Consider the following 60,948-nt stretch of genomic DNA (forward strand, 5'->3'; position numbering starts at 1 on the left):
ATATACCTCCAGTATTTTGATCTTGCGTTCTATGGCTACATGAATACCCATGATGCATGCTTCGTATTCTACTATATTGTTTGTGCAATCAAAATCCAATTTACTAGTAAAGGGAGTATGATCTTCATTTGGGGATACGAGGACTGCCTCGATTCTGTTACCCATAGCGTTGGAAGCTCCATCAAAATTTAGTTTCCAATGATGTCCTTTTTGAGCATCTTCTTCAGAGGCTGCAACATACATCATATCTTTATTTGTAAAATTAAAATTTAAAAGCTCGTAATCTTTTAGAGCTCTACTGGCTAGAAAATCTGCTATTACACTTCATTTTACTACCTTATGGTTCACATAGACTATATCAAACTCGGAAAGCAGAATTTACCAGCGGGTCATCCTTCCATTCAGAGAGTCAACTCCATCATGTACTTTAGAGGGTTCATTTTTTAGATGAGCCAAGTTGTATGGTACAGCATGTACTGTTTCAGTCTCTGGGTCGACTAAATTAAGGTGCAACACAACTTTTCTAGTGGTGAGTATCTTGTTTCACATTCAGTGAACTTCTTACTAAGGTAGTATATCACTCTTTCTTTCCTTCTTAACTCATCATATTGGTCGAGCACGCATCCCATCGACTTTCTAAATACTGCCAAGTACAGTATCAATGGCTTATATGGACTAAGTGGCATCAGTACTAGGGCATTGGACAGGTAATGTTTAACCTTGTCAAAAGTTTTCTAACACTCCTCGTCTCGTACACCTGGTTTGTATTTCTTAAGGAGAAAGAATATGGGGTCGCATTTCTCAGTCAATTGTGAAATGAACTCGGTGATGTAATTTAATCTTTCTAAGAAACCACGGACTTCTTCTTGAGTGCGCGGCAAAGGCAGCTCCTGTATAGCTTTGACTTTGTTCGGGTCGATCTCGATCCTCTTTTCGCTGACTATGAATCTTGGTAATTTTCCTAACCTAGCCCCAAAAGTAGATTTTGCTGGATTAAGCTTTAGCTGGAATTTTCTCAACCTCAAGAACAATTTCATCAGGACTTGTATATGCTCTTTTTCTGTTCGGGGCTTTACAATCATATCGTCAACATAAACCTCAATTTCTTTGTGCATCATATCATGAAGCAACGTTACCATGGTTCTTTGATACGTTACTTCCGCATTTTTCATTTCAAATGGCATAACTTTGTAGCTAAAATGTTCCACACATGGTTATGAATGTCGTCTTTTTCATATCTTCAGAATACATTTTAATCTGGTTGTATCCGGAAAAACCATCCATAAATGAGAACAGTAAGTAACCTGCCGTGTCCACTAAGGTGTCAATGTGAGGAAATAGGAAATTGTCCTTCAGGCTAGCTTTGTTTAAATCCCTGTAGTCTATACACATTTGTACTTTCCCATCTTTCTTAGGGACAGGAACTATATTGGCTTCCCACTCCAAGTATTTAACCACTTGTAGGAAACCAGCAAGACATCGGGCCTTATCCTTCGGATTTTTTGGTGAACTGGCTTGTATTTTTCCTTTATGGAGAGTCGATGTATCATGATATCAGCACTTAGCCCGGGTATATCTTGATACAACCATGTAAAGACATATTTGAATTCTTTGAGTAACTCAATGAGGTCTCGTTTTTTCTCTGCAGTGATACAAGCCCCAATTTCTACCTCTTTCTTTTTTTGCTCGTCTCCTAAGCTCACAATTTCTACTGACTCTTTATGAGGTAGAATCTGTTTCTCATCTTGCTTTACCATCCTTAGCAAATCAGGAGACAAGTTACAATCTTGCTCATCTTTAAAGTCCTGTGGTTCCTCTAGACATATATCTTGCTTGAAAGGGAATTCTAAGTTAGTAGCAGCATTGCTCATATCATTAGTATCTGAAAATTTGTTATAAGAACGAAGGAAGACCCAAAGAACAAATAAATTTAAGAATAATTATTTGTGTGGTATGAGTGTGAATGAAATGAAAAAAATAAAATAATATTTGCCAGTTGGACACAAAGATGCATTATCTTTATTGAAATAAAAATAATGGACATATGCCTTTTTCACAAAAGGATTCTTATTGCTCTCAGGCTTAGAGCAATAAGTGTGTTTTGAACATTACTCTAAAATGGTCCTAAAACTAAAAGGATCTCTTCCACAGTCCAGTTGTTCAGAACACTCTCGGGGATGTAGGAACAAATTCTTGATATTTTTTTAGGCACAAACATCTTTCCCTTCCGAACCTTTGATATCTTCAAAGAATTCCAACTCTTTATTATCCATTAGGCTCTATACTAGAGTTCCGGACTCGACACACTTTTGGATTTTATGAAATCTATTGCATGCAATGAAATGTAATGTTAATGAATGAAAAAGATGCATGTAAAAAAGGCATTGATTCTAGTTCAATTCCATTAGAACAACTTTACTAGAAAACAAGTTTCTTTACATACAGCGGATACATATACGGCTTCGCCTTCACACTTAAAACCTTAACTTTCCTAAGAAACAAAGCTAATTCTCGGCCTCGATCCGACTCCGATTCATATTTCAGTCTTTGAATGGCTAGGGTTTGTAAGTGGTCAGCACTTCTCATTCTCGGACTAAAGCTTCGCTCATAACGTGGTCTATATCTCTGACCTGCCCCCCTCACATGCTGTCATATTTCTCTTGTTACCTTTTCCTGGACCATATTCGCGTGGTCGTGTTGTCTTTCACTTTATTAAAAAATCCATTTTCCATGACAAGCTCTCTATTTAGCAAATGAATGTGGATCAACACCTTTTTCTATGATGAAAATGCAATATGATAACAGTCAAAACAAAACGAAAAAAGTCAGTACACTTCATACAAAGCTAGAATTTAAAGTAAGCAAGAAATAATAAATAGAGTACCTATTCGGGTGACCACTAGAGGTTCGGTATGGTTCTATCTAGGGTAGGCCCTTAAGGCTCATTATATGCGGTTTGGTTCTAAAGTAAGGGTACTTGAACCAACAGATTCCTCGATACTCACTCATTATAGGCTCACACGGACTGAGTTCGGTTTAGGGGAATACATTTCCCTATGGCTATACGGAGATGAAAATCTCATAAAGACATAGGTACGAATGCATCCCGAAAGCGATCCGTTATTCTATACGGAGGTGAAGACCTTACAAATGAATAGTTTCTCACTTCCACTTAACAAGGGCAAAATCGAACGGTTATGCAAATGCAATATGCGAAAATATACCAAGAGACTTGAACCAATAAAGTAAATATATCATTATGTAACACCGCAAAAATGAAGGATGAAATGCAAAGAAGGGATCGTAAATTTAAATCAAATCATCAATTTTTGACCAAAAAAAAAACCAAAAGTAATCAACTCATGGTTGAACTCTCTTATTTTGTCCCCAGCAGAGTCGCCAAGCTGTCGAAACCTTTTTTCTTGCAAATTGACTTTTTATTTTGAAAACGAAAATGGGAGTCGCCACCAATCCTTTTATAAGGTGTGATCGGATCACCTCGTAATTTGATCGTTTTAATAAAAGGTTTGATTTACTGAAACAACGTTTTTTGGTCTACAAAATTCAGGAAATGGGTTTGAGAGTCAGTTATGCACGAGGAAGGATTAGCACCCTCGTGATGCCCAAAATTGGTATCTATTTGATTACTTAATGTCTTAGTGTCAAGAATTGAAAATTTGACAAAGAATTTAAAAACATGATCCCATTTTGTAATAATGTTATTTTTTTATTAAACTCACTCGAATAAATCAAAACGTGTAAAATGACATCTTATTTTGAAGTAACAAAAAGCCATATCCCGTAAGTTAGGATACGAAATCTCGAATCCTCGAAAATAAGATTTCCCTTTATTTTATTATTTAATCAAATCTCATGTATTTTAATTTTAAAGGATATTCGATCATCTAGGTTCAACGAGAAAATCGAAACCCCGTAAGTTAAGGTATGACTTCTCAAATCTCCAAATACAGAACATTGACTATTTTTAAAGCTTCCCTTTTTTTTTATAATAACATATGTACAATTTAAAACGATGAGTATTTATCTTATTTGGGGGTATAGTATAAAAACAACTATGGGTAAATATGTTTAAACATGATTCATGATGTGATTTTAATGAAATAAGATAAAATGGTAATGTAGAAAATGGAACGATAATATACGAATAAAATGTCGCGCTAACAAATGACAATAATATGAATATACTAATAAAACAATTCATAATACATATACTGGCAATAACCACATAATATATACCACTTTAATACTAATATGAATAATCAAAGGAAAAAATAAATAATAAAATAAATAATAGCAATGATAATAATAATAATAATAATAATAATAATAATAGTGACAAAATATGCACATAAAAAAGACAATACCAATTTTAATATAATAAGGACAGGAAATAAATAAATACAGAGGGAAATAGTTTATAAAATATTGAAAATAAAGGACTAAATTAAAATGTAAATGAAATTAAGGGTGCAATTTGTAATAAAATAGATAATGATAATAATAATAGATAAAATAATTATAATAGTGAGGAAAAAGGAAAACACAAAAAGAAAAAAAGAAAAAATAGATAATTGTATAAATATATAACTAAATACATACAAAGGAAAATAAAATATAAAAGATCGAAAGTAAGGGGCTAAATCAGGATCTAAACAAAATTTAAAGTAAAAATCATAATAGAATAAACAAATTAAACAATAAAATAAGGTAAGGGATTAAAATCAAATGTGCGAAGGAAAGACAGGGATCAGTTAGGCAATAATCCCCTTGTCCCTTAAATGCAGCGTTTTATGAAGGACCAAAATGAAACAAAACCAAAATTTTGTGGCAAAATTACAAAAGAAAAAAAAGAAAGGATTGGATTGGATTGAAAAACAAATAAAAGGTGGAAGGGCAGGGATCGCAATTAATCCTTTTGTCGCGAAAACACGCGGATCTTGCCAACTCTCGGGTTGGATCTCGAGTTGCTTCGAAACGATGCCGTCTTGGTGCTTCTGAGCACCAGCAAAAACAACGTCGTTTAACTATCTCTGTATAAATCAATTTTTTTTTAAAATCTCATTCTGCTTGTTTTCTTTAAAAAAAAAATTAAAGCCTTTTCTTTTTGTTTTCAACCTTCTAGAATCCGGCCACTTTGAGCTGCCATGGGCCACCTTGGGCCACCGGTCATCGGTCATCGGTGACGGTGGCTATTGCCTCCAGTGGCCGAAAAAGTCCTCTTTTTTATATTTTTGTCTCTCTTTTTAAAAAAAAATTCTAACCCCTTTTTAAGCCCCGATCTGATGGGAGCAAGTCTTCTATCCACGAAAGAAAATAATAATAAAAAAGAACCTTCAACTCATTCCACGTCGTTTAGGCCCTACTCTGTCGAAACCAAGGTCGAACTCGATGCTGGAGAATACCTTTAACAACGGGAGAGATGAAGCGACTCAAGTAAGAACTGATTTTTTTTATCTTTTTATTTGTTATTGTTTTTTTTTAAATAAAAAAGATAACAGGAGAAATCACTTTTTTTAAATGCTTTTTGCTCTTTTTTCGTTTTCTTCCTCCCTTGTTTATGTTACAATCCATGGCCTTTATAGCCAATATTACACTGTTCATTGGTCCAGTTTTGCTACTGTTGCGTCTGTTCTTGCGCTGTTTGGTCTCTGTCCTTTTTCTTTCTCTTTTCTTGCCGGTGGCAAAGTCAACGGAGGAGAGAAGGCAGACCTTTTGCCACTTTGGTGAAACAGCGGCAGCAAGTGTGCGTCAGTCCTCGGGACGAGGAGTCTCCGGCGACGTGCGCGCTAAAAGGGGAGTGTCGCACTAGAGGCTTAGGTTTTTAGTTTTCTAAAAACTTAGTTTAGGTTGTTGGGCCTTAAGGTTTTTGTTAGTTTTGGGTCATTTGGGCTTGTAGCATATTGGGCTATATTTGTTATAAATGGACAGTTTTTTATTTTGGACTTTATTATTTTTTGTTTAAATTTTTGTAATTTGGGCTCAGGTAAAATTGGGCCATTACATGATACATTAACTTTGCTTTTATGCAATTATATATATAAACATTTGATTTTGATTCAATTATTCATATTTAAAGCATTAAATACATCATTTTTTTATATTAAATAAATTATTTATGTATCATATAAATGTAAAATAGTGTTACATTGATAGCAGTGTCAATGATTTATGAAAACTTAATCAAATCAAAATTTTGTACGTAAAGTTGTACGAAATCAAAATTTATGTATAACCTTACATATTAAACCAAAATTTATGTGTAATTTTATAAATTTAACTATCAATCAAGAATAAATTATTTTCATTTAAGGTTGGGTAGAAATAGCAACTACATAAGCATTAAAATTCTAATAACCTAAAGAAATGAACTCTAACTATAGCCATGGAGGTTAATGCACAGCAAACTTTTGAAATTAAATTATTAACCTCCTTAAAATAAATAAACTGATTCTGGTAAATTTTAATGAAGAAAATTAAGTAAATCAAATCCAATCCAAAATTTATCCAAGTCCAATCTTATCCAATTTCTCTATGTTCTAGTCGTCCAAGAAGTTTCCTTGAAACTGCTCGTTGACAAATCTTTGCACAAAATTCTAAAAGTTTTAGCATGCAATTGCTTAGATATTGATTTTTGCTTAGAGGTAGAAAGAAGTTTTAAAACGTAGTCTTTTGAGGAGTTGATTGAATTTTTATATAATGAAGATATTGTGCCCGGGATGTCTAAGCTCTGTTTTAGTCTTAGGTTTTGTCTCTTTACTCCGATGAAAGCTCAAAGGAGTTCACAGAGTCAAGCTCGTCAGTGGTTTTAATCTTTTGGTGGACTTAGGCACTCCTGTCAAACTCCGTGAATCTCTTTAAGCTTTTGGTGAAGTAAGGAGACAAAACCCAAAGCTAAAACTAAGCATAAATACTCTGGGCGTAATACTTTCACCGTTTGAAGGTTTGTTCAATTATTCAAAGGATAACACTTCACAGACATCTCTCAATAAGAGATTTGACCCCTCAACAATTTTGTAATTGGACCACTCGAAAATCTAAAGATATTACAATGTGAGCAAACTGGAGGCGTCCGAGGAACTTCAAGTGATATAATTCGTGTGATCCTAATAATCACATATCTTGGCATCCTCTACTCGTTCTCAATTTGCAGTTACCATGTCCATATACAATGTGGTTCCTACTGCACTAGTCATCTAGCTTAAGCCTCTCTCCCTGAATAGCTCTGATCGGATGTTGCTTTTTGGATTCAAATAGACATGTTGAAACACCAAAGATATCTTGCTGGGTTGTCAATGTCATTGCCTTGTCTGCTTGTCAATGTCATTGCCTTATTGGCTTGTTTTGTATGTGCCATGGTCCAAGCTCCAACACCATGTTCCTATCATTCTCGTACCAGAATTTCAATACGAAGAGGTTGTCACCAGTTGGTTATTGTCCACAGTCCCTCTTTCCCCCATAGGATATTCACCAACCAATGAAATTGGCCAAATTTTGGAATCCTATCCATGATTGAGCTAAGGCTCGATCAACCTATATTTTTCTTCAGTCAAAATAGAGCTTTAGTAAGCCCCCAAAATTGAAACTAACCAAGAAATTATAACAAGAGTCGATACAAAACCAAACACCAACAAAATAGACACAGCACTGTCCAAAGATAAACCAACACCCCCTCAATCAGCTTATATTTGACCAAATAACGAATTGAAATGTTCCATGTATGGTAATTAATCAAGTTAGTTCGTGGGACAGAAGGATATGTTTTGGAGTTCTGGCGTACTTGATTCTCCGTCATTCTTCGGCCACTGACGATTCTAAAGGTAAGTTTTGTAAAAGTCCCGCAAGGAATTTAATCACAAGTTGATTTAATAGTTTCATAGGACAGTTTTCTATGTTATCTTTCGATTTATTTCGTTTTGTTTATCTACATATCCAAAACAAATGGGCCTAGATCCAAAGATAATACATACTTGTTGCAAGATGGCAAATCATGCAACAGCTCGCATACTTATTGAAGTTAAAATTATTGTAAAATATGGACATCGCATATATAATAAGGGTAATTACATGTTATTTTTTATAATGATGATAGGTTAGTCCAAATTAAAAGTGGTCTAATTTGGTTAAGGTTTATTAGGCTTTAATTATTAAATAAAGTACGAGTCAAATATGTGTAGATACTCTAGTAAGTAATTTCTAATTGATGATCGGATAATTAGAAATTAAGACTAATGTGCCAAAGTTATATATATTAGGGTTATGGTCCCTAAATTACACACAATATAACTTTTTTAATATCCCAATCTTTAGAAAAAGAGAGTCACCTTCTCTAGATTACTTGTATGCTAATTTGAAATATCAAAACCTTAAGATATGTAGATTTCAAGAAATCGAAGAATTAAGGTACGCTTTTGCATTTAGTTTTATTCTTGATTTATTATTGATTATTTGACATGACATATCTTGGTTTACAATTTTAATTTTATATTAATATTTAAAAATCTAATAAGTGGTATCAAAGCCTTGTTATGTTAAATCATTGAGAAAAAATCGGTTCTCTATTAATTTGGATTGATTCGATTTTCAAATTTTATAGATCTAATATTTCAATTATATATCATGTTGAATTTTTGGGTTTTTATTTTTATTGATTAAATTTTTAAAGTTTTATTAATGTAGGAAGATAATGTGATTTAATTTAATTGATATATGAGTATTAATGGTTGAGGTAATTTACAATAAAATTCATATATTGATTTCCTCCATTAGTTTAGTTTTTCGTTTGGTACTAAAACAATTTAATTGAAAATTCAAATGCAGTTTAGGTTGATTTTTTTTTCTTTGAAAAGTCGAAGCAATTTTCTGTTTCCATGGGTTATCAATTAAGCACACGAGTTTCTGTTTTTTTTTTTTCGGTTTTTTATTTGATTAATCTATATATATATTATTTTGGAATACATTCAATGTATGTGATTTGTAATGGCATAGATTTAGGTGAATTCAGTTGATAATTGGATAAATACATGCTGTCAAGGTACATGCATCTATAATATCAGTCTACTATTCTTTTTAAGATATCGTAGATATATAGTTTTGTTAAAATCTTTAAGTATATATTTTGGGGTTTACTTATGTTTCAATTTCTATTTGATTATTTAGTAATTTAAAGGTGTTGGTCTGAGAAAGTTTTTAGTAATTAATGTGATTATACACATTTTTTTGAAAAAAATAAAATAAAATTAAGATTACATGGAATAATCGAGAGGAGTAAAAATCCTCTCTTTATCTGTCTTAAGGAAATCTAAAACTGCATCTGGGGAAATCTTAATCAGTTGTACATCTTCCTCTCTTTCAAGAGCCAATTTAGCAAGATAGTCTGCACATTGATTCTCCTCCCTGGGAATGTATCTTAAAATCCATTGACTTTCTTGGGACAAAATCCGGTGTATTCTCCTGATCAGAGCAAAAGTCGAGCTCTTCGAAGCATTATCATGAATAGCTTTGACTACCTCCAAGCTATCTGAATGAATAATCATGTTTCTATGACCTCTACGTTGGATGAGTTTCAAGCCATCCAGAATGCCCCAGAGTTCTGCGTCAAAAATCGAACAATTCCCTAGGAATCTGTTATAACCCATCACCCAATGGCTAGTACCATCCCGTACCACTCCTCCAGCAGCTGCTCTTCTTGATGTTCTTGAAACAGCACCATCAATATTAAGAAAGATCCAATCTTTGGGTGTAAGCTCCCCAAGGGATTATACACATTATTTTAGTTTGACTATATCCGCTTTCAAAATACTAATGCATTAAAAGAATTTTCAATAGGTATATGTGCAAGTATTTGTTGAATTAGTTTTACATTTTTTTTGGATATATATTTAATTTTGTGGGTATTTTGATGTAAATTCATGTTAACCATAATATATGTTTAAAGAATTTAGTTTTAAATTTGGTTCTATAATATAGGTTTTGACATCTTATGGTTCCAAATATTTGGTTAAATTATGATGATATGATTTATTATATGAATTAAGAGATATGCCAATTATTATGATTTTTTTTAGATTTATTTGCTTGAAAATATTTTTCAAGTATTCATGTGAATCTCTGTTTAATCATAAATACAACATTAGATTTACATGGTATATTCAGGTAAGTTTTTTATTTGATTATGAATACATGTATATGCATGAATTGGTTTGGTGTTTTTGTCTATGTCAAAATTATAAATACATGTGCTTGTTAATTAATTGTCTTTGAACCACTACATTATTTCTATTTGGTTTTGATATATATGATTTTGGAACAAAAAAAAGAGTCAAAGATTAAGGTTTTCATTTTTTATTGCATTAGTAAAACAACCTTATTTTGGGTTTATTTCAAGTCTTAAAACAATAAAAAATAGTTTTGACATTTGACTATTGGAAAAATTTTAAATTTGAATATTGGTATATTTATATATATATTTTAAAATAACTTAAATTGAAGCAATAAGTCACCAAAGTGATTTTTTTTGTATAAATTATTTTGTTTTAAAATATAAAAGGTTGTGTGCAAGTAAATTAAGTTATGTTAATATTGATCGGCCCAAATAAATGTTTATAATATTACATGTGCAACTATGGTAATAAACATGTGACAATTGTTCAATTTTACATGTGAGCAATAATTAGCCCAAAGGAAGATTTATGGTTCGACATGTTCTTATTGTCAATGTTTGATTATTACACCAAGATATCACTTACAAGTTAATATTTTGTCCAAAGATGAAATATTAATGGAGTGTCCGATATCTTGAGATGAAGTTTACCTTTATTCAAATTATTTTGATTTAAATTTGAAGTCTTATGTGAAGTTGTTTATGGTTTATGATTTATTCAACTATTATTATATTTGCCAACATCATTGTATGTTGTTTTCGGATAAATATATATACAGATATATACTATTATCTTTTAATTTGATTAAAAGATGAAATTAAGAGAAATATTTTGAAACAAATAAATTCAATGTCTAATATTTTAAATAGATTAGTTAAAACAAAATGCCGCTAAAATGACCTCTTTTGTGTAGATTAGTTTATTTAAAATATCAAGATGATTATATGTTTTTGTGATTCATGCGTTTATTAATTGACCCAAGGATAAGTTAATATTTGGCAGAATTTCAACGACATCTATGGTGATTGTCGAAACCATTTTTTATATTTTTGAAAAACCGGGAATCGACTTAAAAACAAGGTATGGAGTCGCCACCAATCCTTTTTGTTTAGGTGTGATCGGATCAACTATAAAATATTTTATTTTATTTAAAATATTCATTTTGGCCTACGAATTTCAAGAAAATGGGTTTGGGAGTCAGTTACGTGCGAGGAAGGATTAGAACCCTTACAACGCCCATTATTTGTACCTTATTGATTAATTAATGTCCTAATGTTAAAAAATTGAAAGGATTTTAAAATATAATCCCTTTAAAAAAAATTTGGGTAACTTGAAGGAGATATTGAGATTCTCTTGTTACGAATAAATAAAATATCATGTCCAGCACGTTAGGATATGACATTTCAAACACCTGATACCAAGATCATCTCATGATTTCCAAAACTCATGCATTGAAATTTTAAAAGGATGTTCAGTTACTTGGTCAAACAGTAAATCGAAACACAACACGTTAGGGCACGATTTTTCGAATTTCCAAGCATGAAATATTGCCTTGTTTTGTAATTGAAGAAAACACAGACATAATTTTAAAAAGGGTATTTGGTCAAACGAAAAAATAGAAACCCAGCACGTTAGGGCACGATTTCTTGAATTTCTGAACATTTTTATTGCCGTATACTCGAAAGGTTCCTTTCGTCACTATTTAAAACAAAAAGAGTTATAATTTAATTAAAAGATAATTGATTGGACTAAAACATTTAAATGGCCATTCATAGTAAAAAGATTTACAACATACATAAGGATGATGACATATTATCTTGTCAAAACACATTACGAAAGCATTAACGAATCATGGTGTAGGAAAGCCTAAATAATCGAATATGATACAAATGAACGATATAAAAAGCAATGAATTCAAATTATGACAGGCAAGGTAAATAATCATTCAACATACATTATTCCAATATTCACATTAATAAAATTTTAAGATGAATTAAACAATATTCATAACCAATAATGGAAAATAAACATAAAAGTTTAGAATAAATAATGTATATGAAATTATTTTAAATAAATAGTAAAACAAATTTTAATAAACATTGCAATAAAATAAGTTAAAATAAATAATATATAAAAATAATTTAAAATGAACAGTAAGATAAATAAATGTATATAAAAATTTTAAGGTAAACAAATATAAAAGAAATATAATAATAATAATCTAATTTTGAAGATATATGTAAAGATATCGCTATAGGAATAAATAAATAATAAAAGATATATATAATAAAGATAATTTACTGGAAAAATAATAATAATGGAATAAACGAAGAAAACAAGATAAAAAATTCAAGTATTAAATTAATCAATTTAATAATACAATAATATTAACAAGAAAGGACTAAATTGAAATCAAAATGGAATTAAAAGTATAAAGTCTAAATATTAAAATCACATAAGGATTCCAATAGAATGCGCGCGCAAACGCAGGGCCTTGATGCGGACCCAAATGAAACAAGGGTAAAATTGTGGGGCAAAATTGAAAAATAAAAATAAATCGATTTGAATGACCAAGAAGGGAGGAAAGACCAAATGCGCAAATTACCCGTTAATGGATAACACGCGGATCCTCCCCAGGTCGAGTCAACGCCCAGATCCAGGGCCTTAAAATGGCGCCGTTTTGGGACTATTGAACTCAGCCTCAAACGACGTCGTTCCAATAGCTTATAAAAGGGAAAAATTTTTTTAAAAAATTTTCATTCTTCAAGCCTTCAGAAAGAAAATAGAAAAAGAAAGGACGGTGTCTCTATGGGGTCTCCTTCTCCGGTGATTGGACCACCGTCGGTCTATCACCAACGACTGCCGTACACGGTGGTCGGAGGTACGAAACCGGCCCCTTTTCAACCCGTTTTCCTTCCCCGACCCAAATCTGGGTTTAAAAACTCAAAACCTCACGAAAACCGAAAGAAATCAAGGAAAACTCTCGGTTTCAAACTTTCTGATCGCTGAAAGAAAGGTAACTGTCCCTTTTTTGTGTTTTCTTTGAATATATATGTATATATGTGTATTATACTCAAAACCAAAGAAGAGAAAAACGATATACCTCTGTAAAAAGGTATTTTGATTTCTTTTTTGTCTCTCCTTTCTTTTAGAGGAAACCTTTACAATTTTTTATTGCTCTTTTTATATCCAAAAAAAAAAAGAAGAAGAAAAAATACAATATTATCAACTTTTTTTTTGCTACAATTTCTACTGCTTTTCTTTTGTCTTTTTGCATGTACGGTGCTGGCTATGTAAAGGCACGAGCGGCGGTGGGGTTGGTTGCAGCGCAAGAGTGGAAACCCTAGGGTTCAGGGTTTCAGTATTCTAAAACATTTTGGGCTATTCTGGCTTGCTCTTGTGGTTAGGCCATTTGATTTGTTTGGGTTTTTGTAATGGGGTTTGGGTTGAAATTAGGCTATCTGATTTGAGCTTCGGGCTTTGGGTCTATTTGGGTCTAGGTCATTGGGTCAGGGTCTGTAAATGAATTGTTTAAAAGATTTGGACTTTATATTTATTTATATTTATTGTTTGTTTTTTTGGTTGTTGGGCCTCGGGCAAATTGGGTCTATTACAGTGATAAATGTGTGACAATTGTAAGGTAATTTATGTGAATAATAAGTTAGTCAAAAGATTAATTCATTGTTTGACATAATTTATGTCAATGTTTGATTTTTGCAACAAGAGTACCATTTACTGTTAATATTATTGTCCGAAGAGTTGATATTAATGTTATATTTGGTATCTTGTGATGGGATTAGTCATTATCTTAAATTTATTGTTTACTTATGAATATTGATGTGAACTTGTTTTTATTTGTTTTTGTTCTATATTCAACTAGTTCATCTTCTACTACCGCAATATCTGTTAATATAAATTCTACACCCATGCTTAATGGGACTAATTTTAAGGAATGTAAAAGGCACTTACTTATAGTGCTTGGTTGTATGGACATAGACCTTGCACTAAGAAGAGAACAACTTGCACCTCTCACTGCAAAAAGCACCCTTGATGTTAAAAGGGATTTTGAGAGATGAGATCGATCAAATCACATGAGTCTAATGATCATGAAACACAACATTCCAAAAGCCTTTAGGGCTAATGTGCCAAAGTTATATATTAGGGTTATGGTCCCCAAATTACACACAATGTAACTTTTCTAATATTATATCTTTAGAAAAAAGAGAGCCACCTTCTCTGGATTACTTGTGTGCTAATTTGGAATATCAAAACCCCAATATTCGTAGATTTCAAGAAATCGATGAGTTCATGTCCGCTTCCGCATCTGGTTTTGTTCTTGATTTATTCTTGATGATTTGACATGACAGATCTTGATTTACAACTCTAATTTTATATTAGATATTATTTAAAAATCAAACAAAAATTTGAATGCTGAATGGTCAATTCAAGCATTCATCTCAAGAGTAAGGCATAGGCCTTTGTGATTGACACTAACTGACGCACAACCAATACAACTTTATCAATTATATGAGAAAGCAATGTGATATGCTGAGGCCAAAAAAGTTGAACTAGATAAACGAAAGATCAAAAGGGCTGACAAATTAAAAGGACAATAAGTTGTTCTGGTAAGAGAAGAAAGTGGACAGAGCTAGTTACAAGAACAACAAAAAAAACTATCTCAGGGGAAAAAAGCATAATGAAACCCTTCCTATTCAATGTTTGAGCAATATACCCCACTTAACACAACATGAACCAGCATAATTCATACAATCATGAAAGAAAGATTAGTGGAAAGACCAGTCTACCAATGAAAGGATATCAAAGTTAAAGAGATCCTAAAAACCATTGTGAGTTTCATGATGATATAGAGCCCTCCATAGAGGAATATATCAATCTAAAAATTGCGATTGAAGAATTGATCCATTAAAATAAAGAAAGAGTAAAACAAATCTTATTCCAATAAACCAAAGCTCTCTTCAAAAATTCAAATCCAAAAATTAACTGAAAATCCAAAACAAGATTTAAGCAATCACTCTAGAAAAAAGAAAGTAAAAAAAATGGAACATAAAGTTTTTAGTGTTTGCTCTCTACTAACTCTAATGCTAAACTTGATTTTTTTTATGTGTTTTACAAGGGCTTTTAAGGTTAAAACATGGTCTAGATGTAAAAAAGATCAAAGAATTTGAAATGTAACACTTCAGGAATGCTAAAAGTTTCCATTACGTCTGATCAACAGAAATAATGATATTACAAACATCATATTTTAAGTCTAATAAATATGTTCATCATTTCCGCAATAATTGCAAGCATAGAATATTATTGTCAAGTAATAAATTACATTGAAATAAATTCATTATGAAGTTTCGGATCCAAAAGAAGAGTATTACTTACGAGAGAAAATTTATTCAAACTACTTAACTTAAAATTTACTAATTAAACTAAATATCTAATTTAACAAATCAACTAATTAAATAGCTAAAAAGTATGTGTCGAATTAGGTTAATCAACTAAATAAATAGCTATAATAATAAATTCATCTACTGGTACTCTTTTTAATAATGGAAATTAGCAACTTATGTTAGGTAAATATTATAATACTCTCATACCCGATCAAATCGTTGGGTCAAGATATCAGAATGTTACATTTGTTGCTAAAATAACAACAATTAATTTCTTTTCATTTCATCAACTCATTCAAGTTATTAGAATCGTTAAACATTTCTAGTATAATTCAAACACATGCCTAAATTTTATATGAGCTTTCGACAACTCTTTTAATAGTCTAAGGTTGATCAGGGGCTAAATTGTAAAATTTCTAAAATTTTAAGGCTGACGTCTCAATGTCAGGAGTTCCATGTTGCAATGTCACATACTTATTTATGTCGTCACAACATGGTAATCTTGATGTCGTGATGTCCACTTTGTTTTTAAAATTTTTCTATTTCTTCAATTTTCATCACCTATAGCCCTGTTCAAATATCATATTTCTACCAATTTAATCAACATATCGTTCATATAAGTTTAATCCCAATCTCAAGAACACACAATTCATCATAAACTCATTCAAATAAAACTAAGTTTATAAGTTTAGCAAAAAGTTTCAAGTTTTACAATTAGGTCCAACCAAAAGGCTTATATTCACAAATTAACTTTACCTATGTACATGCCATAGCTAAAACCAAAATATTCAAACCATACTTTCTTCCAAACTTGGGATGTGATGAGATGAACTAATGTCAGTCCTCCACTCTAGCACTTCAAGTCTAATTTGTTGGGAATGTGCCCATATTGTAGTAAACATATAATTGTTTTCTATATATTTGAACGATGAATAAATAAATAAAGTTAATTTCACATTTCACTATTATGTCTTTTGTGTTTTTGTCTTTCTTGTTTTGCATGCATAACGAAATTATGACAAGCAAATATTAGTTCATTGGTTGTCTAAGTTCAAACTGATGATAAGTGGCACTGTAAGAATATTTACATTGCGAGAAAGATAACTTACTTCAGTAGATAACCTAAACGAGTCTATAATCCTGTAAAAGAATCAAAGTGAGCATTTGATTCAAATACTTAAAAGGATTATTATGTTGTCTACAATTTCAATTAAGGAAACGACTAGTCTTGACTATCAAAGCAGTTAACTCCACGGGTAGAGGCATAGATGTATTCATTGGAAGAATGATATATTGGACTGGACCCAAGATGAAGATGATCAAGCCCATAGCTAGTATGTTGGGTACATGACTTGTATTTGGCATAGTTTTACTAGCAACAATGGAATTCATAGCTCGATTAAAAAGTTAATTATATCTTCGTATTGGCATTATATGGATTAATAAATATGGAACGTGGTCATGGGTTGCTGGTCCTCGAACGAGCAATTTATCGCAATCATTTGTTGACGGTGATCATATTAATCATTAAGAAGGCACAATGGTGATAATGAGATAAAACATTATTGTAATGAGTGAACGAATTTAACTCAAAGGAATCAAGGATATCATATGAGGGTAACATACACATGACAAGGTCATTGGACAAAGCAATTGGATTAATTACTTTCGTAAAAAGTATTCAATAAAGAGTTTTCAATCATGGTGTAACAACCCGATAATCAGGAGTGTTGGAAAGTGTATTCCCGATGTAACACCCTGAAAGTTTCTACAATAAGATATTATCCTTAATATAGTAAAATAAGGAAATAAAGTGAAAAGAAGAGGAAAAAATTGAGTTATGTCACTGGGAAGTATATTATGATATACTAATTTAAGAAAGGACTAAATTGTAAAAGTGAGAAAAGTTTTGTGGCCCAAGAGTAAATACTCAAAATTTGAGGGATTAAAAAGTAAATATAAAAATTTGAAAGACTAATAGTGCAAATATTTTAAGGGTGGAATGATCTAGAAACCAAAGAAAATTGATGAATTAGGACCAAATTGAATAGGTGAAGAATTATGAGGGACTAAATTGTAATTTTACCAAATTAGGTGATGACTCAAGAATAGAATTTTAAAAGATAACTGAGGGCAAAATGGTCAATTTGAAGAGAGAGAAATCTAGAGACAATGATGATGTTGGAGATATTTTAGATAAATTAAATAAATAAATATTAGTTTATTAATACTTTAAATTGATTTTTAAATGATATTTTATTATTTTATTATTATTTTATTTAGTATATATAAGGAAAGAAAGATGAAGAATCATCATCTTTTCCTTCCCATGCAAACCAACGTAAGAGAGAGGAAGAAGAAAAGAAGTTTTCTTTCTTTACAATTTGGTCCTTCCACCAAAAATTCACCATTTTCACCTAGAAATCAAAAGAATTTCCATAGCTACTAAGAGAGAAAAATGTTAAGGAGACCATGAGGAGTTAGAATATCAAGTTGGATTCAAGAAATAGAAGCTGGAGGAGAGAGAAAATCAAGTTAAAGATTAGTATCAATAGAACAAGGTAAGTACATCAAGATTTCAATATGTTTTTAAGTTTGTTATTATTGACAAAGCATGGAAATAATGTAATAGTGAAGTTTTCTTACATAAGGTCCTATATTCTTGATATGTTAGTGAAGAGAAAATAAGAGAAAGTGATGAGAAATGGTGTAGAAATAGAAAATAAGGGTGTTATAACATGGTAATTAATATCTTGCACTAAAACAGTTTTGGATAGCAGCAGTAGTCTAACTTTGAAAAATCATAAAAAATTGTAGAAATCTAATTATAGTATGAATAAAATATGAAATTAAATATTGTTAAGTCTAGTTTCTTATAGAAGAAATGATGTAAGCAATGGAATTGTAAATCATGAGATATGATGAATTTTGTGAGACAAGGTCAGAATGATTTCGGGTTCCCCTGTTCTGACTTTTTAAAATCATAAAAAATTGGATAAAAATAATTATGGGCTTAAATTTATATATTTATAATCCTGAATGAGTCTATTTTCAAGAGAAACTAACAAGAACATCATTCAAATTCTGTATGAGGAGATAATTAATTTTTAGAGAAGAAAGGTCACAACTATCAGACAGCAACATAAGGGTGACTTTAAAGAATAAACTGTACTTATTGGCTAAACAAAAAATTCTGAAATTTTTATGGAAAGAATATATATGAGTCTAGTTTCAGGGAAAATTAGCGGATCTTAATTTGAATTTCTATATCTCCAGATATAAATAATTTAGTGATTATGGCACAGATAGACAGCTTGAATATTTATAAAAGTAAATAATAAAAATTATAGATAATGTTACTTACAAGTGTGTATATACATTAAGGATGTGGAATGGAGAGGAGGAGGAGGAAAAATATGTATGAATATTCATCTAGCATGGCTAATTTGCATATTTTAGGCTCGGGGACTAAATTGAATAAAAGTAAAACTTTATGGGCAATTTTGTAAAATGTCAGAAATGACCAAATTGCATGAAATGGATTATTTTATTATTTAAATTATAAAATTGAATGAAATTATTAATTTAGTTCAAGATCGGGGGAAAACATGTTTTAGGGATTAAATTGAAAAGAGTTGAAATTATGGAAAATTCTGGTATTTTATAGAATTCATGGACTGTTATCAATATGTATGAGAATAATAGCTAGAAATAAGGATTAAATTGCAAGAATTTTATTTTCCTAACCCTAAGGATGAAATCGTCATTAATTAAAAGTTTAGGGGTAAAATGGTAATTTTGCCTAGAGCATTAATTAAATGCATTAGAATATGAAATGAATGAAAATGATGATCAAATTTATTTATAAAGATTCGGACGACTCAAATACGAGACTTGATCGTGGAAAAGAAAAGATATCGGATTAATGAAATTATAAACACAAACAAGCAATGAGGTAAGTTTATGTAACTTGAATTATATTCTTAAATGCTTGAAATGTATGTTATTGATGTGAATATGATTTGAAAGTTCATTGTATGAAAATTTATGAAACATTGATATATTTGATAAAAAGGGGAAGAAATCCCGGTTGAATGAAAGGAAATTTCGATGGATCTCTGAAAAGGAATTGATGGTAAAAAGGATCTAGCCCGGACGGGTGATCCTATCTGATATAGCCCTCTCGAAGAATATGTGGAAAATGGATTTAGCCGGATGGGTAATCCGAATTAGGTCTCAATTTAGCTTTGGACCGTAATTGGATCCAAGCTCATTAGAGTAATTGTCGTTGCGAGGATTTATCCGGACCGCAATTCGACAATACTCTATGAATTTATATTACGAGGATTTAGCTCGGACCGGTAATCCCACCGTAAGGATGAGGTTCATGAGTGTGCTTTCTGAAATGAAATATGTAAGACCATGGTTGAAAGATACCATGGCAACATGATATAAAATGTGTAAGACCATGGTTGAAAGATACCATGGCAACATGATATGAAATGTGTAAGACCATGGTTGAAAGATACCATGGCAATAGGATATAAAATGTGTAAGACCATGGTTGAAAGATACCATGGCAACAGGATATAAAATGTGTAAGACCATGGTTGAAAGATACCATGGCAACCTGACAGAAAATGAGTAAGACCATAGTTGAAAGACACTATGGCATCATGTCAAAGATAAATAAGACCGTGGATGGGAGACGCGATGACATCTATTGAACAATTGATATTCAAGTAATATGTATCAGATGACGAATGGTTATATGAAATGGTTGTGTGAAATGTTTACAAGAACTGGTCATATGGAAATGTATGTACAAAATAGTTGTGTGAAATAATTATGAAGATAGATAAACGAAATAAGAATAAGTACATGGAATATAATTTATGTTAAGTTTGATATAAACTTTACCGGAACAAATATACATAAAATAAATGGAAATGATGGAGCATGAAATATTGATATAATGAAATGATTGATATATACTTATGAAGAAACGGTAAGAGAATGATATGTTTCATGACATGTACATATATGATTATCTTTGATATGTTGATACAAGGAAATTATGTAAGTAAAGACAATTATTAAACTCAAGCGTGACATGTCGAGAAAATAAGTATATCAATGTTGAATTTATATGAAATATGTGCAAGTATACTAACAATGATGTTGTTTGACGCTTAGACAAGTGTCAAGCTATTGATTGAATGGTAACATGTTTAATTATAAGAAGCATTGAAATGGTAAGTACTTAGATGAAAATATTTAAGATTTTGCAAAATTTTTTATGATCCCGATTTAATTCCAGTTGGTTTTTAATGTATGTTTGGGGCTTCAAGGGCCCAATAGAGAGACGTTATGATTATTTTCAAAATATGAATAATAAATGACTCGGAATTATCTGAAAATGTTCAATAAACTCCAGTAATGCCTCGTACCTATTCCGGCAATAGATACAGGTAGGGGGTGTCACACCCGGGATTCAGTACCCATAAACCAGACCTGTAAATATTTAATAAAAATATTTACGAAGCTAGCTTAGTAGCTAATTAACTTTTGGATAAGTAAATTTCGTGAAATTAGGAGTTATTAAGGTACAGGAACTAAATCGCGTAAGGATTAAAAGTTGAATTATAAGTTAAAATAAACTAAATGGGGTAAAGTAGCAATTGTGCCACTTAATTAATGTGTGTGTATAGGTGGCCAGCCATGGGCTAAATAAAATGCATGTATATATTATATATATTAGCTATATATATATGTTAACTTTAATATATATTATAATAATAATAATAATTAAAATGAAAATGCAATAAAAAGAAATGAAAGTGGATGCATGCAAATTAAACAAAGGAAAGAAAGAAAAAGAATAAGAGAACGCACGGCTAGGGTGTAACACCCCTCACTCGTATTCAACTCCGGAATAGGATTACAGAGCATTACCGGACATACTATATCATTAAACACACATTTCACATACATTTTCAATTTTCATATAATCATCATACAACAACATACATATTGTCCTTAGTATAAGCCTACGAGGCCTAGAACATGCATTCGAGGTGGTTTGGGACTAAACCGAGAATTCAGGAAATTTTTACGAAACTTAGAAAAAAATTTCAAACTACAAGGGACACACGCCTGTGTGGCCTGGCTGTGTGTCTCACCATGGCCAAAGACACGCCCGTGTCACAGGTCGTGTGCACATTCGAAATGGGATCACATGGCCATGTCCCAGCCTGAATCCAATCCCGTGTAACTCTCTGACTTGGGTCACACGGCCAACACACGCCTGTGTGACTAGCCCGTGTGCCTTAAAAATGGCCACACACGCCAGTGTGCTAGGACGTGTGCTAGGCCGTGCCAAACCTGTAGGGTATACCGACTTATGTCACACGGCCAAGTCACATGTCCATGTGCTAGGCCATGTGGAGCATATTGACTCAGTTTCTAATTCAACACCAGGGGATACATGGCCGTGTAATCTGACCGTGTGTCGCACATGGCTGAGACACACTCCCATGTGGACAAAAATAGGCTATTTACCAAGACATTTTGCCACGCAATTTGTATACACCTACACCGAAACATAGCATAAATAGGCATCCAATTCAAGCACAACCAAGTCCAAAACATGCCAATTCAATACCAACAACTAACATGCTCACAATATCATGTTTTGCCAATTCAAAGCATACAAGTTTCACAATTTCAAAACACTTAATTGGTCACTTTCAATTGTGCACTAATTTACCTAAAACCACATATCTATCACAACTCTTAATGCATTCATATGGTACTCAATGTACCAATCCACAATAAGGCATAGCCTAAGCAATTTACTACCTTTTATGCTAAGTCTCAACAAGCTATTCAACAAGCAAGTATAAACCACATCACCAAAGAGTATTAGTACATATATATATACATCACCATATTTGCCAAAATAAACCAACTCACATTGCTATACACAAACAAAATACTTAACTTTTACAAGCCAACACAAATGGCCAAATTCATACTAACATATACCAAAATGACCCAAAGTCCCTATACATTCCATATGACCAAAACTTAATTTCAAAAGTACCAAGTGATAGTTGGATAGTGTGATGAAGTCTCCAACGATCCCCGAATTCGAGCTAGCTTTAAAATCACTATAAAACACAGAAAAACAAACGATGCAAGCTATAAAGCTTAGTAAGCTCGTATGAATTAATAAGTAAACTCACCATTTATTCACAATCAAATAATATAAACATAATGGGCTATAAAACATTCAAATCAAAATGTTAACTTGTATTCAATCACAACTATAACCATGAACTTATAACTTCCATAAATTCGATGCTCACATAGTTTCCTTATTTAATAAAATTACAAATTCATGCAATTCAACCACAAACCATGCTAGCCAATTTTCAATTAGGTCTCTAGCAGCCCATATTTTTCATTTATTTAACATTTTAACGACAAAGTTTCCATATTTCACAATTTAATCCTTAATTTGCATTTTCACTAAAGATCGCTTAACAAAACTTGTATAACTATCATCAAACATTCATAATCTATCATCACTCATTAAAGCTCATACATATTCATCAATTGAAGCATCCTAAACCTTTAAAAATTTTGCAAATTAGTCTTTAGGCTAGCTAGACCTAGTTGCAACGATCTCAAAAATCATTAAAAACGGGACAAAAACCGTACCTAATTGAGCATAAATGTTTTCGCCGAACTTCAACCCTATCTATGGCTTTTTATTTCTTCAAATTTCGATGGAAAGATGTTGTGAAGAAGATGATAGGAATTTTTATTTTATTATTACTAACCTTTAACTATTAAAAACCAAATTTAACATTTTAATTAAATAATAAAAATCACTTAAAAGATGTCCATAAATGTCCACTTAAACAACTAATGTTCTAATTACCACATAAGGACCTCCACTTAAATATTCCATAGCTATTAGACACCTTTAACTATTAGAACATAACTTTTTCACTTAATGCGATTTAGTCGTTTTTATCAAATTAAACACTCAAACGATAAAATTTCTTAAGAAAATTTTCATACTATCACATATTCATGTTGTAAACATTAAAATAATAATAAAATAATTATTTTGATTTTAAATTTTTGGTCCCGAAACCACTATTCTGATTTGACAAAAAACGGGCTATTACATGGGGGTTTTGAAGTTTAAATCCAAATTGGTTAGTGCAATTTAGTCCCTATACTTGTAATTTTTATGTTTTTGGAATCCCAGTACTTAGGGCTACCCGACCCATGTTGTAATTTTTATTATTGTTCAAGATTTTAGATGTTGACATTGTTGAATAGTTTAAATATTAGGGATTAAATAGATAGATTTTTAAGTTAGAAATGGAAAAGGACTAATTTGTGGAATAAATTATAGATTTTGAGCAATAGGGGCTAAATTGTGAAAAATTCAAAATTGAGGGGTCAAATTGGAAAAGAGGAAGCTAAATGTGGTCTAAAGTGAAATTAGTATAAAAATATGAAGTTAAATGTGAAGGTTAAAATTAGTCTCGGTTTAGGGACTAAATTGAAGAATGAACAAAATATAGTGTGAAAAATAAAATTTAATGTGAAATTGAATTGTGTAATATTAATGTGATTTAATTCTTTTATTCCGTAGCTAACATTGTACCGGAATCCTCAAGTAAAAAGGGGAAGGATAAAATCGACGTCGAATAGCTCGGAATTCACGGTTTGTGTTTCTATAATCCAAATTAAGTAGTAGATTATTGCATATATACTTATTTGTATATGGTAAGCATTTGAGGTGAGTACTTCAGTACTTTGGGATTGAATTAAATTCATAATTGAAATGAAATGGATTGATTTTGTATATTATGAAATATACTGATTATAAATATATGTGTATTGAGAAAAATGTGATTATTATCAAATTGAATATATGCTTATATGTGATAATATACATTCATCAAATTAAGACATTGGTTGTATTGAAAAGTGATATGAAACCCTATTAACTGTATCGGGCTGAGTCGGATATAGATGGCATGTCATAGGATAGGAAGAGTTTAGGGATTACTTCGACCTCGAATTGATGAGGCACTAGGTGCCAATTTGCTTTGATTTAAACCGATGAGACATTGGGTGTCAATTTATATAGCGTTGGGCGTAGTTATTACTTCGGATTTATCCGATGAGGCACTGGGTGGATCTATGTATCTATCTGAGTCTGAGATTGGGGAAATTAAATAATAAGTTTATGTGATTAATATTGAAATGATAAAGATGAGAAATGAATATGAGATGAGAAAATATTGAAATGGCAAAAATGAGAAATGAATATGAAATATGAAATGAATGTGAAACTTGAAATGAATTCAAGTAGTGATCAAAGAGATGAATCATGACATTGCATGAGTTGATATATTCAAATGTTATATGAAATGCCATTGATATGTATATATATATTTGAATATGTGAAATCTTAGTAGATGTGAATAAGGAATGAGCAAAAATTATATTTTTGAATTGAACTTTTGAACATAGCTTACTTGTTGCATCTTGCATGTTAAATACTTATATCAAGTTTATATAATTCAGATTCTAAAAATACCACTGAGTTTTACTCAGAATGCGGTTTTGTTTTCCGTGCGCAGGCTAGGTACTATTCGATTTATTGCTGACTCAGCATCAAATCACAAATCGCGAGCTCAAGTGTGGTGATATCTTATTTTGTAATGGCATGTACCTAGGGAGTCTTTTGTTGATATTGTTTATAAGATGTTGTTATCTTAGTTGCTTAGTCCCCAAGTAAGTAGGAAATGGTAAATTTGAGTTTTAAGGCACTTTTAGGTGCACACGGCTTGGCCACAAGCACACGGGCAACACACATGGGCGTGTGACCTAAGTCAGTAAGTCACACGTGCTGAGACACGGGCGTGTCTCAAGTCAGTGAGTTACACAGGCAAGGACATAGGCTGGGACACAATCGTGTGTCCCAACTTCGAAAGTCACATGGCCTGGGGAGTTCCACACGGCCTAGCCACACGGGCATGAGTCCCCTATTTTTAGGAATTTTTAAAACCCCAACCCTTCAAAATTGTTCCAAATTATTCCCTGTCTATTTTTAAACTATTTTTAAGGTCCTGTAGACTCGAAATAGGGGCTGTAAGAGTAACTTTTACTTTGAATTGGAATGAATTAGTAAACCTAAATTAAATGCATTCTGCTAACATCATTGAAGATAAAATAAAAAGATAATTGTAGTCGGAGTATGGACTAATACTCTGATGCTAATAATTGGAATAGTCTTGTATGTATCCGACTTCTAATATTCAAGAAGGGATAAATAGTGATAAGAGTGTAGACAGTGGAAGGCTAAGTTCAGCATTGCATAGCATGATTCTTTATTAGATTGTATAATATTCTAGTGTGATAGTATTTGATTGTCGTGACTTGCCCCTATATATTATTATGTTAATGATTAGCTTACGTTGATTATGATTGATTAAGTGTATGATTCGTTAGTAGTGCCCGTGACCTTAATCCAAAGATGGAGAGGGGTTAGGGGTGTTACACATGGTACTTCTTATGGACTGACTCCATGATTAAGCAAATTGTGAATTATCAAAATGATGCTTCTGGACATAATTGCAATTACTCGAACCTAATTGTATATGTCTGATTGGTCTCTCCACTAGCTCAACAAAAGCTCGATCAGATTGCATTTGACCCAGAAGAAAATTCTATGACTTTGGAAATAATTTAATTGAGTCGATTTATTCATTGTAGAATTGAATTAGGCAATCATGAGAATTATTCAACTAGAAAATTTGATTAAAGAATTTTTTTTGAAAAATTAATTTGGAAAATCTTAGTGATTTTTAGGAAATTAATTTTGGTCAAGTAAAAATAAATAAATTAAAATAAATATGATATTTTTGGAAATTAGTTTTCAAGTTAGACAATTGGCCTAATGGGTAATTGAACTTGAAAATTAGACCTGAGATAAAAAATTAGGCCTGAAAACCCAAAATCGAGACCAAGATTGAGACTAAGACCCAAAAAGTGATTGAACCGGACCTGGTATGTGAAACTGAGCCAATGGTCCAACCAATGGCTAGACCGAACCGGTAGGGCCGTCATTGGCCCGAACCGAACCGACAGTAGCCAAATCGACTCGGGTGCCGTGAGGGTGTCGTACCTATAATGACACCACTAGACACGATAGTACCGATGATGGCAACAGAGACATTCCGGTGGCTAGAGGTGAGCATGGGCCGGGCCAAGTAGGGTTCGGGCTGGGCTCAACTAAAAATTCAGGCCCATTTGCTAGGCTCGAGCCCAGTCCGTCCCAAAAAATGGGTCTAAAATTTTGCCCAAGCCCAACCTCGATAAAAATGCTAAAACTCGGGCCCGACCTTGCTTGCCCATATTAATTTTTATATTATTTTTATATAATTTTAAAATATATATAATACATCAAAAATACTAAAAACACCAAAATAAATATTTCTCAACAAATTAAAAATAAATTTTAAAAATATATATATATACTTAAATAACACTAAGGTAGATGTAATTTAACAAGCAAATGTCGCTAAAATAATAACAAAATTAACAAATGTCTTTAAAATTACAACAAAATTAATAATAAAATAAGTTTTATACAATATCCAAATAATAACAACAAAATAGTAGCAACATAATAGTAAAATAGTAGCAAAATAGGGAGAAAATAACAAGAAAATAATAGTAAAAAAAGTAGATTTTTTTGTCCTTTAGTGGATTAGGGCCGGGCCGAGCTCAAGCCAGAAATGCCTTACCCGAGGCCCGACCCATTTTTTAAACTAGCCTTATTTTTTTGTCCAAGCCCATTTTTTGGGCCTATATTTTTGCCCAAACCCTCCCACATTTCCGGCGGGCCTTTGGGCAGGGCTGGGTGGCCCGACCCATGATCAGGTCTACCGGTAGCCTATGGGTGGACCTTTGATGATTGAGCAATGGAGGAATTACACTGCTATTGGGACTCTACCGGATAATTAGATTTTAGATTAATTATTTTAAAAATATTTTTATTTTAATAGATTTAATATTGAATTTAATTTAATACTTATGCTAATAGTATTTTATTAATTTAATATTAAAGTGATTATTTTAATATTAAAATTAATTTAATATTATTTTAATATTAAAATTAATGTAATATTTATCTTGTAGATAAATATTATTAATTTAATAAATTTAATATTAAAGTGATTAAGTTTAATTATAGTTGAACTCTCTAACCTCTACCTATATAAAGAGAGCCATAAGTCATTATTATTCACCTAGTTGAATTCAATAGAAAGTTGTAGAAAGAAAATTTACTGAAGAAATTATTTTCAAAAAAACTTTAGAGATAATTTTTTTATTTATAACTTGGCTCAAAAGTTCAGATAAATTATGAACTTACCCCACTGGTAATTTTGTGGAAAATTCTCTGATTCGAAGCAGGCCTACACTTGATAGATGTGAGCTTGAGAATAACGGAGAAGACCACTCGATCAAAGCGTTTACCCTAGACGAATATCACAACCAAGTTCTAGTTTTGGAAAAAAAAAATTAACTTTGTTTTTTCCTTAAACTTATTTTCTGTTGCATTTTTCAAACTCAATTTTCCAACGTAATCTTTACCTACGCGTTGGAAAGTAACGCATTAAGCTTGTACCAAAAACTTGATGTCCACGAAACCAACTCAACTCAAAATTAATAGTATAGCTACAGTAACCAAAGATATCGTTCCCGTGAAGTCTAAAAGTACTAGTAATTACTGTCTTTCTATTATTTAATCAATAAATTCGAGTGATGGATTAAAAGTAAAATTAATTAAATTAATTAACTACGAATACAACAAAGAACAATTAAGAAAAATAAACGATTAACAACTAAAAAGCGAAATAATACTGAAGAAAGAATTCACTTAGATTTCATCTATCATTATCAATCTAAATTACGCAATTTCCTCACCTAGTATCTTAATCCGTAAAAATCCCTAAATTATGCTAATATCTCTTTCAAGAGTAAAAACAATTGAATATCGGTTGATTAATTGAAATTTCTTTCTAATTAAAACCCCTATTATTGCATTAACTCGATCTATTGATCCCCCTATTAGATTTGACTCTAATATGGTAGATTTATGTTGTCCTATGTCTAGGATTCCATGTAACTCCACTTAATTACGCTAAATCTACTTTTAAACAGGGTCTGTTCCTCCTCTGATTTAAGCACATCAAACATGGATCAATAATCTAGAAATATCAAACGAAGAATTAAGCGCACATAATTGAGAACAAAATCTAAGTCTTTATTGAGTAAAATAAAAATCAAAAGAAAAAATTCATCATAGGGTTCATCTCCCCTAGGTATTTAGAAAATTAGTTTATGCTTGAAAATAAAAACATCCCAAATACAGTATAACTGAAAGAAATAAAGAAACTCATGATAACTCCTAAGAAATCAATTGGGGATCTTCGATCTTGATGAAAATTTGCTTCAGAATTGGTTTCAATGGTGTTTTTTGAGTTGTTTCCTTGAATATTCTATGACGGCTTACTCCTATTTTCATATTTTTGTTATATATACGTCTTAGAATGCTCGAAAAACCTAAAAATTACATTTTCTTGTAGTTTAGGGTATAAATTCGTGAAATCGACATGGCTTGCCACATGGCCATGTGGCTCACACGACCATGTGGAAATGGTCAGCTCGTGTGGCTCCTTTAGATCACTCCAATTTTCTGGTTTTCGCTCTTTTTGCTCCCAAATGCTCTTCTAAGTATAAAAATAGGAATTTAAAGGATTAGGAGCATAAAATTCACCATTAACATCAAATAATCACCCAAAAACGCATTAAGAATGAGACTAAAACATGTTACTTTTAGCACCTATCAAACAACTTCGTAAGTACTACAAGAATTAAACTTCTATTTAAGATTTAGCTAACATTAGAATATGTATAATTTCATAAAACCAATACTAATAAATAAGGATCATTTCACAAGACATGAATCACTTACCGGATCCATTGACAATTTTCTCTAACCATATTTCATTGATATAGCCTATTATAGACTAAACAAAACATATAAGATATACAGAAACAATCATAGTATTGCACCAAAGTGCCACTTTTCATTTGCGTGGATAGAATTCCTAATGGCATGCCATTCATATCCTATTAGTTCTCATCTCGTCTACATGAGCTTTTAATACAATTATTTCATTGTATACACTCAATCAAATGAAAATAATTTAAACCTTCCACTTTGTGCATTTTAGTCATTGTTATCACAAAATTCAATATACCATATAAATTCACCAGACATTCACTTTTTATACATTCGTTAATTCTTTACACTTCATTCACAGTCCAATTTATATAAAAAAAACTAGTTCTCACATCAGTTTGTACACTTCATAATATAGTCATTTTACTATTATTTCAATATATCAAATCAATTTATCATATAATAAAAATTCAAATCATATTTACTGTTACTCATTAATAAATTTTGTACTTAATATTAACATATTCATAATTAAATTAACTAGTTTAACATAAATTATACCTAAGCCATAATTAAATTAAACTAAATTCTTGAAGTAATTATAACCAAAACTTGGATGTAATATCTTCTTCTTCTTTCACTCCTTGCCTATTTCATTTCCTTTTCTCCAATCAATCCTTCACTTTTCTTTTCTTTTCTTCATGTTCATATCAAAATATATAACATTTACTTGTTAAAATCATAATCAAATAACATATTTATGCTAATTAAATGAAACAGACATGAATTTCATGAAAAAACTTATCATTCTTACCTTAATCACTTGTAATCAAATCCTAATTCTTATTTTATCTCTCCTCTAAGATAACTATTGATGCTCTTTTTATGAAATCAAGGTGGCTAACAAGCTTCTCTAATTATTTTACTAAGAATTCATGAAAGAAATTAGAAGAATTAAGCTTGGAAAAGCTTGAAAAGGGGTGGAAAAGACCTATTTGTAATAAAAGTAAAAGTTGAAAAGATGGAGAAATAGGTGGTGACATGGGAGGTTGGGGAAAGATGAATGAATTCTTCATTTTTCTTAAGTTTTCTATTAAAATATCTAATTAAAATGATAACTATTAAAGTTGTCAATCAATCACATTTTTACACAATTTGGTCCTTAATCATTATATTTTCCATAATTATCTAATTTGAGTAATTATCTTTTAATCCTCCAACTTTCTCTATAATATCATCCATGAATCAAATTTCATTTTGGTAAAATTTTACTTCTAGCCCTTTGGAATATCCCGAATTAGGGCCTAATCAGAATAGTAGTTTCGGGACCACAAATTCGAGATATAAATAATTTTTTTATAATTATTTTGAGGTCTATGATATGATTTCATGATTGTGTGAAAATTTCGTGAAGAAATTCTATGCATAAAGTGCTTAATTTGAAATTAGGGACTAAATTGAATAAGTTGCAAAACTTGCATTCTAGAAGCTTTTAGTATGAAATTGCTTTGGAATATTAATTAGGAGGTCTTAAATAGCAATTTAACCAATTTCTAAAATTTTGGACAAAAATGGGCTTGTACATGAAAAATTACAAAGAAAGCAATTAAGGGCATTTTTGTCATTTGATAAATATAGTCATTAAAAAGGGAAAAATAACACAAAAATGGACTCATCTTCTCCATAAGGGCTGCCGAATTTTGCTTGTCACCATAACTAGGGTTTCAACATTTTCAAGCCTTGATTGTAAGTGATTTCCATGCCCGTTTTTAATGCTCTTTTCGATTTTAAAATCTAGAAAGCATGCTCTATCATTTTTCTAGCAATATTTTGAGCTAGGATTCATGTATGAAAATTTACCCATGTGTGACATAATTGTATTTTGATGAATAATGAAAGAATATGATGGTTTGATATGTGTTTAACAACTTTTACCTAGTAGTTTTATGTGAAAACACCTAAAAAGGGACTTAATTGTAAAAAGGGTAAAATTTATGGTAAAAATATGATTTTTAGTGTGAAATATGGGCTGTTATGGACACTAGGAAATTCGGCTATGCCTAAATATCATGGGAAATGCATGTAATTCATTGTACAAACTTAAGGACTCAATTGTAAATAATTGAAAAGCTAGGGTAAAATGGTAATTTTTATCCGAGCCCGTATTAGGGGCTTTTTTGATGAATGTGTATATTGAATAAATTAATTTGACATTTTAGATCAAGAGAAACAAGATTTGAGTCGTGATCGAGGGAAAAATAAAGTTTACGAGGAATAGGCTCGATTTCTAACATTTTGTACCGAGGTAAGTTCATGTGTAAATGTAGTAACATAATTGTCATTTTAAGTAATTTAATGTTATTTATATGATATGATGATAATTATCATGAAATATTATGCTTTGTGGATTATTATTTAGTAATAAGCAAATTATGTGAGCTACTTGATAAATATGAAATGCTACCAAGTATCAGATCCGACATTCCGTGGAAGACGGCAAAGATGTGTGATTGACGAAAATCCCATTTGAACCTTGGGAATAGATTAGGATACAAGTGACATGTCACTAGGATATTTGAGTTCCGAACTCGTTGAGTTGAGTTCGAGTTCACTTATGGATGCGAACGCCCGAGCTCGTTGAGTTGAGTCCGAGTTCGCTTACGGACGGGTTACATGGTAGCTTGATTACATGATTTTCGTAGGCTATTGAATTTATCTAGCTGCGGGTATGGCACTTATGTGCATGCAATCCGTGTATCCAAATTATATTCCGATCTGTTCAACGGGTGAATCTTAAGTGAATAAGGAGAATACTTAAAAAGAAGGTGACATGTTGGTAAGTGTGGTGAATGAGATAATTGGACAAGTATGCGCTTAAACCCTCGGGTTGAGAACTTGGTATGATAAAATCGTGGTAAGATAGTAAATGCAAATGTAACATGAATGTTTTGGTGATATTTATGCAAATGATGTTTTATGTTGGATTGCATGATTATGTTACTTGCTATTTACATGTGAACTTACTAAGAATTTATGCTTACTCCCTCCTTTCCATTCTTTGTAGTTTTGACAAGCCAGCTCGGAAATTGGAAACCGTCGGGGACTCACTCACACTATCCGTGAACCATTTTGGTATAGTGGCTTGTATATTTTGAGTATGGCATGTATAGCATTATAATCATTTTGTGCATATGATCTTATGATATGGCTATTAAGTGGTAAGGAAATGTTTGGTAATGATTAGCCATTGGAATGGCTAATCAAGATCATATTTGGTGTTATGTATGCTTAATGTGCTATCTAATCCATGGAAATTCATAAAAAGGTGAAATTTGCTATAAAACAGTATCATACAGCAGCAATAATGTGAGTTTGAAAAATCACTAAAAATAGTAGAGACAGAATTAGATGGTGAGTAAAATATGAAATTGAAAATTATTGAGTCTATTTTCATATGGAAGAAACAAACAGGTAAATGAGTTGTATTTTAAGTGAAATTTGAGTTTTGGTGGAACAGGGTCAGAGCGATTTCTGAATCCCCTTTTCTGACTTTAGAAATTCACTAAAAATTGTAAAAAAATAATTAGGAGTCATATTTTATATGTATAGATTCCTTATTGAGTCTAAGTTTAATAGAAATAAACAGAATAGTCATCTGAATTCTGTATAGAGAGGAAAGCGATTCGTAGTGAACAGAGGTCAGAGAATTCAAACACTGAAACATGGGAAACTTTAACTAATAAACTGTACTAATTGGCCCAACCAAAAATTCTGAAAAAAAATTAGTAAATAGATATATGAGTCTAGTTTCAGGGAAGATTTACAGATTTAAATTTTGAGTTTCGTAACTCGAGATATGATTTTTTTAGCGACTGTGATGCAGATGAGTAGTTTATTATGAAAGGTGAAATAAATTATTTGAAATTGTTTAAGTGATAAATTAAGTCTGTTAACGCCTCAAGCTCGACTCCGGCGATGGTCTCGGGTAAGGGGGTGTTACACCCTTCCTCATTTTCCTTCAAGTCAATGCAATTGCTTCAAATTTTTTAATTTTCTTATTTTTACCCCAATACTTTTTATTCTCTTATAATTTAGTCAATACTCCGGATTTATTTTTCTTATTTTAAGAGTATTTTAACTTCCTATCAGCTCTAGTTACTTTCTATACTAACACTCAAAAATTTCTATTTTATCTATTTCTAAAATTATCAAGTATACCAAACCCAATTTTGTATTGTTCCTAACTCAGTAGTAAATTAGGGATTATTATAAATACTTCTTTCAGAATAACAACTCTGATAATCTCAAAACCGAATAACACTGATTATTCATAATAATCAATGGCTATTATCTCATGATTCTTAACATTGTGGAAAATGATGGCTTTGATTAAGTCAAGCCACTGGGCAAATTGCCCTTTTCGTCTTTCGTTGAATTGCATACTAAGGGCTTGATTAAATTCCTAGTCTAATTTCATTAGTTTAGATCACTTACAATTTAATCCCTGTAAAGTTAAATCTGGTCCAAATCTGAAAGTACTGAGTTGCCCTTGTTGAGATGGCGTGGTAACTAACACCCTGGCATTGGCCTATCAAGCTAGTAGGATCAGCCTACGTTGATTCCAACACTACTTCATCTATTCGGCTTCACAATTCGATTCTCTAGTCCAAATTCCTCACTTTAAATATCATTTTATCCTATATGCAAACACTTACTAAAGTAAAAGCTAAATAAAATACTTTAAGATAAGCCTAAACAATAAAAAATATAAATTATGCAAAAATGTGGAATACAAAATTAACTAAACTGCTATGAAAACATGCAAAATAACTCAAGAAACAAATTAAATGCAAGATAAAATGATACATGCATGGAATAAAATTTATTAAATTTCATTTATTGAAATTGTCAATTTTTCAAGTTTGAAAAAATCGGTGGACTTGTGATGACTTTTTAGATGGGATTCAAGTGTTTCTGGGTTGATATGTTTTCATAGTATTCGAAGATCTATCTCTTAGCTTCGCAATACACTTTGAATCACTTGATTTTGAATTCAGGAGCTCAAGTTATAACCGTTCTAATAAATACTGCGCGAGCATAATTTTTGAATAAAATTATTACGAAATTATAAGTTCTGATCTTTTAATTTAAATTTAAATCATACAAGATTTAATTTTTAAGTTTAATTCTTATTATATATATGAGCCCAAAATAGTAAAAATACAGAAGCAGACACATTGAATGATCCCCATTCATTATTCAAGTAATTCCAGTAGACAATAGTATTTCCAGTTAACCATGTTTTAGAGCTTCCTTAACAAATCTATCAAAATTACAGTAAGATAATCCCAAACATCGGTGGCTTCTTCTGCTTTCTTCTTCCACTCCAATGCCTTCTCTTTCATTTTCTTTCCTTCTTCTCCTTCCATCATTTCCTTGACCAAAAACTCAATGTTCTCTCGCTTCACATCATGTTCCACTTCCATGCCAATGCCCCAATGAGTGCAAGCATACCGACAATTGGTTTGCTGGTCAGCAAAAAATGGCCAACAAATTAAAGGGACACCTCCAGATATGGCTTCCAAGGTAGAATTCCACCCACAATGTGTCAAAAAAACTCCAACTGAAGGATGGGAAAGAACCTCACATTGATTGCACCAGCTTGTTATCAGCCCTCTATCCTTAATCTCCTCGAGAAATTCTTCATGCAGAATTGCAGAATCACCCATCACGATATCTGATCTAACGATCCATAAAAACGGGTGCTTAGAATTAGCTAGCCCCCATGCAAATTCTTTCAGATGCTTCTCCGACATGACAGTCACGCTTCCATAGTTCACGTACACAACTGAACTGGGTTCCCTTTTGTTAAGCCATTCAATGCAGCTTGTATCTTCTTTCCATAGGCTTGAGTTTATTGACTTGGATGGGCCGTCAGGCATGTGCCTGGCAAGCAATTGAAGTGGTCCTATTGTATAAATTCCAGGGAATTTAGCAGCGATTGCTTTTAATACTTCATGTTCGAATTCATCGAATGTGTTGAAGATAATTGCTGGAGCTTTTAGGCAATTTTGTGCTTCGGAGCCCATGAAGTCAAACATAATATCATTTGGATTGTTGGCTCTAATAAAGCTGGGGAGATCTCTGAGTTGAATGTTGCTCATTCCAGGCACCCAATCAATAGGTTTATCAAGAGTTCCATCACTGAGAAAAGTTTCATCTGACGCCACAAAGTGTCAAATTTCAGTTCTTTTTTACGCAATTTTCATAGCTATAAAGTCGAAATAAGAAGCACTTACTCTGGAATGGAATAATTCCTCGTTTAAGCAGTTCACTGAATTGAAGATATCCCATGAAACTACAGGCCGAGGCAGTCCAAAACTGAACTTCTGGTATGCCAAATACTGGAGCAGCTTTAATAGCAAAGCTCATAACTCCATCAGAGACTATGCAAGTAACAGAGGGCAGATGGGAGGAGGAGTTTAACTTAGTAGTAGCTCTAAAAACGGCGCCAAGCAATTCTTTCGTGTCGAATCACATAGAGCTCGAACATCCTGCGTCGCATCACGGTCGGACGATGACAGCCCATCCGGAATCGTTTCGAACCGGAAATCAGGCAGACCCTTAACGAAGTTTGCCCCTTTGGACCTGATCAAACGCCTATGGTTGAACTCAGTGTTAACAAAGGTTATGAAGAAGCCTCTAGAGTGTAAGAGCTTAGCCAGTTGCATCATGGGGCTAACATGACCTTGTGATGGATATGGAATGCATACAACGTGGGGTTTACTGGTTTCAACTGAAGCCATCTTAGGAAAGCAATAACAAAGTTGGAAATTTAAGGTCTTTGCTGGGAAATGCTTTTCTTGCTAGGAACATTCAATATAGACAAGGGAAAATGTTCTTGCGTAATCCAAAACAGAGGTAAATGCCGACTCTTATTTAGTTAATTAATTTGGGAATGTTCTTACTGACATGCGGCTTCAAATTTTGCCTACTATATGATCTCACCTATATTCGTTTGATATAATCTTTTATACATACTTGGCTCTCTCTTATTGTGGGAAGATTCCGGCCACCTTTAAACATTAAAAAACAAAATAAAAAAGCAAACTATTATCACTATTATATTATTTGAGATTTAAGATATGGTCTTGCATCGCCCTAATTTGATTTTTCTAATAAATATATATTATATAAACGAGAAATTATTATTTTACTTTTTAATAGTTATATACATAAAAGGTTGAAAAATATATGGCTATATTTTATGATTTAATTCTCTCTCTCTCTATATATATATATTTATCATTTCATTAGCATTGTATTTAAAAGTAAAATGATAGTTATATATACATTAGAATAGGAAATGTTGAGGTGAGGCGAGTAATTATTTGAACTGTTTTACATCCACCTTCTAAAAATTAACATCTCGCCCCATTTTTATAGTCCAAGAATAAATTCATTCCATTTGAAGCGAGACGATTCAAGATTCATTAGACATTCCAAATTTTGTCATCCTTAAATTAGATAATGACATTTTTTTTTAAATAAGGTAAACTATCGACATAGTAACTTTTGTTTGCATTAAATTATATTTTAGTCACTTACGTTATTGTTTTGTTATAAAATGGTCACTCTATGTTAAAATATGTTACCTCCCAAATGGCAGTCCGATGTGACAATTAATTAAAATAGGTTTTAAATGCCAACAAAAATTAAATAAATTAAATTAATTAAATTTTCTAAATTAATTAAAGGAAAATGTTAAATTGGTTTCTTGAAAGAATCAAAACCAATATACCACATTAATCCTTCAACTGAAAAAAAAAAAAAGAACTCTTGGTCTCCTTTTTCTTTTAGTTTTCGTTTCCATTTTGACTAAAAAGCCAATCATTTTCATAGTTTTATTTGTTGAATTGAAATAGTGGAAATCAAATTGAGTGCTCCATCAATCGGTTGGATCTTTTATTCAAAATGAAAGAATAAATGATCGATTCAATGGAGAGTCCAAGTATAGGTTACAATAAGTAATGAGTTTTTTTGTTTTTTATCAAAATTTTGGGTTCAAATATTATGGTTTTTTTCTTTTGCAAAAAGGTGATTCATCTTTTCATGTTTTTCTGTATATGTGACAAACAAAAAAGACATGTTTCATTTTTGTTTGTTTATGTATTGTAGGCAACCATAATAGCAAGCAAGTATAAAGGTTGGTGTGTCCATTTCTTCTTCTTCTTCTTCTTCTTTTCTATCGTTTTGCTTTTCTCTTCTCCGATAGTAATAAAAAAAACCCCAACTGTTCATTCTTTTTAAATGGGAGAAAATTGAGTTTTAGAACAAAATTTTGTTTTCTATTTTCATAAATAAAATTTAAATTTTCTCATATCAGCTGAACATCCACATTGGCATTTAAAACCCATTTTAACTATCATGTTGGATTGCCGTTTAGGAGGTAACACATCTTAACGGCAAAGTGACCATTTCGTAACAAAACGATAACGTAAGTGACTAAAGTGTAATATATTAAACATAAGTAACTAATAAGTAACTAAAAAGTAACTTAAAGTAAACAAAAATAACTATTTCAATAGTTTACCCTTTAAAATATTTATAAAATAATTTGCTTGCTTGCATTATAATCTGATTCACTAGAGGAGCATAAAATTATATATCATTCCGCATTAGATATATATATATATATATATATATATATATATATATATAAGGTTATTAAGTTTTTAATTTTAATGCGATATGTGATAAAGAAATAAAGTATTTGTAGAGCTCTTTTATTTTTTAATATAATTTTTAATTATATTTTGCAACTTATATTTTCACAATAAATATTTTTAATTTGTTTATACTCGATAATTTAACTTACAATTTTTAATCATATTTTCTTTCATTTAATTTAAATTGTTTTATTTTTATTATCTTATTGTTAAATCATATGCACTGGTAAAAATAACTTTTATTACTAGTCAAACTTTTTCTATTTGTCTCTACTTTGAAGTTAAGATATAAAGTTGGAAGTTTCAAACAATAAATTTATACATATTTTATTATTTATATTTCCTCTAAATATTTTTAGCACATAAAATTTATTAATTATATATTTTCTTGATATTTAAAATTTAACCTATCAACAATATATAGGTTTAATGACAAAAATATTATATTATAAGTATGAGAAATTATATTTGATATCATGTTACTTTATTTTCTTCTCTCAATCAAAAAAAATATTAACCCGAGGCACGCATTAAAAATTAATATATATATTTACATTAGCACTATTGTAAAAAAATATTATATATATAAATATGTTTTAATTATATATCTAAAATTATATTTATACTTAAATATAAATTTTATAATTATTAATTAATTCTTTTATATATTTTTAATATTTATTTTATTATTTATATTTAAAATTCGTGATTACCCTCCTAACAATAAAAAAAATAATTCAAAATGATTGAAATAATTCAAAATGATTGAAGCCTAATCCACGGTTCAAAATCGCGCAAACACACGCACAACACACCATGAATCGATTCACTAACCATTAGATAAACGAACACTCCTCTTACATTTCCAGCCAATAATATCAAAAGCTATGGATCACCAATATCCACCGTCAGATACCGTTCAAATCCAACAGTTCATATTCTTTTCCTCTATCCATAACAAAAAAAAAAAAAAAAACCTCTATTTAAACCCCGCTCCACATCCCTCGCTTTCCAGCATTCAAAAAATTCCCAGTTTTCTGTGAAAAAAGAGTCTCTTCGATTCTTCAAAAATGTCGGGCCGTGGAAAAGGAGGCAAGGGATTGGGAAAGGGAGGAGCTAAGAGGCATCGTAAGGTTCTCCGAGATAACATTCAGGGCATCACCAAGCCGGCGATTCGGAGATTAGCTCGTAGAGGCGGCGTGAAGAGGATTAGTGGTTTGATCTACGAGGAAACTCGTGGTGTTCTCAAGATCTTCCTTGAAAACGTTATACGCGATGCCGTCACCTATACGGAGCACGCTAGGCGTAAGACTGTTACCGCTATGGATGTCGTTTATGCTCTCAAGAGACAAGGAAGGACTCTTTACGGTTTCGGCGGTTGATTTTGGATTTTAGGGTTTCTTTTTTGTGTAAATCTTTTTTGTAACAGTTTCTTGTAGGCTTTTTTTCTTGGATTTTCTCTTTAGTTTAATGTATTTTTGTTTCGAATTTCGATGAATTTCTCTGAAGATCTCGTTTCAAAAGCTAATTTGGTTTTGATTTTTGAATCTCAGTTCTAAAATATTTAGGGTTCGCCTGAAATTATAGGTATAATCGCTGCTCTGCGTTTTGGTTTCTTGCTGAATCTGTCAAGGCTCGTTAAATGTTATATAAATCTTGAAAAATATGGAAAATAAATCAACAATCGATTATTAGCCTTTTCCCACAAAAAAATATTTGAAGAATTGAACTGTAAATCAAGTCAGCAATTGAGCTTGCCTTAATAGTTGTAGTTTCTCCCAAAAGCAGACAGAATGGCGTATCTTGGTTGGTAAATCTGGTAGAGAACAGGTTTTAGGTCTTTCGTTTGTTTCTTATTTTTACGTGCAGTTTCTTATTTTTACGTGCAGTCATTTTTCGAAGAGTCATGGGTTTGTATGCTGTAACATTAAAAATAATAGTGGTGGTGAAATTAGTTGATAAAGTAATATTGTAATCTGGGAGAAAAAGTAAATTAGATGTGGGTGAAAAAGCTTAAATCCAAGAGTGAAGACCCTTAAAATAGCCTATTTGAAGACATTATAATTTTTGGGTAAAATACATTAAGATGACTATATTATTAATAAATTTATATTTTAATTATTTTTTATTTGTATTGTTTGTATAAATTTTTTAATTTTTATAATTTAATATTTTATATAAAATAATTTTAAATATCATTAATTTATGGATTAAAATATAAATAACTTTTCTTTTAAATGATTTAAAAAGTAAGCGAAAGTGGAATTTGTTGGTAAAACATATTATGATCTTTTATCTTTCAAATGATTGATTTGAAAGAGAAGGAATAAATTTAAAGTGTTGAAGATGCATGTTTATAAATGTTTTTATTAGATAATTATTCTAGATAATTTAAGAGATAAATTCAAATTTTATGAGTATTTCAAGCCTATCAAAATACTGGAGGGATTCTTGCATTAGCCTAGAAATAAGTTGTTGGTTGACTTCTTCATTAGCTATTTAGAGTGTATTTGGACACTTTGTTTAGAGGCTTTTTATGGAAAGATGTTAGAATGTAAAGTGGGATATTTTGGGATAATGATATGCAACAATTTGGGTTTGATTTTGAGGTTACAATTATTTATTGGGAGAGTGATATGCAACAATTTGTATCAGAGGAATTGTTGAAGAAAATTATTTTCTAAGTGAGGCTCCACAAATAGGGGTGAGCAAAATCCAATTCGATTTAAAAAATTTGATAAAAAATTTAAATTTTGAATTAAATAATTCGAATTATTTGAGTTAATCAAGTTATTCTGATTAACTCGAATAAAAAAATTAAGTTTTTGGTTTAACTCGAATATGAATTACACAATTCGAGTTATCCAAAAATCCGAATAAGAAAAGACAAAACTACGTTATTTTGATAAATGTTTACTTTTTTAAAAGTTAAAATTCAAAATAATTAAGTTAAAAGGTAAAACTACGTCGTTTTGATAAATGTTTACTCGTTAAGTTAAAAGGTAAAATCATTATATTGTTCATATAGTTAAATAATCTTTTAATTCGTCTACTAGTTAAATAATCAGTCCATCTAAACGCAACATTAAGTATAAATAATAGGATTCATTAACTCGAATCGATTTGACTCGAAATTTTTTGACTCGATCTGATTCAATTTGAAAAAAATTCAAATTGAGTTCGGTTTCTAAAATAAGATTTGACAACTCAACTAACTCTAAAATTTTTCTCTTGATTCAACTTGACTCGATCGAATACTCACCCCTATCCGTAGACTTAAGATTGATGAATTTGAATTGAGTTAACAAATATCGTGTGTTGATTTTCTCCCTTTGACTTAGCAAACTCTTTGGTTCTAGCTTGTATTTCAACATCATTAGAACAATAAAGTTGGAACAAGTGCAAGTCAAAAACATTTCTAACGAGACTTATTGACAATACTTTAGAATAGCATATTTTTATGTATTAATTACATTTATTTTGAGTATGATCCTACTAATTTGAGCTATTTATGGTTTTTAATCTTGTAGGGACTAAATTAAAGGCAAAAGGAAATTTGGGGGAAAAAACCTTAATTTAAAGATAAAAAGGGCCAACATGCGAATAGGAAATAAGTGGTGCCAGAAATGTAAAGTGTAGCACCCCAAACCCGGCCCAGAAGTTATGGCCGGATCCGGCATGCCACATCAAAAATGTTAAAAAAAATTTTCATTCTAAGTCCAGAAAATCGTACTTGATGTTCAAAAGATTAATTCATTAAGGGTTAAAGTGAATGGAAGCTGTGCACCAGGTAGGAAACCGGAAAAGAGGTGGTGAGTCCATCAGACTACTTAAGTACCAAGCTCCTTGGATCCAATCCTAGACATGCATACCGCCATTGCCACACCTTAACGTCATGGATATTTCTAGGAAACCGATTTGATTAAGTCATTTTAGGAAAAGTGATTAATTTTGGAAAATACTTTCATTCGGAAGCTTTGCTTGTTGTCGTGTTATTTTGAAATCAATTGTTGTTTTTTTGAAAACGCGCCTAAAGCTATCCAATTTCAACAGTTAAAATAAGTAATACCTATCTTAGTAATACATATTAAAACCATCAAAAATAATTAAGCGGCCTTATTACATTTAAAACCCAAAACTTCAAACGTAAATAAAAGGATGTCCAGTTCACGGAAGAAAATCAAACTTTGAGCGGGTGGCCACTCAAATTCCCTCACGACTCTAAGCCCACTATGGTTGGGGATTTCTGCGTGGATGAAAATAAAAGGGGTGAGTTTGGGGAAACTCGATGTAAGGAAAACCCATTCAAAGTCCAAGTCACTCAAGCCCATTGGCCTAAGCCCATTCAGTAATAAATGGTACTGGGCGAGCCCTTTTCAGATTACAATAAACGGGCCTTAGCCCTTATTCAGATAACAATATGGCCCATAGGCCCATTTCAAAATACATGCAACATCAAAACATATGCAAGCCCATTTGGGAGACTACTCAACCCACCAACCACTACACTCCACCGTACCAGCCATACACTTCATGTGGGAATAGCTCAACCCACCCAAATTTAACACTCCACGATTGCTAACCTTTGCTCGCTTATCATAAATTGAGGCAAAGCCTCCAAGACGTGGACAAGCCACTTTCAAGACTTCCTCCGTCAATATCCCAATCCATGCATCGATAATAACAACATGGCATGCAAGAAAATAACAACAGATCAAACATGCATTTAGGTCCATTTAACCCTAGGGTATTTCGTAATTTATCTAGTAGGGGTAAAACTGTAAATTTTTCACTTTTAAAGGTATTTCAGTAATTTATCTATTTTAGGGTTTTTCATACATATTTCTACTTTTCACGTACTAACAGAATCACGTACCGAGGGTTCTTACCAAATTGGGCCTGTTGGCCCATCATTCCAATTTTGGCCCATTAAGCCCAAAAATATCGAGGGCACAGAAATCATGCACTTTGCAGTCCAAATTTTGCAGTTTACCAAAAACATTAATTGATTTACCTCACGAGCATTCGCACACTCGCAAATCTACAAAATACCTGTTTTCGACATTTCGGCTTTTCGACTTTTGCCAATCCAGACTAAGAAAGAGGGTGTTAGTTACACACCTGTTTGCGACGATATGCTGACGAGATCCACACACGAACCGCCTACAATTGGATTACTAACACGTTAATCTAACTATTCAAATACAAACTACGTATTAACCCCTTACAATATTCAGCCAACCACACCTACAGATCATAGTAAGCTTATAAGAAATCAATAAACAACTCATTAACAAATTTTTGTCAATGTTTACCACATAATCATAATTTCACTGCAAGCTGTCTTCCTGAGCAACAGTCACTAAATTATTTATAACTGGAGCTACGAAACTCCAAATCAAGTGCCGTTAATTTTCCCTAAAAATAGACTCATATATCTTCTATCCATAAAATTTTCAGAATTTTTGGTATGGCCAATCAATACCAGATTTTTCTCAAAGTTTCCCATGTTTCACTGTTTGACTAATCTGACCACTCTTCATTACGAATCAAATTTCTCATTGTACAGAATTCAAAATATGTTCTTGTTTATTTCATTAGAAACTATACTCAATAAGCTTTAATTACATAATTTATTCAGCTTCTAATTCATCTCCCACAATTTATGGTGATTTTCCAAAGTCACGTTACTGCTGCTGTCCCAAGCAGATTTATTACCAAATCACTCTTTCACACCTAACTTGCATGCTTGTTATTTAAACATGTATATCACCAATCAATCATCACATATCTATGATTTTACTTAAGTATAATCTCCATTTCATCAGTTTAAAGCACAACATGTTAGCTGATTTTTCCCTTTAACATCTAAGGCATATGCATGCTCATTTGTTTGGCTCAACTTCACCTATCTTCCATTTTTCATCAAAAGAACATGAAACAACAACCATTTCCTTCATTTTAATTCATGACCAAATGCTCACAACACAACTAAAAATCAAAATATACTTCAAGAGTTAAGGTAGAATCAAGAAGAACTCATGAACCTCAAAATAGAAGCAAGGTACCAAGAACTTACCTTCAATTTTCCTCCTCCTAATGACCGAATACTCAAGAGCTTTCTCCTCTCCTTTCTCTTCTCTAACTTTCAGCTATGATGAACAAAGATGGACAAAACTTTGTTCTTTTCATCCCTTTTTCTTTTAATAAAACTTCATATTTCATCCATTTAATTCTTTAATGCAAAAGACATGAAATTCTTATCATGAAACATTTACCTAACCCATTATCATGAAACATTTACCTAACCTATTATCATGAAACATTTACCTAACCTATTATCATGGAACATTTACCTAACCTATTATCATGAAACATTTACCTAACCCATTATCATGGAACATTTACCTAACCTATTATCAATTTGTATCAATTTGTACCATAAATTATGGATATCAAGTGTACATTTTGTCTACAACAACATGATAGCTGGCCACTTCATGTAAAATGGAGGTTTGTCATGCAAATCCTCCTATTTTGCATTCTTATTTATTTGGCCACTTCAATTTAGCCTATAGCATTTTCAAACATTTTCACATAGGTCCTATTTCATAATTTCACCCCCTTTTTCTTATGGAACAAAAATTAACTAAAATTATCAGGTTCTATCTTAAGTTTGGGCTTTCTAGAGGCCCACTAACATAATTAAACCTATGCCAACATTCACAGAATTCCCAAAAATTGGGGCGTTACATAAAGTATGAGAGACTTGAAGGCAAAAGTGCAAAGAAGAGATTTTATAAACACAAGACTCTATTTAAATTTTAATTATATTAGGGTAATTGTTAAAGATTATTATTTAGATTTAGTTTTAGCTTTTATCTTTAATTATCTTTAATTATTTGTATTTATCTTTTAGAATTTAATTAGGAATAGACTAGATTTCCTAGTACTATAAATAGGGGATGAAGTGACACAAATTTGACTAATATTTTTCTGTAAACACTACTTCTCCCAAAAAGCTTAGCCTTGTTTCCTTTCATATTATTCAATAAAAATTCCATTATCATTACATTTATTTCTTTTTCCCCAAAAATTATGAGCCACTAAACTTATCTAGCCAAAGGTTGTCAAAATTTTCCAAAAAGGGTTCATGAGGTTTAGAATCCGCGCTTAGCCTTCTCAACGAGTATTCATCGTTTTTCTGCACTACGGAACTTACGCTTCCGTCCATGTCCTTTCAAAAGTGATCTTTTCATCTTGTGCAAAGGTGACCACTTTGTATGTTTTGGGAAGGTTGCACAGTCAGTTCCTTAGCTTACTGCGTCAGTGGTTGTCGAGCCCAAGAGACAAAATGGCATGGTATTCGCCATTGAGAAGTGATGATCTAGTGTAAGACGGTCCCACAAAAGCGACGGTTGACTAGAGTCAGGTTCTTCTAATCGTAAGTTTAAAATATAAGTGGAGTTGGTGGTTGTAGGCATCCTCTTCCACTATAACTAGCTTATTCTACTCGAGAAGGATCACCTAAGAAAGATTTTCTTGGACGAAAATACGAAACCAAAGAAAGAGGCACAAAGATGATTGAACCCAAATATGGAAGATGTGGTGAAAAAGGAGAATTTTTAAGCCCATACGAACGAAAGAACTCAGCTGGAACAGCCCCAATGGGAATCAAGCTAGCGACGTTGAACAAGCGCTTGTTGGGAGTGTAACAACCCGTTTTTGGGTCAGATCGGAACAGTGGTTTCGGGACCACAAATCTGAAGTAAAAAAATATTTATTTTATTATTTTAATAAGGTTTACAGTATGATATAATGTTCGTGTGAAAATTTTTTAAAGAAATTTTACCGTTTGAATGGTTAATTCGGTAAAAAGGACTAAATCACGTAAAGCGTAAAAGTTGAATTCTATAAGTTAAAGGTATTAAATGGTTATGGAATTAAATAGAGAAGGTCCTTATGTAGTAAATAGCCCATTTATGAGATAGTGGAGGTTAGTGGAGTGGCATTTGGTGTATTTAGTAATATTTTTAAAGGGTAAAAAAGTAAATAGGTAATTAAAGTTAATAATAAATAAAATAAAAGCCAAAACCATGTTATATTTCTTCATCTTCAACCGAATATAAAGAAAAGAAACAGCCATGGTTGTGTTTTAGGGTTTGGCATCTTCATGGCTCAATTTGTAAGTGTTTTGAGCTCGATTTTTTGATGATTTTTATATTTTTGTGATCGTTGCTTCGTGTTCTAGCTAGCCCGTATCTTAATTTCTGAATTTTTTGATGAATTTGTGAGTTTCCATTGATGATAGCTTGATGTTTTTGAGTGTTGATGATGGAAAATAAATCATTGTTGTTAGATTAACAAGTTTTATAAAGTGATTTTGAGTAAAAATGTCAATTTTGGACCAAATTATATAATGTGGAAATTCAGTGGTTAAAATGTGAAATAAATTGAAAATATGGGCTGATAGTAATATATGGAAAATTCGGATAGCTTGGGTTTGTGTTTAATTTCATGAAATTGTGATTTTAAGTGATAAGGACTAAATTGCAAAAATGTGAAATAATAGGGGTAAAAATGTAATTTTGACAAAATATGTAATTTGTGTTAAATTGAATGAAATGTTGATTAAATAAGTAAAATTTGATATTATATAGATTGAGATAATCGAGAATTGGATCTAGAACGGGGGAAAAATAAAACTACTGGACTAATTGATCCGTTCCATCGTTTTAATGATAGAGGTAAGTTTGTATGTAATAAGCATTGTTAAATTTATGCTTTTAATTCTTTGATATTATATAAATTGTATATACATGACTATTGTTATGTTTAACGACATATCGGCTGAAAAAAAATGGCACTTAGTGTGCGGTTCGAAATAGCTTCGGCTAAATGTGGCACTTAGTGTGCGATTGGAGATAGCTTCGGCTGTATATGCATATGGCACTTAGTGTGCAACACATTAAGAATGGCAGTTGGTGTGTGAGATATTGAGTATAACACTTAGTGTGCGAGACATCGAAGATGCAACGGCATTACGTGTATGTATGAAATGGTAAGGATCGGTACATGTATGTACATGAGTTATGATGCATCTTTGTAACGAAGTAAATAAGTAAGTCATGTTTATGAGAATGATTTTGTGACGTCCTTGTGATTATGGCTCCATGCTTATGTTGTATAAATATGTATTTATACCATGATGGTTGAAATGATTGGTGAAGGTGTGATGAGCTTAGTTATAATCATTTTTGTACTAAAACTGTTTTGGACAGTAGTTGTAGCAAACTTTGAAAATTCACAAAAAATTGTGAAAATAAATTTAGAGGATGAATAAAATATTAAATTATATCTTATTGAGTCAATTTTAACATAGAAGAAACAGTGTACACAAAAGAATTTCAGATTATGAGATATTTGAATTTCTGTGAGACAGGGTCAGAATGATCTTAGAATCCCCTATTTTGATTTTGGAAAATTATTAAAAATTGTAAAAAAATAATTAGGGGTTATAGTTTATATTATTAGAATATTTGATGAGTCTATTTTCTAAAGAAACAAACGAGAACATCATTCAAATCCCGTATGAGGATATAATTAATTTTTCGTGAAGAGAGGTCAAAACTGTTGCACAGTGAAAAAGGGGTAACTTTGAAGAATAAAATGTTATTATTAGCTAAACCAAAAATTATGTAAATTTTATGATAAGAAGATACGTGAGTCTAGTTTCAGATAAAATTAATGGATCTTAATTTGGAGCTCCATATCTCCAAAAATAAATAATTTAGCGACTATGACTTGAGTAGATAGCTTGATTGGAATTTGAACAAATAGTGGAATAATATGCAATTATAATTGTGATACCTTGAGAACATGTTGTAAGAGTTTGACAAAATCATATTACTAAATTGCTTATTATTTTCATATAAACTTACTAAGCTTTATAGCTTACCCCCTTCCTTTTCATCTCTTATAGGTGTATATAGCTAGCTCGGGTTGGAGATCGCCGGAGATTCAATCACACTATCAAGCTATCATTTGGGGTATAAGTATTCAAATACTTAAGTCTATAGCATGTATAGGGGCTCTATCTTTGTAATTATGTCAATGCTAATGTGGCCAAATATGTTGGCCTATAATGGTTATAGTATAATTTATATATAGCCATGAACGATGGCTTATGCTAATCATATGATTATTCATGTGTATTTGCCAATGTTTTATGGTGTGATCATGTTGTTTGATATGGATGAATGTGTGCTTACGACTTAAGTACTCGATGATTGATTTTGGCATAATTGGCATATGGATAGATTATAGCATAAGTGTGAAATGTGAAAAATATATTAATGATAATCTCGGTATGAAAGTTGTTATGATTAATCTTGATAAAGTATGATGCCTTGTGTATGCGTTAGTTGTAATGAGAATGTCATGCATAAGCCATATTTACGATTATTAAGTGTTCATTTATGCCATGTTGGATGCCATTGAGATATGTGAGTGTGCATGTGTTGTGAGGGTGGCAAAATGGCTTGGAAAATAGCCTAGCATTTGTCCACACGGGTAGACACACGGGTGTGTATTTTGGCCTGTGCCCCTACTTTGGTGATGACGTCATAAATAGAGAGTTACACGGGCTGAGGACATAGGCGTGTCTCAAGCCACACTAGCGTCTGTGACCACATGGCCTACCCACACGGGCGTGTGACCCTGTTTCATGATGAAATTTTCTAAGTTTTCCCAAAAGTTTTCAAAGTTTCCAGTTTAGTCCCGAATCATCTTCGATGCGTGTTTAGGGCCTCATAAGCCCGTTTAAGGGACATTATAAATATGTATGAATGTTTTTGATTTGAATGAAATTTTATGGCCCGATTTTATTTGATTGTGTATGTTTAAGTCCGGTAATGCCTCGTATCTTGTCCCGGCCTCGGACATGGGTAAGGGGTGTTACAGGGAGACAACCCAATTTTATTTTATTTCATTTTTAATTAATATTTATATTTTTTATTTTCTTATTTTCTTGCATGTTAATAAAATTTATCTCTCTTCTTATATCCAGGAGAATCGAGGAATCGAAAAAATTAAATTTGGAAACAGGTGAAGACAGTAATGAAAACAACATGAGGAGTGTTCTAAACCTTTTCTTTTCATCATATTTATTAATATTATTTTTCACATCGAGGAAAATGTGTTTTAAGTAGAGGGAGGCATTCCTCATTATTTCTATCATTTTATCTACTGTTTTTACTGTTGTGTTACTGTTGCTACTGTCTTATGCTCGTTTCTGCCCATATTTATTTTTTTTAAGAATATTCTGCCCTTTTTCATGCCCAAAATTTTAACCAGGAATTGCCCACTGTTTGACTTGCGAGCATGATTCTTGTCTACTAAGTTAATTGTGATTTTGCTAGTTTGATTTCATCTCCACTGTTTTATTTCTATTAGGCTAAAATAATTATAATTAATAGAGTTAACTCTATCTTACTTATAGTGAAATTGATTAAGTCTAAATGCAAAGAGGACACTTAATATAATTGCATGCTAAAATTATGTTCATGATTGTTAGGTGGTTGATGAAACTTATTTTTGACACTTGATTGTTTTTCCTAATCCTCCAAAATTAAAATTTCGTTTAATGATAATAACAAATTTTGATGTCTCTGTGGTTATGAGTGCAGCTTAAAAACGTGACTGGCTGAATAATAGGGGTAGGGTGCTCGTGTTGTCATCCTACTTCACGTCAAAAGGTTGTGTGACGTGTTTGGTAAAACTCCGGTAACCAGAATTAAACAAAAAATTTTTAAGAATGTGTTGGGCTGAAAATCGGGGTGAGGTGCTTGGTTGTCATCTCTCTTCGCATCAAAATGTTCAATATATTCTTAAGATAAATATAATAAATTAGGAGTATGTTGGGCTGAGTAACCAGGGTGAGGTGCTTGGCAGTCATCTCTCTTCGCGTTAAAAGGTTCAATATATTATTAAGCAAAAAAAAAAAGAAGAAAAAAAGAAAAAAAAAGATTTATTAATAATAAAATTGCATTTGGAGACTAAAGGTGGAAAAAAATAGGGTGTCTTGGTAAGTTTAGTAAATTACCTAATTTTCATGAAATAATTAAAGTCAATTTTGATTTTTGTGCGTATTAATTGGAATACCTTTTCAGTTTTACTTAAAGCAAGCTAAGGGTTCTCTTTATTTCTCATATACATTATGGCTACTTCTTACAAAACTTTGGAGTGATATTTCTTTCATGGGAAAATTTTAAATTTCACGGTGGATAGAAACCATACTTGAGGGCAAGTATGGGCTAAATAAGGGGGAATTTGATAATACTCTAGAATGACATATTTTTATGTATTAATTACATATTTATTTTGAGTATGATCCTACTAATTTGAGCTATTTATGATTTTTTATCTTGTAGGGACTATATTGAAGGCAAAAGAAAATTTGGAGGTAAAAAGCGTGAATTTAAAGATAAAATGGGCCAGCATACGAAGTAGGAAAGAAGTGATGCCAGAAATGCAAAATATGGGAGAATTGAGGGCAAAAGTGCAAAGAAGAGATTATATAAACACAAGACTCTATTTAAATTTTAATTATATTAAGATTATTATTTAGATTTAGTTTTATCTTTTATCTTTAAATATCTTTAATTATTTGTATTTATCTTTTAGAATTTAATTAGGAATAGACTAGGTTTCCTAGTACTATAAATAGGGGATGGAGTGATGCAAATTTGACTAATCTTTTTCTGTAAACACTCCCTCTCCCAAAAACTTAGCCTTATTTCCTTTCATATTATTCAATAAAAATTCCATTATCATTACATTTATTTCTTTTTCCCCAAAAATCATGAGCCACTAAACTTATCTAGCCAATGGTTGTCGAAATTCCCCAAAAAGGGTTCATGAGGCTTAGGGATAAACTGTAATATATATATATTTTTACCCCATGCTTGGCATATTTATGGATGATTTTTCCTTGGTTTCATTGAATTTGATGCTTCTAATCCTTTAATTTCATGTTTTATGCTTAGGAGAGCTTAGGATAACAAAAAGAGCAAGAAACGGGCAAAAAACGGACAAATTGGGCCTAATAGTGTTTCACACGGCCTAGGCACTTCTACACGAGTAATCCACACGGCCGTGTGTTACACACGGGCAGGCCACACGCCCGTGTGTTATGGCCGTGTCGATACTAAACCAAGTCAAAATTGCACACGGCCTGAGCACCTTTACACAGGTGTGGCACACGGCCGTGTCCTTGTTGAGCCCAAGTCTAATTCTACTCGAAAAATGCTAATTTTAGGCTATTTTGGGTATTCCAAAGTCTATAAAAACACCCTAGAAGAGGATTGAAGGGGAGGCGGAGAACAGAAGGCATAAAATACTCGAAGATAGCCATCGGAATTAGTTCGGGAGCAGGATCTACAGCAAGATTAAAGATTTCCATCCTATTTCCTAGATGTTCTTTGTGTTTCTTTATGTTTTGTTGTTTTCCAATTTTTGAGATGTTTTCCATTATTATGAACTAAACTCCCTAAATACCTAGGAGAGATGAAACCTAAGACGAATCTTATTACTCTTTGATTTATATGATAAATACTTGTTCTTACTTTTAATTGTGAGATTAACCCTTGTTTTAATATTCTAGGATATTAATTCAGGTTTTTGATGTGCTTATTCAGTGGAGCAAAAGTCCCTATTTAAGAGTAGATCATTCATAATTAATCAGAGTTGCATGCAATCCTAGAGATAGGACGACATAAATCTGCCGGATTAGAGTCAAATCTAATAATGGAATCCATAGATCGAATTAATGCGACAATAAGGGTTTTAATTAAAAAAAATTTCAATTAATCAACCTAGAGTCAGTTGTTTTTAGTCTCGAGAGAGATATTAACATAAATCAAGGATTTCTACGGATTAAGTCAAGTGAATAAAGCGTCTAACTCAAAGGTAATAAGTGAAGTCTAGGTGGATTCTTCCTTGGGTATTGTCTTCTCTATCGGTTTTCTAAAAAGTATTTTTCAACTTTAATCTCTGTCGCAATCTTAGTTAATTAGATAATTAGTTTTAGATAAAACATTCTCTTAATTTTTAGACTAGATAATAAAAAGATAGTAATCACTAGTACTTTTAGTCCTCGTGGATACGATATTTCCGGTCTCACCATAACTATACTACTGTTTGATAGGTGCGCTTTTCTTATGTCGAATTTTGTTAGTTAGTTTCACGACAGTCAAGTTTTTGGTGCCGTTGCTAGGGACTAAGATATTAAGAACACTTAATTTTTATTATTTTAGCCATTTTTATTTTATTGCAATTTAATTTTGTTTTTATTTACTAATTTTTTTCTTTACTATCGGTAGGTTTTTGACGGTTTATGACTAGACTAGAAGAAACTCGTCAGGACCTTTGCTTTTTGACAGTGAAATCGAAAGAACAGCTCGAAGAAACTGAAGAGAAATAAGGTGATCCTTACAATACATAGAGGAAGGGCACGAAGACGACACCAATAACATTAAGGAGATGGCTGAAAATAGAAATAATCCGTTACCTCCTGTGGTTGCTGCAAATCCAGTAGATCAGAATCCTGCTCCTAGTACTATGTATGATTATGCTAAACCTACTTTAATAGGAACTGAATTGAGTATAGTTAGACCTGCTATTGCTGCAAATAATTTTGAACTGAAACCTAATACGATTCAAATGATATAATAGTTTGTTCATTTTGATGGTTTGCAGGACAAAGATCCAAACACTCATTTAGCAAATTTTTTGGAATTCTGCGACATTTTTAAGATCAATGGCATTTCTGACGATACCATTCGCCTTCGGTTGTTTCCATTCTCATTGAGGAACAAAGCTAAATAGTGGTTAAACTCGTTACCACGAGGGTCAATCACTACTTGCGAACAAATGACATAAAATTTTTTACTAAAATATTTTTCTCCGGCTAAAACGGCTAAACTAAGGAATGATATTTCTTCTTTTGTGTAGATGGATTTAGAAACACTCTACGATGCATGGGAGAGATACAAGGATCTATTGAGAAGATGCCCTCGCCATGGGTTACCCCTTTGGCTACAAGTTCAAACTTTCCACAATAGTTTGAATCCCTCGACTAGACAGATGATTGACGCAGCTGCTGGTGGGACTATTAATAATAAGACACCTGAAGAGGCTTATGAGTTTATAGAAGAGATGTCACTAAATAATTATCAGTGACAAGTTATGAGGACAAATCTAACAAAAGCTACTGACATTTTTAATGTCAATTCAGTTACTATGCTCTCTAATCAGGTAGAACTTTTGAATAGGAAAATTGATGGTTTACTTGGTTCTACACAGGTACATCCAGTAATGCAGTGTGATGTAAGTGGAGGTGGAACGAGCAATTTATAATACCCATCTTATGGCCCTCACATGGAGAATGAGCAAATGAATTATATGAGTAATAATCCTCGAGCTCAAAAAAATCCTTATAGTAACACTTATAATGCAGGTTGGAAGAACCATCCCAATTTCTCGCAGGGTAGTCAAGGGAATCAAAGACCATAACATCCTCCAGGTTTTCAACAACCACCTTACCAACAAGAGAAGAAATTGAACCTTGAAGAGATGCTTACGAAATTCATCTCGGTGTCAGAAACTCATTTTCAGAATACCAAAATAACTCTTAAAAATCAACAAGCGTCAATTCAAGGGCTCGAAACTCAAATAGGACAGCTTGCTAAGTTGATTTCTGAACCACCACAAGGTAACTTGCCAAGTAACACTAAAACTAACCCAAGAGAGCAGCTTCATGCAATTACTGTTCAAGATGAAGAAGAGTTAGTTGAACTTGAACCAGAACCGAGGCAAGGACTTGTGATAAGTAATGGTAAGGATGAGATGAATCATGGTATAGAGAAGCCGATAAGCAAAGAATATAAACCTCATGTACCATACCCTAAGGCGACAAGGAAAAACCACATGGACGAACAATTCGAAAAATTCCTTAAATTATTAAAAGAGTTGCACATTAACTTACCATTTATTGAAGCTCTTTAGCAGATGCCAAACGCAGTGAAATTTTTAAAGGAGCTCTTGGCTAATAAACAAAAGTTAAATGATGCGTCGCATGTGGAATTAAACACAGTTTGCTCAGCAATTCTACAGAATAAGCTACCCAACAAATTGAAAGATCCAGGGAGTTTTACTATCCCTTGTTTAATTGGTAGTTTAAATATTACCAATGCATTGGCTGATCTAGGCACGAGCATTAATGTCATGCCTTATAAAATATTTAAACAACTCGATTTTGGAAAACCCAAGCAAACTAGGATGAGCATTCAATTAGCAGATAAAACGATTAGATTTCCTAGGGGTATTATTGAAGATGTGCTGGTCAAAATTGATAAATTTATATTCTCAATTGACTTTGTTGTTCTAGACAAGGGCGAGGATAGTGACGTAACTTTAATTTTAGGAAGGCTCTTTTTAGCCACTGCTAGAACTATCATCGATGTTGGTACATGTGAATTGATACTTCGTGTGGGTGACGACACGATTAAACTTCAAGCTCGTGATTTTGCTAAAATATCTAGTAATTGAGATGATTGTTTAAGTTCGGTTAATTTGAATAATGTTGCAACTCAAAATTATTTTCAGGAAAACCTTAGGAAGAACGTGATGAAACCGCATTCTAGTCCATGCAATAAAAACAAAATAACTCATGAAGAACGGAGGCTTCAGCTCGATGAACTAGACGAATGGCGACTACATGTGAAGGAGAAACTAAAAGCACACGATGAATCAAAACGGCACCACGATAGGCGTAACCAATTTCAGGTCGGGGACAAAGTATTGTTAGATGAAAAAGACCCTTGAATTGCTACTTCAGAGCTTAATGCAAACGGAGCGAATCTTTTTACGGTACTGAATATTTTCCCATACAGTACAGTCGAGGTAAATCATTCTCAATTCGGTACTTTTAAGGTAAATATTACTCGACTTAGATTTTATGTGGATGATAGAATTGATAGTGAGAAAGAGGAGTCTCGACTCCGTGATCTGCCATGACCATGTGAATGAGAGGTAAGTCGAGCTTAGACTCTAAATAAACGCTTCTCGGGAGGCAACCTGAGTACTAACCCCACTAAATAACTTAATTTGTTTTCCCTTTTTTTTATAATCTAACTGCAGGTGTTTTCAGCACACACGGCCAAGCACACGAGCGTGCACGGGAAGCAAACACGGGTGTGGCCCTGCCTGTGCTAAAACAGGACAAACATTTTTCCCAATACAGGATGACACACGGGCTGTGATAAATAGCCATGGCTGTGCGACACGACCATCTGCACCACACGACTAAGGGACATGGGTTTGTCCTAGACTGTGGTAAAACTGCACTTTAATTCCCCATAGAATCAGTAGTGGCACGGCATGGGTTAAATCACCACGGATGTGCGAGGCAGCCGTGGAAGGAACATGGGCATGAACATGGGCGTGGTCGAGACCGTGTGGGAACCTGATTCAATATCAAAACGTTCAAACAAGTCAAAATAGAACACGAGCTTATACCATGGCCGTGCTTAAAGGCCGTGTGCAATCCTGATTAATTGACACGAGCGTGTTGGATTAAACACGGGAGTGGGAGAAACGAAAGGAGCACCATAGGGCCGTACGACATGGTCGAGACACACGGGCGTGCTCGCAGGCCGTGTGCGATACTGACTTAAAACATCAACCTATAAGCATAAGCCATAAGCACGGACGTGTAGAACCTAATACGGGCGTGGGAGAAGCGAACGAACGTGCACACGGCCTGGGCACACGGGTGTGGCTACCGAACTGTGTGCAACATGACTATTATTTCACGAAAAACACAGGCTAGGAACGCACCACACGGGGGTGTGCCACGGCCGTGTGGCCCAAAACGGGGCTTACACAACCATGGCCCCCAATTTAAACCCCCTAACCTTAATTTCCCCCTTTCCTATTTAAACCCCTCCTAACACTATTCATTATCTTCTCCACTATTCATCTCCACTCTAGCCACCACTCTTCGACAAACTTCCGGCGACCAACACTCCACTTTTCTTTCCTTTATTTCTTTCGCTCCTCTTTTTTTCCCATCTTTTGCCAACCCCATAACCCTTTTTTTTTCTTTTTCCCTCACGCAAACCTCAACCGCTGCTCCTCCCTTGTCCCCTATTCTGACCACCCCTTGCCGCCATTTACCACCTAGCCGCCGGCGTCGGTTCACCATCTTTCCCCCATTTTTCTATTATTTGCGAATAGTTATTTTATTTTCTATGTTCTTTTTTTATTCTTTCCATTTTTCATTGTTATTATAATTAATTTTTTTAGTTTTAGATTCAATGTTATATTTCTTTGGTTATACCTGTTTTTTCTTATTAGGTGCAGTGGGTCATCTTGATAGTTTAAATTTCTCTTATTATGACCACTTAGATCCATATGCTCTTAAGTTGACTTCACATATTGTCAAATTTTTGTTTCCGCATGTTTGATTGATGGTGCATATAGGACTAAAATTCCATCTTGCGTTTTCTAAGTTTTTTTTGTCTTTGATTAAGTGTCACTTATGTCGAATCCATTCATATTACAATGTTTGAAATGTTCAATTTGGATTGTTTGAAACTTTAATGTTCTTTTAGTTAAGCTCTTAATGTATGATTACTTGTGAATTATTTCGAACATTATTGATGAGAATTATAAGTTGAGAAGAATTTATTTTAATTGTGAGTTGAGAATTTTGCTCGAGGACAAACAAATGCTTAAGTGTGGGGATATTTGATAAACCGTAATATGTACATATTTTTATCCCATGCTTGGTATATTTATGGATGATTTTTCCTTGGTTCCATTGAATTTGATGCTCCTAATCCTTTAATTTCATGTTTTATACTCAGGAGAGCTTAGGATAGCAAAAAAGAGTAAGAAACGGGCCAAAAAATGGACAAATTGGGCCTAATTCAGTGTTTCACACGGCCTAGGCACTTTCACACAGGTAATCCACACACCCGTGCATTACACACGGGCAGGCCACATGCCCGTGTGTCATGGCCATGTTGATACTAAACCAAGTCAAAATTGCATACGGCCTGAGCACCTTTATACAGGCGTGGCACACGGCTGTGTCCTTGTCGAGCCCAAGTCTAATTCTACTCAGAAAAGGCTAATTTTGGGCTATTTTAGGCATTCAAAAGTCTATAAAAACACCCTAGAAGAGGATTGAAGAAAGGCGGAGAGAAAAAGGCAGAAAATACTCGAAGACAGTCATCGGAATCAATTCAGGAGCAAGATCTACAGCAAGATTGAAGATTTCCATCCTATTTCCTAGAAGTTCTTTGGGTTTCTTTATGTTTTTTTGTTTTCCAATTTTTGAGATGTTTTCCATTATCATGAACTAAACTCACTAAATACCTAGGGTAGATGAAACATAAGACGAATCTTATTACTCTTTGATTTATATGATAAGTACTTGTTCTTACTCTTAATTTTGAGATTAACCCTTGTTTTAATATTCTGGGATATTAATTCAGGTTTTTGATGTGCTTATTCAGTGGAGCAAAAGTCCCTATTTAAAAGTAGATCATTCATAATTAAGCGAAGTTGCATGCAATCCTAGAGATAGGACGACATAAATCTGCCGGATCAGAGTCAAATCTAATAATGGAATCCATAGATTGAATTAATGCTACAATAGGGGTTTTAATTAAAAAGAGATTTTAATTAATCAACCTAGAGTCAGTTGTTTTTAGTCTCGAGAGAGATATTAACATAAATCAAGGATTTCTATGGATTAAGTCAAGTGAATAAAGCGTCTAACTCAAAGGTAATAAGTGAAGTCTAGGTGGATTCTTCCTTGGGTATTGTCTTCTCTATCGGTTTTCTAAAAAGTATTTTTCAACTTTAATCTCTGTCGCAATCTTAGTTAATTAGATAATTAGTTTTAGATAAAACATTCTCTTAATTTTTAGGCTAGATAACAAAAGGATAGTAATTACTAGTACTTTTAGTCCTCGTGGATACGATATTTCCGGTCTCACCATAACTATACTACTGTTCGATAGGTGCGCTTGCCTTAAGTCAAATTTTATTAGTTAGTTTCACGACCATCACTTAGAATCTACGCTTAGCCTTCTCAACGAGTATTCCTCGCTTCTCCGCACTACAGGATTGATGCTTCCGTCTATATCCCTTCAAAGGTGATCTTTTCATCTTGTGCAAAGGCGACTGCTTTGTATGTTTTGGGAAGGTTGCAAAGTCGGTTCGTTAGCTTATTACATCAGTGGTTGTCGAGCCCAAAAGACAAAATAGCATGGCATTCGCCATTGAGAAGTGATGATCTAGTGTAAGACAGTCCCACAAAAATGACGGTTGGCTAGAGTCAGGTTCCTCTAATCGTAAGTTTAAAATCTATGTGGAGTTGGTGATCATAGGCATCCTCTTCCACTATAACTAGCTTATTCTGTTCGAGAAGGATCACCTAAAAGCCGATGATAGAACCCAAGGTGGATCGAGACAACCGGAGGCTGGAATCTCTCCATAAAAAATCTCTCTCTTACTCAACTTTGTCTTTCATTACAATTTTAATTTTAATTTTCATAATTTCAATTCAATTAAACTTTAAATTCTTTTTATTTTTTTTCAGGTATGTAAGTTTTCTTGGGTACGAATCTGTTCAGAATTTTGAGGAACCGGAACTTGTGCAAATCCAGTCTTTGAGGATTTGACCCTACTTCCCTTATACTATTTGTAACAGCCCAATTTCAGTGAAATAAAAATAGTGATTTCGGGACCACAAATCCGAGTCCAAAAAATAAAATTTTTTAAATTTCATAAAATGATAGATATTATGATAGGAATATTGCATGAAAATTTTTATTGAAAAATTTTATCAATTATGTGTCTAATTGCAAAAAGGACTAAATTGAATAAAATGTCAAAGTTGAATTCTAGTAGTTATAAGCATTAAATAGCTATAGAATAAAAAGTGAGAAGTCCTTATATGGCAATTAGACCATTGATGGAAAACATGTAGATATTTTTAATGAGTCATCGATGGAAAAATTGAAAAAGGTTAAGGACTAAAATGGAAATTAAATTAAATAATATGTGATAAATGATTAAATAAGAATTAAAACTCATTTTATATCATCTTCTTCTTCAGAAAATATATGGAAACCCTAAGAGAGAGAAAGGAAACTTTTCAAGCTTGAATTGGTAAGTTTTATGTCCCGTTTTTAGTAATTTTTATATTTTTGAGATCGGGAAAGCTTAATTTCTTTATTTGGGTGATTAAATTGAAAGAAAACCAAAGTTTAGAAAATTACCCATGGATGAATATGTTGTAAATTGAAAGTTTTTGATAGAAAATGAAAGATTATTGATAGATAAACCATTTTTACAAAGTGATTTTTAGTGAAAACATGTGTAGGGACTAAATTGCAAAGTAGTGAAATTCTTGGAAAAATTCTAAAATTTATGAAATACATGTGCTGTAAAGTTATATTGGAATTTTGAATAAGCTTAGAATAAGGAGTAAATTTCATGAATTTCAATTTCCGAGCCTAGGGACGAAATTGGAATTAATTAGAAGTTTAGGGGCAAAATGGTACTTTTTCCTAAAATGTGAAATGGGCTTGATTGAATGTAAAAATCATAAAATTGATGATTAAATTTATTTATATAGATCTGGAAGTGTCTAACAAAGAAAACGATCAAGGAAAGAAAAAGTTTCGGAGTAGTAGATACGATCAATTGTCAAGGTAAGTTCATATAACTAAATTAAGCATGTAAATGTGTTGAATTGATTGTTAAACTATGTGCATCATGCCTTGTTTTCGGTAAGTACATGTAATGAACAATTATTGATTTGTGACTTATATAAATGATGAAATGGTGCATGAATCCGTTTGAATATTGATTTCCGATTGGACTGGTAATATGAGATCTTGCATATGTTGCAATAAAGGTTAGCCCTAAAGGATAATCTTTTGATCTCATTATGAAAAGGAAATGTATCCCGAAAGGGTAATACTTAAAAAGGACTTATGTACCCAAATGGTACAACTTGAAAAGGCTATGTACACTTTGTATGTACATTTGGAAATGTTAGGTATACTTTGTGTATACCATATGAAAAGGGAAGGTATACTTTCTGTATACTATATGAAAAGGAAAGGTATACTTTGTGTATACCATATGAAAAGGGAAGGTATATTTTGTGTATACCATATGAAAAGGAAATGTATATTTTGTGTATACCATATGAAAAGGAAATGTATACTTTGTGTATACCATATGAAAAGGAAAGGTATACTTTGTGTGTACCACTTGGAAATGAATGACAACTAAAAAAGGAAAGGTCCATCGGAAATTCAATAATTCAGCGGTAATGACATACATATTGGTATAAAGAGAAATGGCATGATGAGCTCATCTATGCATTTTAGTATTTTTGGAAACTAATCAATTGGTTGAATGATTGTATATAGGTTTTATTTGCTAATTGACTAAGTTAATGGACATATTATTTAATGTGTGAA

At 32.3% G+C, this 60,948-nt stretch overlaps 2 protein-coding genes and 1 non-coding gene across 3 annotated transcripts; 1 reads left to right on the top strand and 2 right to left on the bottom strand.

The window, feature by feature from the left end:
• Nucleotides 1-34,842: 34,842 nt before the first annotated feature.
• On the bottom strand, nucleotides 34,843-36,454 carry LOC108466812 (linamarin synthase 2-like). The gene is given in 4 exon segments (XM_053025289.1): nucleotides 34,843-34,999; nucleotides 35,002-35,868; nucleotides 35,948-36,142; nucleotides 36,145-36,454. Coding segments are annotated over 4 exon segments (1,431 nt in total). The 3' UTR covers nucleotides 34,843-34,940.
• Nucleotides 36,455-39,364: 2,910 nt separating this feature from the next.
• Nucleotides 39,365-39,905, top strand: LOC108463855 (histone H4). Its single transcript, XM_017763824.2, has one exon. The coding sequence runs from the start codon at nucleotides 39,448-39,450 to the stop codon at nucleotides 39,757-39,759; it is 312 nt and encodes a 103-aa protein (XP_017619313.1). The 5' UTR covers nucleotides 39,365-39,447; the 3' UTR covers nucleotides 39,760-39,905.
• A 13,451-nt stretch (nucleotides 39,906-53,356) lies between these two features.
• On the bottom strand, nucleotides 53,357-53,463 carry LOC128289584 (small nucleolar RNA R71). The gene has a single exon (XR_008279229.1). It is a non-coding gene; the product is annotated as a small nucleolar RNA R71 (small nucleolar RNA).
• Nucleotides 53,464-60,948: the final 7,485 nt, after the last annotated feature.

This window comes from Gossypium arboreum, chromosome 2, assembly GCF_025698485.1.
Source record: "Gossypium arboreum isolate Shixiya-1 chromosome 2, ASM2569848v2, whole genome shotgun sequence".
NCBI lineage: Eukaryota > Viridiplantae > Streptophyta > Magnoliopsida > Malvales > Malvaceae > Gossypium > Gossypium arboreum.

Coding starts and splice junctions, on each gene's coding strand:
- LOC108463855 (XM_017763824.2), top strand. CDS start 39,448: ATGTCGGGCCGTGGAAAAGGAGGCAAGGGATTGGGAAAGGGAGGAGCT.